Source organism: Phascolarctos cinereus, unplaced genomic scaffold, assembly GCF_003287225.1.
Source record: "Phascolarctos cinereus isolate Bilbo 61053 unplaced genomic scaffold, phaCin_HiC Scaffold_726;HRSCAF=1367, whole genome shotgun sequence".
NCBI lineage: Eukaryota > Metazoa > Chordata > Mammalia > Diprotodontia > Phascolarctidae > Phascolarctos > Phascolarctos cinereus.
Genome location: NW_027556098.1, coordinates 64,727,836 through 64,799,924, shown reverse-complemented (window position 1 = coordinate 64,799,924; position 72,089 = coordinate 64,727,836). Strand labels below are relative to the sequence as shown.

Below are 72,089 nucleotides of genomic sequence, written 5' to 3'. Positions count from 1 at the left end.
TTGGATATGGGAGCTCTGGATTTTGGTTATGACATTACTGGGACATTTACTTTTGGGGTTTCTTTTAGAAGGTGATCAGACAATTTTTTCCATCTTTGCTTTGTTTTCTGATTCTAATAGGTCTGGATAGTTTTCGTTTAAGATTTACCTAAATACAGTGTTTGAGTTTCAGGGAGTTTAATAATTCTTAAATTATCTTTTCTTGACCTATTTTCTAGGTCACTTGTTTTTTATATAACCTATCATATTTTTCAGTCTTTTGATTTTGTTCTAATATTTCTTGCTGTCTCATGAAGTTATTGATTTCTCTTTGGCTAATTTGAGTTTTCAGAAGTGCTCTTTGGTAATTCTTCTGGCCACACGCCATCCCCAGAGTTCACAGAGCTCTCTCTCTCCTTATACCAACCTAGGCTGAAAATGAAAAGACTTATTGTGACTTTTTCTTGGCTTTCCCCATGAGGAATCTGTTTGGTTCGTTCTCTAGATTTGCTTGGAGGAGTTTGTAGGGGAGCTGTGTTGTGCTGCTTCTTTCTACGCCATCATCTTGACTTTACCTTGAACTTTGTATCTTAAGCTACTTATTCTCCTTCCAATTCTTTTATTAAGAGCTTTTACCTCATTTTAAAAATTTCTTCCTTCATTTCTTCTCAGCATTCATGTAGTTGTTGTATAAAACACATTTTCCTCCTTTGAGCTTCTGCTTGCTTGCTTGTGATGTGCTTTGGTTTGAAATAATATTTGATACTGTTGAGTGTTCTCTTTGCTTTACTTGTCTCTCCCAACTTGATTCTGAATTGAAGCTTTGTGCCAGCATTAGTCCTCTGCCCTGTTGACTTTTTTTTAAAGAAAGTGAGAAAATTATACTTCAGTTCGCACTTAGTATTCACCAGTCCTTTTCTCTGGAGATGAATAGCGTTTTTCATCATGAATCCGTTGGAATTATCTTGAATCATTGTATCTATTAGAATAGCTAACATAGTTGACCATTGTTACAATATTGTTGTTACTATGTATGATGATTTCTTGGTTCTGTTCACTTGACTTTGTATCAATAGTTCATATAGGTCTTCCCATGTTTTTTCTGAAACCATTCCCCTCATCATTTCTTATAGCACAACAGTCCTCCATCACAATCATGTGCCACAGCTTGTTCAGCCATTCCTCAATTGATGGGCATCCCCTCAATTTCCAATTCTTTACCACCACAAAAAGAGTTGCTATAAAATTTTTGCACATATGGGTACTTCTTCTTTTTCTTTGATCTCTTTAGGGCACAGACATAGTGATGGTATTGCTAGATCAAAGGGTAGCCCCTAGGGCATAGTTCTAAATTGTTTTCCAGAAAGATTGGACTAGTTCACAACTCCACCAATTTGTTAGTTCACATATTTCCCCTCATCTTTTCCAGCATTTGTAATTTCTGATAGGTTTGAAGTGTGGTACCTCAGAGTTATTTTTATTTGCATTTCTCTAATCAAGTGATTCAGAGCATTTTTCATATGCCTGTAGATGGCTTTGATTTCTTCTTCTGAGACCTGCCTGTTCATATATCTTGACAATTTGCCAAATGGGAAATGGTTGTTAGTTTTATAAATTTGACTCAGTTCCCTATATATTTGAAAAAAGAAGCCTTCATCAGAGAAACTAGCTGTAAATTTCTTTTATATTCTTCATTGTTTATGGTATTTTTAATCAAAATGTAGTTTCCCTGATTATCTCTTTTAATTAGATCTATTTTTGCTTTTGTTTTGTTTGAGATCATGATCACTACCCCTGCCTTTTTTACTTCAGATGAAGCATAACAAATTCTGTTCCATCTCCTTATGTTAACTCCATATGTCTTTCTGTTTAAAATGTGTCTCTTGTAAACAACATACTGTTGGATTCTGGTTTCTAATTCATTCTGCTATCTGCTTTCCTTTTATGGGGGAACTCATTCCATTCACAGTTATGTTTGCTAACTGTGTATTTCCCTCTGTCTTATTTTCTTCTGTTTATCCTTCTCTCTCTTTTTATCCTATCCCTCTTCAAAAGTTTGTTTTGCTTCTGACCCCTGCCTCTCTTAATCCACCCTCCCTTTTGTCATCCCTGATCGTCTCCCCTTTCTCTTATCCCTTTTCCTCCTATTTCCCTCCTGGGTAAGATAGATTTCCATTCCCATTTGAGTGTATGTGTGTCCCTCTTTGAATCAACTCTAATGAGTGTTTCAAGTATTACCCACCACCTTCTACCCTCCTCAATTTTCCCCTCCATTGTAAAAACTCTTCTTTGCGTGCCTCTTTTATGTGTTAATTTCCCCCATCCTACTTTTCCTTTCCTTCTTCTCCCAAAGCATCCCTCTTTCACACCCCTTCATTTTTTTTTTTGGAGTTCATCACAATGTAATTGACTCACACCCATGCCATCTATGTAAACTGCTTCTAACTGCCCTAATATTGATAAAGTTCTTGGGAATTACGTGCATCATCTTCCCATATAGGAATGTAAACAATTTAACTTTATTGAGTCCTTATGATTATATTTTCATGTTTACTTTTTTTGCTTCCCTTAAGTCTTGTGTATGAATATCAAATTTCTATTCAGCTCTGGTCTTTTCATCACTAATGCTTGAAAGTGCTCTATTTCATTAAATATCTATTTCACCCCTTGAAGGATTATACTCAAGTTTTGCTGGGTAGATTATTCTTGATTGCTATCCTAGCTCCTTTGCCTTCCAGAATATTTGAATTGTTTCTTTCTGGCTGCTTGAAATATTTTCTCCTTGACCTGTAATATCTGAATTTGGCTCTAATATTCCTGGAAATTTTCATTTTAGGATCTCTTTCAGGAGGTGATCAGTGGACTTTTTCCATTTCTATTTTACCCTCTGGGATAGTTTTCCTTAATAATTTCTTAGAATATGATGTCTAGGCTCTTTTCTGATCATGGCTTTCAGGTAATATAACAATTCTGAAATTATTTCTCCTCAATCTATTTTCTAGGTCAGTTGTTTTTCTGATGAAATATTTCACATTATCATCTTTTTTTTTATTTTGACTTTGTTTTATTTTTTCTTGAAGTCTCATGGAGTCATTGGCTTCTAGTTGCCCAGTTCTAATTTAAAGAAATTATTTTCTTCAGTGAGCTTTTTTATCTCTTTTTCCATTTAGCCAATTCTGCTTGTTAAGGAGGTCTTTTTTTCAGTGATTTTTTTTCAGTGAATTATTCAGTGAATTTATCTTCAGTAAATCTTATACCATTAGGCCAATTCTGCTTTTTAAGGTGTTATTTTCTTCTGTATTTTTTGTGCTTCTTTTACCAAGATGTCAATTCTCTTTTCATAATTTTTTTTTGCATCACTCTCATTTCTTTTCCCAATTTTTTTCTCTACAATTCTCTCTTTCTATAACACTTCCAGGAATTCTTATTGGGTTTGTGTCAAATTAGCATTTTTCTTTGAGTGTTTGGTTATGTCTGTTTGTTCATTGTTATCTTCCAAGTTTGTGGTTTGATCTTCCCTGCCACTATAGTATATAGCTTTTTATGGCCAAGTTCTTTCTGTTGTTGTTGTTGTTGTTATTGTTTTCCAGCCTATTTCTTGACTCTGAACTGTAAGTTGAAGTTGGGCTCTGTTCACCTAGGTGTAAAAAAAACACTATCCTAAACACCAAGCTTCTATTTATTTATTTATTTGTGTATTCATTCATCCATCCATCCATCCATCCATCCATTCATTCATTCATTTATTCATTTATTCATTCATTTACTTATTTATTCATTTATTCATTTATTTATTTATTTGTTTATTTATTTTTGCTGTTCTTTTAGAGCTAGTTCTGGGGATCTGCAAGTTTTTTGGTGCTTCCAAGGCGATGTGATCTGGGGAGATGTGTGGTCATTGCTTTCCTGGTCTGTGCTCTAGTTTACCCAGGAAGGGCCCCTGCTACTCTGCAGTTGCAAGTGTTAGTGCTATTCTTGGCCTTGGAACTGTGCCCAGAGTCCCTGCTCCCTTTTGACTGACCACAAGTGCTCTGCTCCACCCTGGAATTGTGACTCAGAACTGCATATAGGCAATAGAGTTGCCAATCAATGCCAGCTGCAAAGGGTCCCCTATAATCTCTTTCTGACCAGTTGTCTGACCCCCATACTTCCTTGGATGTGAGCTCCTGAAGCTGCTGCTGCTGCTCCTACTATCACAGCCACCTTCAAGGCCCACCACTAGTTCTGCTGCCACCTACAATCCAGGCTAGCCCCCACCCCAGACCTTTCCTGCCAAACTTCTAAGATGTCTTAGGCTGAAAAAAATGCCTCACCTTGGCCTTTTCTTGTCTCTGATACTCCAAAATTCAAAGTCAGGTGTTATTTTAAAGTTGTTTTGGGGGGGGATGTTGGGAAAGTTTAACAGGGTTGCTGTCTCTAATCTGTCATCTTGGAACTATTCCCCCACCCCACCTTTCATTCACTTTTTTTGGGGAGAGGGGCTAAGCAATGGGGTTAAGTGATTTGCCCAGGGTCACACAGCTAGTGTCAAGTGTCTGAGGCCCTATTTGAACTCAGGTCCTCCTGACTCCAGGGCCAGTGCTCTGTCCACTGTGCCATCTAGCTGCCCCTCTCATTCACTTTTAAGTGGTATCACCCTAGGTTCCTTGAGTTCTTGTAATGATTTCTATTTCCCAGGGATAAGTCCCTTTGACATGAACACTGAGTCTGGCATCTCAGGATACAACGTTAGTGGCCTCAGAGCCCCTGAGCCTGGGCTATCTTGATGTGAGCACTGCAGCAGGGTAGAGCTGGTTGGCACCAAACTAGTCACTTCCTGCTGCCACTCCCTGGGGCTTTCAAGATTCCTGGAGGACTTTCTAACCACCCTGGAGCTTTCTCAGAAGAGTCTCCACTCTCGCTGCTTCTGAACACATAGCTTTCGCGTATCCTTTCTCTGATGCTCACTTTGTCGGAAACACCCTTGATCCTACTGTGTATGAGCTTTGAGCCAGACTGAATGTCCCCAATAGGTGCTTCAATCCTGCCTCATGTTCTATGTTTTCCTTTTCCCTCACCATCTTAGTCAGTCAACAAGCATTTATCAAGCACCTACTATGTGTCAGATACAAAAAGACAAAAAGTAGGTCCTGATCTCAAGGAACTCACAGTCTAAAGGGGGAGAGGACATGCAAACATCTATGCATAAAGAAGATAAAAGTAGGGGGAAAAAAAGAAAGAAAAAAAGAAGATAAAAATAGAGATTGAATTAGAGATAAACTGGGGCAAACACTATCATGAAGGAGGATAGGGCAAAGCTTCTTATAGAAGGTGGGATTGTAGTTGAGAACTTGAAGGAAACCAGGGAGGCCAAGAGATGACATGCCAGGAATATGGAATAGCCAGTACAATTCCCAGAGTTGCCAAATAGAGTGTCTTGTGTGAAGAAAAGCTCCTCTGGCTGGACTCCAATAATAATGTGAGGGAGAGAAGTACCAGTGGCCAGTGTCAATTCTGATGGGGTTGTATCTTCTCTTATAGTGATTTGCCAGTAACCTAGTTTCTTTTACACGTACTCTGATTTTGTTTGGGCTCTAGACTTTAGGGTCTCACAGCAGGGCTACTTTGGTGCATGAGTTAGTTTTATCCCAGGCTCCCTGATCCAATTGCCATTCAGTCCCTACCACTATGGTCATTTAAAACCCCACCTTTGCTCTGGTCTCTAAGCCCAATCTAATACTGGGAAATGAAAATATCAGAACCCTTTGAGCCATAGCTAGATGTCTCACCATGAAGTCAGCCTTGCTCCTGCTCTTGGCCCAATCTTATATCCCTAGATTCAGTAATACTGGTCTTGTCTCTCCTCCCTTATCTCAACTCCCCATCCCTGAGGCTCCTCTTGGTTCCCTTAGTTTAAATTCCAAATCTTCTCAGGATTAGGTCGCTCACTCTGAATTCCATCCCGGGCTCTGTAGCTGGGTCTCTACCATCATCTGCCTGACCACTCTGGAATCATCTGCTATCCTGCCTGGACCTCTATACAGTCCCCTCCTGACACTGGCTGCTAATTGAGACATCTGCCACTCACTTATTCACTAGACCTCCCTGAGGCTTACTGTCAGCCTGCCTAGACTTCTCTGTATTACTTGATGCTGGACCCATCACCAATTTCCTTGTCTGCCCCAATTATTTGATCTATTCTCTCTAAGATCCCTTCTAGTTCTAAAATATGTGATTCTATTGTATACAGTTACAGATATCCTGGGCCACAGGGTTCTTATGATGCCAAATGGAAGAACCATTGTGCTTACCTGTCTTACCTTTCCTTACCAGATTTATTTTTACTGGCTATGTCGAGACACACATGCCTTTGAATGGTTTGCAGACCTGCTGCAGTCACTAGAGACCCAAATGCAGACGAAGGACAACGCTGATTTTCTCAGCTACAACATCTACCTTACTGGCTGGGATGAATCTCAGGTAACAACAAAACCCAAGTGGGCCTCTTACTTCTCTACAAGAGTGCCTGAACTGCCCTTCTGTCCTGCAATGTCTATTTGGAAGTCATTTTGGAAGATGTGTCATCAAAAGTTCCTATCCTGGGGCAGCTAGGTGGTGCAGTAGATAGAGCACCGGCCCTGGAGTCAGGAGGACCTGAGTTCAAAGACAGCCTCAGACACTTGACACTTCCTTGCTATGTGACCCTGGGCAAGTCACTTAACCCCAGTTGCCTTGCAAAAAAGAAGAAGAAAGGAGTTCCTGTCCATCTAGTCTCTCTCACTGCTTACCCCTGATGGACCATAAGACACCATGAGCAGGCTGGAATTCTCCATGAAATCTATAGTCTCTGGGGCAGAACAACCCCTCGTTACTAATAACCTTAATAATGGTAACAATAATAATAGCTAGCGTTTATATAGCACTTTATTGTTTACAAAGCACTTCACATATTCTAGATGGACCAGAAGTCTTAGTGCAGTTTTAAGCTTTAATAATTATATTATTTGATGCTTACAACAACCCGGGGAGGTGTATTATTATCCCTCTTTTACAGGTGAGGAAACTGAGACACAGAGGTTACATGATTTTTTGAGAATCACATGGCTAAAGTGTCTGAGGCAGGATTCAAACTCACAACTTCCTGATTCCAGGTCCAGAGCTCTATCCACCGCACCACCTACCTGGTATTGACAACCTTCTCGGTCAGGCTTTACACCATTACATTTTATATTTTCACTCTGCATCAGGCTTTTTATTTTTCCTAATAAACTATAAGCTCTTTCCGGGCAGGGACTGCCCTGATACCAGATATCTGGTATCACTTCGTCAATGTTTGCTGGTATTAATTGGATAGGAGCTCTATAGTCTAGTGTTTTAACCAACTGAACCATTCACTCCTGGAGTCATTGAAGGATAGAAGATTAGCCCCAAAAGCGGGAGCTTAGAGATCCTTTCGTTCAAGGGTTCTTAACCACTTTTTGTACCATGGACCCCTTTGGCAGTCCAGTGAAGCCTATGGACCCCTTCTCGGAATAATAGTTGTTCCTTGCATTTGAAGGAAATTTGAATGTGAAGGAAATGATAAATTGAAGAAAATGAAAGTTCAGTTAGAGGGTACTGAAAATGAAGATGTAATTTATTTTCTTATCCAAATTCATGGACCCTTTGAGATCTATCCATGGACCCTTTGGGACTGTGGGATCCCCAGGTTAAGAAGCCATGATTTAGTTCAATTCTTTCATTTTACAAATAAGGAAACTGTGTCCAAGAAAGGTTAAATAAATAATTTATCAGTGTCACACAGGAGATTATTGAGAACTGGGCCTCAAACCCTGGGCCTCCTCTCTTCTACGCCAGTGTTCTTTACAGTTTGTTATACCACATATCCTCAGATTGGCTTATTCACCCTCCAGCATGCTAAGCAAATGTTTATTTCTTTGCCCTAAACTATTTCACTGTGGGCGGTTTAAACTGTCACCCTAAGGGTTGCTTCTGACCTCAAACCTTGAGCAACATCTGACCCTCCTGGATAGGAGCTCTGTGCAAGTCTATTTGGTCTCAGAGGGAGTGGTATTCAGACTACCACCCTCAAGCTCTATGTGGCTCTTTTACATGTAATCTATAGCTCTCTGGGACCACTAATTTATGAATTAGAATAGTCTATTTCTTGGGTTACTCCCCCCTCCCACTCTGGGAGTCTTGTGGCTTTTTTGGCTAATTGTGATCAGGAAAACCCAAGTTCCAATCTTGCCTCAGATGTTTACTAGCTGTGTGACCTGGGTTTGTTACTTAATTTCTCTCAGCCTCATTTTACTCCTCTGTAAATAGGAATAATAATAGGATCTACCTATGAGAGTTGTTATGAGGATCAAATGAGATAACACATGTAAAGAGCTTTGCAAAGTTATTGCAAAGATATTTCACATACACATACACAATACACACATAAATATTCACATACATATATGCACACGCATATATGCTGCCTATTATTATGTGACTCTAGATTCCTATAATTGTGAGTCTGCTACTAATCTTGGACAAGGCAGTTCAAAATTCCCACTTCTATAAGTAAAAAAAAAATTCATAGATAAAAATGAAGCCATAAAAAAAGATTTCTATAATGTGCAAGGGGTTGTTGTTCAGTTGTGTCTGACTCTTTCATAATCCCATTTGGGGTTTTCTTGGCCAAGATATTGGAGTAGCTTGCCATTTCCCTCTCCAGCTCATTTTTACAGATGAGGAGACTGAGGCAAACAGGGTTAAGTGACTTGCCCAGGATCACACAGCTAGTAACTATCTGAGTCTGAACTTGAACTCAGGTCTATCCTGACTCCAGACCCAACCCTGTATCCACTGTGCCATCTAGCTGCCCAAATATGGAAGGGTACTCTGCTTAAATAAAGCCAACTTTATGAAAATCTGAACTTTCCAAATAGACAAATGTGATTATTTGATTTGAAAATGATTTTTTTTGTTTTTTAAAAAAGAATTACCTCAAGTTTCCTTTTAAATAGAGTAATGCCCCAAGTTCTAAATCACCTAAAACATGATTTAATTTTTAAAAATAAATTCACTTACAACACTTTTAGGCACATATCTGCCATATTAATAGAGGTGCTCCCATAATTGGGGTCTGAGGAATAAAACAATAAGGGCAAAAAGAGAAACTGTCTTGTTTTTATTTTTAAGAATGAGTTATTCTCTAATTTTATGTAGTTCACAGAATTACAAAAAATTCTAGGTCTTTAATGGTTCTTATAAAGTAAGAGAAGGGAAGGGAAATAAAGACCTTAGAGTGAGAGAAATATAAACATGTCAGGATAAATTTTTGCAGACTCTTGTAGTATTTTCTTTTTTTTTCCCTGTAGGCCACTCACTTTACTGTGCACCATGATGAAGAGAAGGATGTGATAACAGGCTTGAAACAAAAGACCTTGTATGGAAGACCCAACTGGGAAAATGAGTTCAAAACCATTGCAAGTCAACACCCAAAGTAAGACAGCAACTCCACATTGGGAATCCCCAAGTCAACCTGAAACTGTATAATAGAGGGAAATTCTTCTGTTAGCCCTTTGGAACTCAGTATTACCTGTGTTATATAAACTTAGACACTGTCACTTTCATGGATCAGATAAGAGATAGTACTTAGGTAAGCTATTCTGTGGACTGGAAAACAAGGAAAGAACCAGATGCATTTGAGCAGGGCATAAGTGTAGGGAGGACATAAAACCCTTTTTACAAAGCCCAAAGATTCACTTTCTTTTAATTAAAGCTCCTTGGTAACAAATTGTTATTAAGGAAGATGTTAGAGTCAAGGGTTCAGTCTATATCTTCGTTCTTTATGACTATGAACGCCCTCCTTATTTGGACAGTCATTTACTAAATGTGTGTTTTTGGTGATGGTCGGTGGGAAACAGTGGGGATTAACCACCATCATTACCATAGGAGAAGTAACTGAAAGTACATGCCCTGCTTATGATAGAGCAGTAGGGCCCTCTTTTTATATTTTATTAGTGACTCAAGGCCTGGAAAACGTAAAGGGAAGCCCCATTTGCTAAAACACAGTTGATCCAAGAGATCCTGGAGTACCACTGATTGTTAGAGAGTGCCCACACTTCCAAAGGCTGGCTGTTCATTTATGCTGCAGCTCTTGAAGCTCCAGTTGCTAAATATGCAACTGCTCAAATGGGGATGGCTGGATGCTATAAAATGAGGCAGCCCTGCAGACTCACAAAGCAATAGCTATTTCCCTAATAGAGGACATTTCTACCTAGTTTCTAATTTTATATCATTCCATGGCAGTTATATACCTCTAAAGTTATGAATGTATAAATAGAGTTGAGCTAACAAAGGAAAAGTCCAGTTCATTCTCCCAAGTCGGTGGGAAAATGTGCCTTTGGCTGCTTGGGGATCTGGGGAAGGAGCCACTGTGTTTTGCCACTGGGGGAAAAAAACTGCTGAAGGACTTGGTATTATGGGAATTAACTCAGGAGCAATGTAACCCTTTTTGTACAAACCAATAATGTCTCCTTAATACTGGATGTTATTTTTTTTTCTTTCTCTCCCTAGTACCAGGATAGGTGTGTTCCTCTGTGGACCTGAAGCATTGGCTGACACTCTCAACCAGCAAAGTATTGCCAACTCTGATGCTGGCCCTAGAGGAGTGCATTTCATTTTCAACAAAGAAAACTTCTAACTCCTGCTCCATCAGGAAATGTGGGCATGAGCCTTATGTCCGGTCAGACAAATGCTGATCATTAATAGAAACAAACAAAAACTAGGGAAGCCTTTTACAGCTTTTATATTCTACCTATGTGGTAACCATTTCTGAAGTAGCATCCACCTTTAAACAACACAGAAGAAAACTAGTTGATTCATTTTCCTTTTGTTATTATGCATTATCTTGGTGGCTCCAACATATGCACAGGAAAACTGTCCAAGGATTTAGGAACCAGCTTGCCCAGATATTGACTCATCCCTTCGATGATTCAAGGAGGTTAGCAATGGAGCCTGCTCCAGACTGCTAATAGAGCATCCCAATTCCATAAACCTGAAACATTCGAGAAAAGGTTTAGTTCAGGCCTATCAGAATTAGGAAAAAATCATTTAAACAGAAAGCTCTTCAAAAATATTCCTATAATATTCTCTAAAAGGCAGCTAGCTGGCACTGTGGATAGAGCTCTGGGCCTTGAGTCAGGAAGACCTGAGTTCAAAACCAGCCTCAAGCATTTACCAGCAGTGTGACCCTAGGCGAGTCACTTTACCTCTTTCTGCCTCAGTTTCCTTAACTGTAAAACGAGAACAGTAATAGCACCTACCTTACAGGTTTGTAGTGAGGATCAAATGAGATATTATTTGAAAAGTGTTTAACACAGAACCTGGTAGGTGCTATGATAAAGGCATATTCCCCCCCCTTTCCCTGAATAGAGTACTGAGCTTAGAGTCATGAAGACCTGAGTTCAAATCTTGCCTCAGACAATGGCTATATGCACCTGAACAAGTCATATAACCTCTCTCAGTCCCAGTTTCCTAATCAACAAGGTGAGTATAATAATAAACCCACCTCCAGAAGGTTGTTGTGAGAATCAAATGAGAAAACATGTGAAGAGCTATGTAAATTCTACCTATTAGTATTATTATTTTTGTGTTCCTTGTACAGACCAGAGAAGGCTGATTCTCCTGCTTATAGGGACCTAGACTAAGTTAAGTAATTCCAGCTGTTCTTACGTGTTCAAATTTCAAGTGTGCAGTGACCATCAGGGGTAGTGGCCATTCGTTTTCTTGGATGGTGTGCACTAGGCAGTGTGGTGCAGTATTCTTGAGCAGACCTAGATTCATGCGTGATTTTGCCATGGTTTGGACTGAATTCTCCAGTCTGGTGCCTTACACATGCAACTGTGCAAAGGGTAAAACATCAGGACAATGAAGAATTAATTCAGTATGGTAAATTTCTTCATCAATGCTTATCTCAGCCCCTGTAAACCTTCTGTGACTTAGTTGATAATTTTAGGGTGGCACCTAAGGAATCTGGAAGTTGGCGACTTGCCCAGGAACACATACCTAGCAGGTATCCCATGGGGGATTTGAACTCACATCTTCTCAACTCCTAGCCCAGAGCTCTAGCTCTGCCTTCATCTCTAGACCCAGACAAGTATTCAGTAGATACTTGCTAATGATAAAATCAGGTGAAGGTGGACCACCTGTCCAAGCTTCCACAGTGTGACAGTGCAGACGGCAAGACTTCTCTCCTCTAGTCAAGGTTAACGAATTTGAAGGGAAGAATTTACAGTGGATGAGCTATGTAATAAGCCCGTACGATTTTAATGGCTCCCATGACCATGCTGTAAGCTTTTTTTCAAGTGTACATAATGTTTTAGTCATTTTTATCTGACTTTGTCACTGTCCTGAAATTTATAGTCTTCAAATTAATGAGGTAGCTAGATAACACTCAGGATAGAGCACTGAACCTGGAGTCTGGCCTCAAATCCTGCCTCATAGAGACAGCGTGACTCTGTACAAGTCACTTAACTGTTCTGCCTGCCTCAGTTTCCTCCTCTGTAAAAAGAGGATAATAATAACTCCTCCCAATGTTGTTGTGAGGATAAAATAAGTCACTATTTGTAAAGTGCTTTGCAAATCTTAAAATGCGGTATAAATGCTAGCTATCATTCAGTCAGTCAATGAACATTTATTAAGTGCCTATCATGTGCCAGGGACTATGCTAAATGCTTAGGATACAAAAAGGGCAAAAGACAGTTCCTACTCTCAAGGAAGTGACAGTCTATTCATAACAATTATTATTATTATTATTATTATTATAACGCCTCCCCCTAGTAGGTTTGAACAGGACATATTTTCCCCCGATATTTAAAGGAATGGTTACAAATTTAATCTCTGTCCCCCAGCCGTAGCTTGTTCCTAGAACTGTGCTCATTTCTGGGGAGGGAAAATGAACAGAGTTCCTTTGGCTGAGTTCACTCTTTGGACTACGAGGGTGTTTGGCACTCTAGAGGAGGAAGGAGAAGGGGGAAAGGAGAAGGAGGGAGTAAAGGTGGGAAAAACAGAGCAGGGAGGGGTAAATTCCAAAGGGAAGAGAGAAGGAAATTAGAAAGACAGTGTATTTCTAGGTTATGGAAAGAACGTTGGATTTCAAATCCCAGTTATGCTCCTCACTCACTATGTATGTCTCATTGGACAAGTCACTAAACCTCTTTGGCCTTCATTATTCCGTCCTGTGTAAAAGGACAGGGTTGGAATAGATCATCTCTAAGATCCCTTATGTCTCTAAACCCTGTGATCCTGTGACTTCTGGGAAGAATAGAAAAGTGTAAAAGAGAGAGAGGAAAGAGAAGTGGTCAGAGACCTGTTTTCAGAAGACTAACTAACTTTATGGTCAAGGTTTTCTACTGACTTTGGATAGCCAGGTATGCATTTCAGGTGCCCAGACCTTGAATAAACTTGAAGGTTTCACGTATGAACTGATTTTCTGTTCTTCTCATGTTTGAAGTTCAATTCTACAAAGAGATTTATGAAAGGTAGATTCAGATTAAGGTGTCATTGTCTCTTAATTTTCAATTAGGAAGAATTTCTTCTCCCCTCTCCACCAGACAAAACCCTTGTAACAAATATGCATAATCAAGCAGAAAAAAATTCCTAAGTTGGCCTTGTTCATAAATGTAGGTCTCTCTCTACCTATTTAGCCTGTCACCTCTCTGTCTTCATAATCAGACATCTGGAATCAGGATTGATCATTACATTGATTCGAATTCTTAAGTCTTTTCAAGTTGTTTGCTTTTATGTTGTTGCAATAATATAAATTATTCTGATTCTGCTCACTTCCCTCAGTATCAGTTCATATAAGTCTTCCCAGTTTTCTTCAAAATGGTTCCATTTCATCATTTCTTCTGGCACAATAGTATTCTACAGTATTTTATTGATTCGTATGCCATGCTTTGTTCAGTCATTCCATGACTGATGGGCATCCCCTTCATTTCCAGTATTTTGGCACTACCAAAAAAAGAATTGATTCAAATATTTTTTGCTAATCTCACTGAAGCTAGGATACTCATCTGATTTAAAATGGCTCATTACACTCTTTTATTTTTTTTTAAAAAAAGGGTATCTTAAGTACCTAATTGCATATTTTTCTTTAACTTGCTGCAAGCTATACTTAAAGCAACTAGATGGAACAGTGGATAGAATGCTGGGTCTGGAGTCAAGAAGACTCCTCTTTCTAAATTCAAATCTGGTCTCTGACACTTACTGTGACCCTGAGCAAGTCACTTCACTCTGCCTCAGTTTCCTCATCTGTAAAGTGAGCTGGAGAAGTAACTGGCAAACTACTCCAATATCTTTGCCAAATGGGGTCACAAAGAGTATGAAACAACTGAACAACAAAAGTTATGCAGAGAAAATTAACCCCTAACCTGTTTGGCAGGGATTCAATTGGACACATTTATCCTAACTTATAAGAACTGATTGGGTTATACCACATGTAAAACATCAAAGAGTTGTCCTAGTTTATTATTCTGCCATAGGGGTAGATTCCCATAGTAGATACTTGGATCCAGGCATTCCACTTTGCACATGATATCTAAGCTCTGGTAATGTATATGAGAGCATATTCCTTTTCAATCAAGTTAAAAAAAACCATGATGAATGCAATTTGCAAATCCTAGCTTCCTTTTTTTTCCTCTTTACCCTGGTGATATAACAGAAAACATCTTCATTTGTCTGTTGGAGAATTTTCCTTTGGAATGGCTAAGGGAAGTTCTAATGGTGATTAGCTACTTCTTATTGCTAAAAATATGGGAAGTAATCAGAAAATCTAGCATGTGATATAGGCTTTAAGATAAATAGTGGCTGTTAAATGCTTGTCATTGCAAACATTTAAGCATTTCTCTTCCCCTTTTACCCCTCATTTCCCTGCTAGTCACTAGCTTTTGATTTTGAGCATTTAATTAACAACGTTAACAGGCAGAAAATACATTCATGAAGGATCTAAGCTGTTGTCCTTTAAAACCATGAAAGTCTTAGTGTTCTGTGCTGTTTTTTTTTCCAAAATGAATTAAATTTCATTCAGAGTTTGGGATTCTTTTCCCTGTCAGTTTTTGTGTTGTTTTGTGAATGCCTATAAAGATTCATTAAACTTTCTATGAGACATTAAAGTCAAAGAGCCATTTTTCTTTGTCACTGATATTGTTGTGAAGGGTTATGGTTGTCCCTGTCTCAGTAGGCTTGTGACTCTGTCAGAGTTGATGAACTTTACAGCACCAAGACAAAAGACTGTCTTTTGGATGACAAGAGGAGCCTGAGTGAAGAGCACTCCATGAGCTTTCCCTTCTGTACACAAGCACAAAGGGTGCCTTCCCATGCCGTTAGTACTGTTGATGACTCAGAAATGAGACATCGTCACTACAGCTCCCTTTCTAGAGTTCTGACACTTACAAAGCTTCCATTGGCTGGTTTAGACATCGATTCAGTTTGTTGTTGTTGCCATTGAGTCATATTTGACTCTTCATGGCTCCATTTGGGGTTTTCTTGTCAAAGACACTGGAGTGGTTTGCCGTTTCCTTCCCCTGCTCATTTTACAGATGAGGATTCTGAGGCAAACAGGGTTAAGTGACTTGTCCAGGATCCCACAGCCAGTAAGTGTCTGAGACCAGATTTGAACTCAGGTCCACCTGACTCTAGGGCTGGCTAAATTTAAATTAGAGGTTGGTGAAAATGAAGATGTAATATTTTCCCCAACCAAGTTCATGGATCCTTCTGAACTCTATCACTCAGGTTAAAAACCCATGATCCAGAGCTAAAAGGAACTTCAGAGGCCATATAATCCATTTCCATCATTTTACAGATGAAGAAAGTGAGGTCCAGGGAGATTAAATGATTTATCCAAGGTCACATGAGCAGAAAACATCAAGGACCCCCGATTCTTAGACCCAAAGTTAGTTCTTAGTTCAGGCAGCCCTAAATTTTGCCTTCCTTTATTTCCCACTAGCCTTATTGAGGACTAAGTCAAAGAATGTGCTCTCCACTATTTAGGAATTAACTTTGTGCGTGCGTGTGTGTGTGTGTGTGTGTGTGTGTGTGTGTTTAAGAGAGAGAGAGAGTTATGTATGTAGTTTATACACACAATGAATCACTATAGGCAAAAAAAAAAGTGCATTACTTTATAAAGAAGTGAGTGAATAACCAACATACTTAAAGCTCATTTGCAGTTCAGAGAAAGTAATTAAATGTTCTTCAAGGACACCTACCACTGTGTCAGAAAGAATTTCCTCTGCCACTCAGTTTTATTACACACACTTATAAATTATAAGGAAGTATATTTAACAGGAGGAATTTGTAGATTTAGAAAGACAATTAGAAGTAATCCAACTCAACCCATTCATTTTACAAATGAGGAAATTAATGCTCAGAGGGATTACACAGTTTCCCCAGGGTTACCTAAGGAATAAGTGGTAGAGCCAGGGATTCAATCTTAGGTTCTCTGACTCCAAATAAAGCATTCTTTCCAATCAATCAGTAAGCACCTGTAGCAGAGCTAATCTGAGGATCCTCTGATTTGGGACACATTGAGTGCCTATTATATGGCAATTCTGCAGTCAAAAAGACAAAAATTATATAGTCCCTGACCTCAAGGAGTTTGTATTCTGATGCCAAAGCAGAGTGTGGTATTTCTGTTACCTCTCATTGAAAAGGTTATATTAGACCTCACGCTTACTCTTGAATTATCGACATTTTGTCCCAAGGCTGTCCAATCATGTAGGTTGGGTGATCAAATATATTTCCTTATAATTTATAAATGTTTATAATGAATGAGTGGCAGAGGAAACCTTTCTGACAAAGAAGTGAATATCCATGGAGAATGTTTAATGAGCCACATTCTCACAGGTACTAAATTTGAACTTCTAGTTTAACAATGGCCTCTTAGCTGATAAGGCATAATTCAGTATTTCAATCATCTGTGACCGAGCTTTGGTCAGTACTCACTCCTTTTGATGATACAAGCCCAGACTCTACTAGATTTAGAAGATGACCCGCCTGAGTTTCTGTTACCCCAGATTATTATCATCTTGCTGCCAAGATGCTGATAAAACTCAGGTTCACACTTCTTCAGTAAGGCTGTATCTCAAAAAACTTCTGGTCTGAGAAACTGTCAGAATTTGTAGTCTGCTTACACAGTGTTGGAGAACCCATGGTCATCTCTCCATCATGATTCAGCAAACAAGTTGAATTTAAGCAGACAGACTGGAGAGAATAAATGAATTCCCCCAAGATCACATAGCTATTCTGCGTCAGAGGATTTTCGCTCTGGACTCCAGGCAAACAGTCCAAGATCATTTTCATCTCAGGAGTCTTAGAGAATAAAGTAAGTTTGCTTGCATATCTGAGGCAGATTTATAAAACAGAACTCTACATTTATAGTAATTCATATTTTATTTTTACCTTTAATTTTAATTAATATAATAATATTGTTGTGGTGTAAGAGGCTGAGAGGTTGTGACCCCTCAAACACTGAAGTACATGGGTCATCTGGAATGAATTCACAGACTCAAGCATTCTTTAAGCCAAGGTGGCAAAGTTTATTGTTTACGCTTTTCAGCAGGCAAGGATTCTTAAAGGATCCTGCAACCTTAGAGAGGTACAGTTAAAGTTTATATAGGATAAAATACAATAAAACATGTGCCAAATATGCTAACTAGGAGATTCAGGGTGGGATTAGGGAGTGGTTAAGGAGTGGTCAGTTCTTAAAGAAACATGCACTTCTTGTACCTACTGCACAGGCGTTTTACCCAGAGTTCATTAGGAAAAGCCCACAAGCGGAACCACGTGGAGGTGTGGTTTTAGGCCTGCCACGTCACTAAGTCAACCAGAGTTCAGGGTAACTAAGAGTTGTCCAGTCTCCCACCAATCAATGCCTTGTTTGACAAGATAGATGTAAGGAGTATGCATATGTCTTAAGTCTAGAATACAGTTAATGAGGAGCCCAGGATGTAGATAATAAGGTAGGGCGGTAGGATGGTATAGTAGTGGGTAAGAATGTCTTTATGATCCAGTGCAAAGCCAGTTTAAACTAATAAATCCTTCAGGTGCTGTTTGGAACTGCACCAGGGAGAGAGATAAGGGTCTTGCTGGGGCCCACTCATGAGTAATTGCTAGGCACAGGGTCCTTGGGCTAGAGAGAAACTGTCAGGGACAGTGCTTCTGAGGCTAAGGAGAAATTGGGGTCCAAGTACAAGCACCCAAACATAAGCACCCAAGCATAAGTACCCAAGCACCACATCAATATAATATATAATTATTATATTAATTATAATATAATATAATAAATTAATTACCTTTAATTTAATTTATATCCTATAAGGGTAGTTGAGCCATAGTTTGTGCTTATACCCGTGGCTAGTGAGCAAAATTCTCTAACAATGGTCAAAGAGTGTTAGGAAAGATAGTGCTTCACCTTGGTGACTCCCACTGCATAAGTGTTTATGAGAAATAATATTAGACCCAGTAAGTGTGTTCTTTAACAGATAAATTTAAGAAAACACAAATGGATCTAAGGCTAGGGCAGGATGGGGTCTAACTCTTTGTTTCTCTTTCAGCTAGCTTGTTTTTCTCTCTGCTCCTGCGGTTGGGGTGAGAACCCAAGTTAAAACACAATCAGTCATACTTACTTGTCCATTTAGAAAAAGGGCTACTAGTGACACACTAGATGGAACACTGATCCTGGAGTCAGGAAGGCCTGAATTCAAATCCAGCCTTAGATACTACTGGGTGTCCTTGCACAAGTCACTTAACCTCTATTTGCCTCACTATCCTTAATTACGAAATGGGACTATACGTAGCACCTGCGTATAGAGTTGTTGTGAAGAACAAATGAGATAATATTTGCAAAAAGCGCTTAGAACAGTATTTGGAACATAGTAGGCGCTACCTAAGTATTTATTCCTTTCCTTTTTTTTTTTTTAAATGCAAGGACTGAATTTGTGCCTACTGACTTCCCTGGCTACCTTTAAGTCTCAACTAAAAATTCCATCACAGGATGCCTTTCCCAATTCCTCTTAAATAATGCCTTCCCTCTGTTAATTATTTCCTATTTATCCTGTACATAGCTTGCATGTTTGTATGCTATCTCCTCCGTTAGACTGTATGTTTCTTGAGGATGGTCTTTGGCTCCTTTTTGCATCCCCAGCACTTAGCACAGTGCCTGACACATAGTAGGTGCTTAGTAAATGTTTATGGATTGATCGAGAAGGCGACTGCAGAGATGGCAGGCACTGGCTGCTGCTGCCTCCTCTCACCCTTTAGCCTACCTCCCCAACACTGTTGCCATGGAACAATGGCTACTTCTCTTTTCTTCTCTCCCCATTCTCCCCAAGAGTCCTCAAACTCCACAAACAAACAGACAAACAAACAAACCCCCACTTCCTCTTGTCTGAGGGTTGAACCCATGTTAGTTTCCTCTTTTACCAAACTGGGAAGAACAGCCAACCCTTTGTCAGGGGTTGTCACATCTATCTATCTATCTATCTATCTATCTATCTATCTATCTATCTATATACACCATCTAAAACAACTATCACAGATGAGTTCAGAGAATGACTGTTGTACCTTGAGCAGCTGATAAAAAAAATAAAACAACAAACCACCACCACTAAAATTTGCTGATCCTGGGCAAGTTTTGAACAGAGAACCAGATGGAAGGTGGGGGTCATGCACGGTGCTTAGTTCTTTCCATCCCTTGCATTTAGAAAACATTGTCCCCTTGATGTTTTGGTACATTCAAGATGTTTGAAGTTGCAACAAAAGTCCTGGAAAAGAGAATTTCAAAGGATGAAAATACCTCATAGAAATGTGGTGAGAGCGCTGCACTGAGAATTGGGGTATGTGGGTTGGAGTCCATGCTCTGACATTTAGTAGTTGTGCAACCTGCCTTAGGCCAATTACCTAACTTCCCTGAGCCTCAAGTGTATAATCTCTAAAATGAGTATATGGATGACTATCTCATGGCAGGGGCATTTAGTGGAAAGAGGAAGGGAGAGGAAAGAGGAAAGGAAGGAAGTGAACATTTGTTACATGCCAAGCACTGTGCTATTATCTTTATTTTTTGCAGGGGTGAGAAACCTGCAGCCTAGAAGCCACAAGTAGCCCTCTAGGTCCTCAAGTGCAGCCCTTTGACTGAATCCAAACTTCACAGAACAAATCTCCTTAGTAAAAGGATTTGTTCTGCAACGCTTGGACTCAGTCAAAGGCTGCCCACAAGGTCCTGGAAGGCCACATGTGGCCTTGAGGTCACAAGTTCCCCACTCCGGGGTTAAGGTGTTCTGCTTGCCCTCAGAGGGCAAAATCAGGAACAGTGGGTGGAATTGACAGAGAAACAAATTTAATCTTGATGTAAGGAAAAACCTGTTAAAGATTCACGTTGTTCCAAAGTGGAAGGAGTCACCTCTGGAGGCTTTCAGTGGGTACAAGATGACTATGTGGTGGAAATAACATAGAGCAGATGCTTGGACACTGGACTAGACTCTGTGGACCCTTGAGATCTCTTCCAGTTCTGATGTTTGATGGATAGTACAAGAGATGATGTCTAAGTCCCATCTAGCATAACCCTGTAGAATACAATGAATATGTGTAAGTAGAAGTTCTTTCTTTACCTATATCTTAGTCTTGATTTGACAGCTTGTTGGAGATTACATCTGTCCGTATTCTCCAATAGACATATATGTCTATATGTCTACATATGTGTTATTCAACCTAATTTCTGGTAAAGCCATAGGAAAATGGCCAGGAGGCAGTAACTTTTGGGTTTTTTTACATGCAAACTAAGCCCAAAGGGGCTTAATAAAGCTTAAAACTCTACTGGAAAATTAGTGATCCCAAAGTTTACTATCAAGGAAGAAATCTTTATTGTCTCCTTTCCCCTTCTCAGTCCTGCCAGACTTAGCCCAACCAAGTAATAATAGCACCTCTTGCCTACCCACTGTCATAGCATTAAATTGTAAGAATCTGCAACGTTTCTCTTTTCGTTTCTAACACAGGACAATTCAGTATACTTTTTGTTGTTATTGTGGAGACTTGGTCTCTATATAAGTGTAGCAGCCACTCACAAGCATAATCTCAATACTGATAAGCACCGGAACTTTGCTCTGTTTCTAACCTGGGCTGGTTCTCTTAACTTTAGGTAGGCTAGTGGTCCCCCACTCGCTGGGGCTCACCATGTTGGTAGAGACAGTGCAGATACTCGCTTAGGACTTAGCCCATGGCATCTCAGAACTTCTGAGCTCAACCATTCAGCCTTAGCTTCCCCTGGAAGAAGAGGTTACAGACATTCATCACCAAATCCAGTCTATTCGTTCAGTAGGCACACTTCTCCCTAAAGTGGTGCTGGTAATTTTTAGAGTTGTAGTGCGCCTGTATTAAAGAAGTCATGTGCTGCTGAAATAGCTGCCAGGAAATATGCCTGTGCTGGCTTAAAATCTGCTACTATGCATAAAAAACATTTACTACCTCCATAATTAAAATATCCTTCACTCCAACTGTACTGTATAAAGGTCTTTCACATACATGTTGTGAGGCTATCATTTGATCTCATGAGCCACCTTTTGAGATAGGCAGGACAGGTTTTATTAACCAACCACTGGACAAAGAACATTGGACTTGGAGCTCTGAGTTTCATTTCTGGTTCTGATACTAGTTATACCATCTGGTGTAGTAAAAACAAAAACAAAAACAAAAACAATTAGATTTGGAGTATTTGGAACTTGGATTTGTATCTCAAGTCCTGACTCCACTGTTATTTAGCTCTATGATCTTGGACAAATTATCTACTCTCTGAGCCTCAGTTTACTCATCTGAAAAAGAAGGGAATTGGGATAGATCAATGATATTGAAATAAAATAGAAATGGAGGCCACTAATCCATACATTACGATCCCTTTGGGCCACATATTGACTTAGTTTTAAAATGTAATTCTATAATATTTTTATTTTGTTAAATATTTACCAATTACATTTTAATCTGATTTGGGAGTACTGTGGGCCACATGTAGCCTTCAGGCCACACATTTGGTATTTCTAGGCTATATCGAGGCTTCTTAATCTTTTTTGTGTGTCATGGACTACTGTGGCAAGCTGGTAAAGTCTACAAACCCCTTCTCAAGTCAAGTCAACTCAATAAGTAATTATAAAGCCCTTACTATGTACCTCTACACTTTTTAAAGCCCTATATAGCTCTCAAGGTATCAGAATGATAGAGTTAAAGATAGCATGACTATGTATAAGAGATGGCAGAAATTTCTTTCTGGGATTCTACAATCTTCATCTAAGCCCCCTAAAGACTGCCATCTTACCTAAAACCACTAAATATTAAAATTCTATTTCCTTATGTGTTCCAGAAGCTCCTTATCCTATTTCTTTTTTGCTCATTTTGTTCTATTTTTTTTATTAAAAGAAGTCTTTTCTATTTTATTCTAGACCTCAACTTTCCTTAATTATCTGGCTATAATTATGATTTTTTTTTTTTTTTGCTATGATCTTTTCCTTCTTCATTCTCCTCCCATCTCCAGTCTAACCAGTCCCAGATACTCTAGGAAGTCACTGAACCCTGTACCAACAATGCATCTATCATTGGATCTGACTGGGTTTCTGGTCAGCATAAGCTAGGTCTTTATGTTAAGGGTCTCTAAGAAACAGGTAGAGGTGGTCCAGCTTTCCAGCCAGGGTTCAAACAATGCAATAAAGTTTTCTCACAATTGCCACATTTGAATAAAGTCTTCTCACAAGACAGAAATTGGACTAGATGCATAACTGAATAGAAAGGAAACTGAGCTAGATCCACAATTGAATCACAAGATGGAGTCAGTGTGGGTCACTCAATTCCCTCACTACTCAAGTCTAAAAATGGGGATATGTCCTGGCCTGTTCTTTGCTGTGCAACCAATGGATTGAAATGTGTTGGGGCCCTCCCCTAGTTGTGTCTAGATCTCCATGCACAGGCTTTGTCCAAATCCAGACTACTTCCTCTGCATGTGAAGTTCTTGCTTGTTTGTTATTCATGTGTCCAACTTGTCTCAATGATTGTGGAATCAATGAAGCCACTTGGTGATCTCCATCACCCTCACTGTGAGAGTTAAACCCTTCCCCAGCTCAACGTAACAGAAACTCCAGACAAAATTTCTCAGACAATTAGCATAGACTTTTTTGCTATTATTGTTATTTATCTTGCTTCTCAAACAAGCTCCTCAGGGCCTAAATATCTAAACCTCCTCCACCCCAAGGGGTGGCTAATTTGTTTTTTGAGTCAATCACACTGTTCCTTTCTTGATTCACTGAACGAGGTCTTATTTCATAAAGAGATCAAGAGATAGGTTAATTTTTACAATAATTTTAACATCTCATTAACTAACATTCTGGCATATCACAGACTATATCCACTGAGGTAAGGGGAGGGGAGAACCCACATCTGCTTTCCTTTACATTGATTAAAAACTTCAATTTTTTTTTTGTGAGCTACATGCTTTCAAAGAGAGTTGGTATCTGCATATATGGTGGAGCCTGAGCTTGATTTTCCAATTTTCCCGGGTTTTCTGTTTGTGGTCTCCGAGTTTTAGAAATCTCCCAAATTGAATCTGGATCTAGAAGGTTGGGAGAGCCTCTGAAAGAGGGGTTATATTAATTTTAGGTACCTAGGTTAATGAGGGCTAAAGGCCAAGTTGTCAAGAAGAATTTATTAAGCTCCTACTATGTGACAGCCATTAAGCCCTGGAAATACAAATACAGGCAGAAAAATAATCCTTGCCCTCAAGGAGCTTACATTTCTAACGGGCAAAGATAACATATAAAAGGAGGCTAAAATGGGTATGTGGGAAGAGACAAGGTGCAGTAAAAATAACTTTTAGTACCTTAATCAGATAGTTTGTCAAATTAGTATAACTGATAATGTAGTGAGAATAAGTTATATTACCTTAATAGCATAATAACTTAGCATGATGATTCCATTTTGGTTTTAGCTTCCATTTTACAAGTACAATTTTTTGAGTAATTTGTTTTTCAATAATAACATAAGCACCTGTGTGGTATGATGGAGTAAGCAATACGTGTAGGTTCTCAGACAACTGATAAACATGTGTAGACGTTCCACTAAGACCGCCAATGGAAAAATATTGCAAACAACTGTATCAGTAATTTTGAAATAAACTACCCATCAAATGATGTGGTAACCCACTTAGGAAAGTCCATCACTAAAAGTATAAAAACCTAGCCCTTGGCCAGTTCCTAGGGCACCACTAAGACTGGCTCCTGCTTTCCCCATATTTGAAACCCACGCAGGCTGTGTTGGCTTGAGGGCAGTGTTGATTGACAGAGGTGTGCCAGATGACCTTGCCAGGGAGATACAGGCCTCTAGCTGGACAGAGAGGGAAACTTGTGAGTCTGGCATGAAGGCCGCTTATCTGAGTCTATGAGACACAGATTGGTAGTTTGTTCTTGGGGAGTACTGTTTGCATGCTTTGATTAATAAAGATTGATTGGCTGCATTGAGAAATATAAGTCTAATTAACATATCTGTCCATTAGTTAAGGGTAAATCAGATATCAGTGTACATCATAGGTTATATGAGCCCCAGTGCACTGTGACATACCAGAGAAAGTCTGGAAAGTCTGGAAAAGAATGAAGATGTGGTTGTCCAAGACACCTTCCAAGTGAGGTTCTGGGAGGAACTAGCCAATCAGAAGGAAAGGCCACTAGAGAAGTGGGTAATCTCCTTTTTTTTTTTTTTTATTTTATGGCTTTATTTTTCTCTATTTTTTTAAATTTAATTTTCAGTTCCAAAATTTCCCCCTCCATCTTCTCCCTGCCACTGAGAAAGCAAGAAAAATGAACTCGTTGCAAATATTTTTGATATGCAAAACAAATTTCTGCATCAGCCTTGTTCCAAGAAAAAAAAAGCGAAAACAAAGACCTCTGAGTTTATCCGTTCTTTTTCTAAAGATGGATAGTTAATGAGTCTTTCAGAGTTGTGGTTGGTCATTGTGTTGATCAGTTACCAGTTGAAGAGGGTGCTTTCTAGGATGTGAAGCCCAGGTGGGGTGAACTTCCCAGGGAAAGAAGTTTCTATCCTTTCTCAAGATGTTGATGTTGGAGGAACTCTTAAGCTCATTACACCAGTCCCTTTTGCATGGTACAAAAATCCCTATTTCTAGGGGAAGGTAGAAGGAATTTGAACAGAGGATCTCTACAGAATCAGAAAGCGAGCTCTAGATTCAGAAGGGAAACTTCAATTTCTTCTAAAAGGAAAAAGCAAAACAAAACCTAATGTAGAACAACCAGACAGTCCATGTTGAATACACTAAGTCAAAGAGTTTCGTTTCATTTTATTTTCACTCCTCCATCCAACCTTGTGGTGATGTAATTTCATAACCCAGTTACTTAACGGTAGAGGAAATAAGGAAATCTCCTTATCTGCTTGGTAGGCTTGATATCTGGGCTTATGGAGGCTGGTCTCTTGACAAAAGCAGAAAGCTTCTCAATTAGCTCCAAGGTCACACACAGGTTAAACTGACTAGAAACAAAATCCCAAAGCACAACTACTAGGCTCAATTATTAAATTGACTTTTTTATGCCCATATTAGCATTGGTACAGAAGAAAGTAGGCCAGATTTAGAATCAAAGGATGTGGGTTCAAATCCCAGTTCTGACACTAACTTCTTATATAAATGTGGACAGATCACTTAATCTCCTTTGAACACAGTTTCCTAATCTGTAGAATTAGCGTCAGAGTAGATGACTTCAAAGGTGCCTTCCAGTTCTAAGTCTATAATTTAATTGAGTTAAGTAGTCATGACATAGTGATGACTAGAGAGCATGGTATAGTCACACAGGGGTGGGAAGCCTTTGGCCTGGAGGCCACATGTGGCCCTCTAGGTCCTCAAATGAGGCCCTTTAACTGAATCCAAACTTCACAGAACAAATCCCCTTAATAAAAGGATTTGTTCTGTAAAACTTGGACTCAGTCAAAAGACCACACCCGAGGACCTAGAAGGCCACATGTGACCTTGAGGCCACAGGTTCCCCATCCCTGGTAGTAGATAGAAATCTAGTCTCGGTGTCATGAAAACCCGGATCCAAGGCCTACCTATGACATAACTGCCTGTGTGTCAATCATTTAACCTTTCAGCGCCCCAGTAAACCCCGTAAAACTTGTTCATCTGCATTGATGGAGAGAATGTTCTCACTGAGAGTTCTCTTATTAGAAAAATCACAGCTCTAGATGAAATTTAAAAAATTGATGATAACATTAATTGATATCAATTAATAAATGATATTTCAGTTTTGGATTCATATGCTACCTCTCTTTAGAGGATTTCAACATTAAATAACTACTTCCCTTTTAGAAGTGACATCTGTTTCCTAAGCCAACGATGTATAACTAACAGCTGTTGCACTAATATTTTAGGTACAATGTCGGGGGAGGGCCTGCTCCTTTCCTATTCTATACTTTTATTAATAATTTTATAAACTTCCCAAAGGGTAGAGAGAGAATTCCTTACGAACCCAGGCCATTGCCTCTGGCCACGAGTGGGCCAGCCTACTGAATGATGTAACTGGCATAGCTGATGGCATCTTCAAGGGAAAGAGGGCAAAAAAAAAAAAAAAAGAAGAAGAAGAAGAAGAGAAGGGAAGCCGTGGAATGAAAGAGATGGGGACTGGAGGAGAGGGTGATGGACCAAAGCAAAGGCACTGTCATGGTCTGAGTAGATTCTGTTCCTGATCCTTTTCCTGGTTAGAAGAGAGAGAGTGAAAAAAAAAAAAGAGTGAAAATTATGCTGCTAGCCAGCCAACATTACTCTCCATAAGGATTACACATGTATCCTTATTAAAGTTCATCATATTTAATTTGGTTCGATGCTAAGATTATATTATTGATCATGGATTTAGAACTGGAAAAGTCCACAGAAGTCATCTGGTTCAAGTCCCTCATTTTCCAGATGAGAAACTTGAAGCCCAGAGAGGATAACTAAACATTGTAAAGAGCTTTTAGGGTCCCCTCTCTGTCATCCAGTGTTATCTATGCTTCCCAGCTTTGTGTAACCTTCCAATTTGACAGGTACATCAGCTTTTTCTTTATCATTGATAAAAATGTTAAACTTCTTAAGTTAAGCACAGATCTCAGGGCATTCCATTATAGACTTCCTTACTAGTTGGCACTGAGCTATTAATGACTCTTCTTTGGGTCTTATCATTCCATCAGTACAATATCCTGTTGTACTGTACTATACTATCATATGGCCCACGTCTTTCCATCTTATCCAAAGAGTTAGTGTAAAAGTCTTTGTCAGGAAGATGTAACAGCATTTTATTCTTTGTAGGGTCCTTCTTTACTTTGCCTGCTTTAGAAACGTTGACCCCAAAAGTGCCAACTTAAAGAGGTGGTAACTGAAACATGTCTGTAGACATTTTAGCCTGAATCCACTCTAATTTAGAGTAAATTTATATTTTACCTAATACAGCAATCATTCAGACTATTGTTGTTCAATAATTTCAGTCATTCTTTGTGACCCCATTTGGGGTTTTCTTGGCAAAGATGCTGGAATAGTTTGCCATTTCCTTCCCCAGCTCATTTTACAGATGAGGAAACTGAGGCAAATTGGGGTAAGTGACTTGCCCAGGGTCACACAACTAGTAAGTATCAGAGGCCAGATTTGAACTCAGAGAAGTCTTTCTGACTGGCATTCTATCCGTTGTGCCACCTACCTGCCCAATCATTCATATAAGACACATCTACTGAGCACTAAATTCAATTACAAAACCAAGTGCTGGTCTCATTGCTTCAGTCTTTGTGTTGTAACAGTCTGTGAAATAGTTGATCTTGAGCTGATACGGACAACCCAGAAAATTACTCAAGATGGTTTGCAAAACAGCTTTATAAGTTGGAATCAAAGAAGAATAGTGGGGAAAAAACAGCAGGAGTTACAGACTCCTGGACCAAGCTGATTGAGGATATATGCATCTAACACTGCCTCTCTCCCCTCTTCTTATATTCTGAAATGAAAACAACCTATTTTCCATTTAATTTCTCTCCCATCAGGATGCTGTGACTTTCAGAAACCTTTCTTCTCCTATCAGAAAATAATTGGTGAAGGATTAGTGAGGGAACTCAGCAAAACAGGGTTGACAATTGAGCAAAGTATTGAATGAAGACCACAGTAAAACATTAAAGAAGAGAGGTCATGAGTGGCTTCTTCTGACAAAGAAGCAAATACAGCTAAAAATGAGAAGGTTACATCACTGCTGCTGAAAGACACACACACACACACACACACACACACACACACACACACACATACACACAGAGAATTGTGAGGTAATATATAGCTGTTCTCTGGTCTATTCCATGCAAAAAGGTTTTACATTTTTCTCAGATGGGAAGGGAGGGGCATGGGGAAGGAAGCACAGTGTCTTTAAATAAGCAGTTTGTACCAAATACTTTTTTTCTTTTTTGGCAAAGGAATTTTGGCAAAATGCACAATTTGCTCTTTTTTTTTTTTTTAGTCCACTTTAAGATGAATCAAGGTCAGGAGCAAGGAGTTGACTGCGGGGATGATACATGATTTACAAGATAGCTGTCACAGCACCTCCTGATCGGAAAAAGAAGCAATCCCTGGAATTGCAATGTTTAGGAGGACAACATCATAGAGGCTATTGGTAGTACCCTTCGTAGCACTTGTGAAGAAATGGATTAAAACAGTCAGGATCTGTCTGCCATAAGAGCAGCCTATGAGCCCTGCTTCTTTTCTTTGTCAATTCATTTCCTGCTCTGTCACCCAACTCTCATTCGCCATTACCTGAAAGTACTTAGTAGAAGGTTTAGCAGAGAAGCTCATAGTCTAAGGCTGCAGAAAGCCTCAGATTAATCCCTACTTGTTGTCCTTACCTGTTTCCCTATCCCTTCTCCTGGATCTTTTACCTCTATTGACCCCTTTTCTGACTGGAGTCATAACCCTTTGTTTACTAATTTCTTTTCCTGGAAATTTGATTTCTGTTATACGAACTGTCTCATAGACCTACTCCCTGCCTTGACTTTTAAAGTTAGCTTTGCCCTATAAGCTTTACCCTACCAATTGATTTTGGCCCACATCTTGGTCTTGACCTTGGGTTCTAGAACACTCCCCAATTCTGGATTGCTATTTTTTTTTCTAGATTCCATGATCCCCTTAAATATTGGTTTGCAAGTTCTTTCTGAGCCTGGGTAATTCTGGGATAGGCCCTGACTTTCCTCTAGCTTCCTCTCAACCTTTGTTTAGCTCCTAATTCCAGATTTTTGCCTAGTCATTGAGTCCCTGAGGTTTCCCATGTTTAGAATGAACAAAACCTACCAAAAGAACAATCCCATTATTATCTAGCTATTCAACTATAAGTTTGGTAGTGAAGACATTTTTCATTTAGAATCATGAACACTGAGGGACTTCCCACCTCTCACATCAGCCTAGCAAAATATCTGAAAAGAAGCCCAGAAAATAGACCTAAGGGAAACAGAAGAACACTCCTTCAACCAGTTCAAAACTGCACAAAAAAGGAGTGGCAAAGGCTGGTGGAAGGTGATGTGAAAGAACTCAGTACTCACTCAGATAAATGCAGATGGCAGTCAGGGCAGGGAGAAGAGGAAATCACTAGGGAAATCACCAAGGAAATCAGGCGAGATCCTCAAATGACCTGAACCTAGCTCATGCTGTGGAAACAGCGGTTGCAGTCCATTGCCAGCACCAGTAATATGGGACTGGAAGCCAAATCTTAGAACAGAACCAGATCCCATAGGTCACTGTGCTGGGAGACAAGACCCAGATGGACTCTTCTCAGAGCACTAGGAACCATGGCAGGAGACAGAGCCAACTCAGAACCTGGGTACTAGTAGAAAGCAAGGAAGTAGGGCTGTGAAGGAGGCCTGAGACTAACATGATCCCCACTATCACACTGGGGTCTGTCAGGGCCAGTGTAAGGGATAGAACCAATTCCTTGCTGGGGATTGTGCCAAGAAAAAGAAGATAGAAACTGGCTCAGGTAAAAATACTCACTGGACCACTAGGAGAGTGAGATGGAAGGTGTCCAGGATCAGTTATCTTATCTATATCAGCAGCTAAATCAGTATCTGGACTCCAGAGGGGACAGGATTTCTTGGGATGGGGACAAGAGGAGAGGAGACAGATCCAAGTACAAAATCCCAATCCAAGAACTAATGATAAAGCATGAGGAAAAAGAAAACCAAACCAAACCAAAAAAAACCCAAACAAACAAACCCAAAACACTGAACATAATGATGAAATACTGTGGGTTAGAAGAAGCCCAAGAGATAAACCCAGAAGATTAAAGTAACCTCAAAACAACTATTAGCAAAACCTCAAATTTTAAAAAAATAAAATAGTTTGGCCACACAGATTATTATAATTGTTTTTGTTCAGTCATTTCAGTTGTGTCCAACTCTTCATGACCCCATTTGGGGTGCTATTGGCAAAGATACTAGAGTGGTTTGCCATTTCGTTTTCCTGCTCATTTAATATATGAGGAACTGAGGTCAATAGGGTTAAGTGACATGGCCAGGATCACACAGCTAGTATGTGTCTGAGGCCAGATTTGAACTCAAGAAGAAAAGTCTTTCTGACTTTAGGCCTAGTGAGCTATCCATTGAGTCACTAATGGCCCTACACATTATGATGGTTGGAAGAAACAAAATAAGAGATGAGATGAAGTTATAAATCTAGAGTTGTGGAGGAAAATGGAAAGGAAAACAAACTTCTTGAAAGCAAAAAAGAAAAATGTTAGTTATGTAGTAGACTCTGCAAAACAGAATGCAGCAAATAATTCAATGACTCAATGAGGCAACAAGAAATAATCACAATAAAATCAAAAGACTAGAGGGGAAATTCTACTTGAAATACTACTTTGATCTTACTATCAAAAAAACCTGACCTAGACAGTAAGTCAAGGAGAGATCATTTAAGAATCATTGGGCTACCCAAAAACCATTGACCAAACAAAAAACAAACATGGATACCATGTTTCAAGAAATCTTTTTTTTTTAAATAAACTGTCTACGTTTGTGAATCAGAGGACAAAATAGAGATAGGAAGAAGAGAAAAAAAGAAAATAGAAAGTCTAAGGTCACTTACCTTTTTTCAAGGGCTATGTCACATTACTTTACATTGAAATTGAAATTCAATTAAAGCTCCAAGATCTTAAAAAAATTTTTAATACTATGAAATGTTGTGTAAAACACAAATGAAGGACTTTACTATCAAATCAAATTTTCTGACACTTGGATCTCCTTGGATGATAATCCTATTATCCAAAATATTAGCTACTTCTCCCAACTTCATGTCATCCACAAATTTGACAAGTATGCTGTCTGAGCCAACCCTGGATCTGGGAATATATGAGTTCAAATCTAGCCCCAGACCCTTCCTAACTCAGTGATTCTGGGTAAGTCACTTAACCTCTCTCTGCCTCAATTTCTTCTTCTTAAAGTGGGAAAAATAACAGCATCTACTTCTTAGAGCTGTTGTGAACTTCAAATGCTATAAAATCTGTAAAGCACTTTGTAAACCTTAAAGTACTATGTATAAATTAGTTTTTATTATATTAGCTATTGATGATGATGATGATGATGATATATAGCCCACAGATGCATGATTATCTTTCAAAACACTTGTTTCCAGAATCTGGTAAAAAAAAATCTGGTGGTCTGTCAAAGATTGCAATGGGCTAGTTGTTCTTTTATCTTTTTATCTTTAACCTTTTATTTCTTAGTTGTTTCATAGCATTGCTTTCTTGCTCTAGAATAACCATGTTCCCTTATTCAAACTTCATTGCATTTTCACTCTTGGTCTCTGTAATTTGATGCTCACACTAAAATTACAAACTCAGAAGACTTTTCTTTTTGTTATAAATCATATATTTGATGACTATTTCCCACAATAGCCAGGGTGTCTCCCAACACCAAGTTGCCCCTTAGTCCTTGCAATTAAGTTTGCCAGATGATTTCAGGGTCAGTAGCCTTCAGGCTCTGTACAAATCCAGGATCTGGTCCTCTAAGACTATTTCTTAATCTGTTGCATTTTTCTAAACCAGAGGCCTGACAATTCTGTAATGATTCTGACATCTCAGTGATCCAAGCTTCCTGTGTTTGTTGGCCAGAATATGTTCCCTTCCAAGGAAATTCCTAACTTAGGCTACCAACATCCCTCTGCCATGGAATATATAACCTGAATCTTGCAGGATATATAGGATGATAGCAGAGATGGAAAGGTCAAGTGAGGGTTTTTTGAGAATGGGAGGAGACATGAGCATATTTGTAGGTAGCAGGGAAGGAACCAGAAGACAGGGAAAGATAGAAGGTAAGTGAGAAAGTGGGGATGACAGAGGCAGTGATCTATTAGAGAAGATGAGAGGGATTGAGGTCACTTGTGAAGGTAGAGGGGTTTACCTCAGCAAAGAATAGGGGCACCACTTTGTGTGAGATATGAGGAAGAAGGAAGAAGAGGGAGTTCTTGGTAGCCTTAATTTTTTCAATAAAATATAGGGCAAGGTTCTCAGATGAAAGGATGAGGATAGGTTTGAGGAGGGATGAAAAGATTTAGAAGAACTGCTGTGGAGAGTGGGATAGTGAGTTGATAAGAGAGGTTTAGAAAGATTGTCTAGTAGCAGTAAGATCCCAGTTGAGAAAGTATAACACAAATTTGTAGTAAATCTAGTCAGATCAACTTTGTGATTTTCTCCATCTTTGTTCAGTATCACGCATGAAGGAGTGAAAGCACTGGATAGTGGGAGTGATGTAAGGCTGAGGCTTGGCAGGACACAATGGGCAATATTATAAGGGGTCTAGGGATGCAAGAAAAGAAGACAGTGTTGAGTCGAACTGAATTACCAAGGATTCAAGAAAGAGAAAAGAATAGAAAGTAGTTAGTGCAGGAGAGACAGCCTGATACAAACCCACCACCATCAGGACGCATTTCAATTACACATTGCCAAAATTTTACCAAACTTTCTCTCAAAAACTGATAATCATTTTTATTCATACCTCAGTCACTACTTGAATGATTTCTCTCTCTCTCTCTCTCTCTCTCTCTCTCTCTCTCTCTCTCTCTCTCTCTCACTCCCCTATCCATTAGTTTTGCCCTCTAAATTCTTAAACTAGCTACATGCAAATGAGTAGAGCACTAAATTCTCAATATAATCCTCCATTTCACTTAGGTCTGAAACTATTTATTCGTATTCACATTTTTCCATTTTTTAAAAAACTTCTTTCTCTTTCTTTAAAGCATCAAACTGTTCATATACAGAAGAAGTATCATCCTGCAACTTAGAAGGTATTTAAGTCTTTACATTTACATTTTTTTCTGTCCCAAACTGCTCAAATCTCATGTGAAAACCAGTTTTCTTTATATACATATTTTAGCAACCAAAAGTTCTTTTCACACTCCTTTTCAGGAATCAAAATGTTCATCTGTGACAGAAGCAATAATTTAAACCTTCTGCCAGTTGATTTAAATCTTTTGCTTTACATAAAAATGCTTTTTCTGTCCCTTTTAACATCAAACTGCTACATATGAATGGTCAATACCTGAAAAAGACAGTACTGTATGAAAAGGAAAGACGGTATATTTAACCCCCAAAAGACTTGCCCAGGACTAATTTTCCCTTATCTGTTACACTGTGTATTATGGAGGAGTACTGAGCCCATAGGCAAAACTTTTCCTGCCTAAAACTTTGGCTGTGGAGATTCTTAAATTACAGAGAAAACCCACAGAGCAGAAATGTCAAACATGCCCACAACACTCCCAAGTGTAGCCCAAACCAGATTAAAATGTAATTGGGAAATACTGAGCAAAAATAAAAATACAATCAAACACAAATATTACATTTTAAAATTAAGTCAATATACAACGGGCAGGAATTCTTATTACAGATCAGTGGCCTCTGTTTCTATTTTAGTTGGACCCCACTAACATAGAGCAAGGATCTTCAACGACTTCTGGTTTAGGACTATGACTCTATAGATTTGATGATGATTATCATCAATTCATAACAGGTATGGGCTTGGACACAATAGAAAGTCACAAAAGTTTAAGAATTTAGAGGCAAAACTAAGGGGGGAGTAGTGAGTGAGTGAGAGAGAGAGAGAGAGAGAGAGAGAGAGAGAGAGAGAGAAAGAGAGAGAGATCATTCAAGTAGTGACTGAGGTATGAATAAAAATGATTATCAGTTTTTGAGAGAAAGTTTGGTAAAATTTTGGCAATGTGTAATTGAAATGTGTAAGGTAACATATTGAGGGGATATTGGACAAAGGTAACATCCTGAGTGGAATTCTATCAAAGTCGTTGCCTTAGACTGCATTTTGGCAGGGAATCCACACACTGAGAGCAATCATGAGGGCTACATCTATTTAACTTGTGCTTAGATTTGTGTTTGATTTATGTTACAGGAGAAACTGGAGAAGTGGTTATATGTGTAGCCAGACGACAATACAAACATAATATGGATGAAATATGTGCCATACATCTAATTGCATGCTCATTGATTAGTTATTATATTGTTGGATGTTTCCATTTTATCACTTCGCTGATAATTGTGTATTTGCTTATGTCCTCATACCATGCATTATGGTAGCTACAACTATTAGGTAAGAGTAAATTGTCTTAGCATTAATACTTATGCTTATTTTATTTTTATGTAGGCATTCTGATATTGTTAAAGATTTCCTTTCTTTTTATGCTTATTTGCTGGTATACTATAGATATACATATACTATCATGGGATGTGCATGTAATATGTCTGGAATATAGTTTAGCTATCTAGCCACTGATGGGATGCTTTATGTTGCACTATATATACTATATATATTATTAATGTACATTTGAAATAAATGGGCCTGGGAGAGGAGTACCTATGCAGTTGCAATAATCATCCTTATCATTTTAAATGATGTTTCTTTTCACACTTATGACATATTTGTAGATGGCAAGTATACCTCAGGATATTGCAAGGTTCTGAATCCACCTGAGCCCCAGTTTCCTCATTTATAAAATGAAGGATTTGGACTAGATAACGACTGAGATCTCTTCCAGCCCTAAATCTGTACCGTAGGAGGATTGAAGATGTGGGAGCTGGAAGGTGATGGGACATTTTTCTTTAAGAAGTTTTCTACTTTTTGGTGGATTGGCAAGAATAATGAAATTCCCAAGAAGAAAATATCAGAGATTTGACCTTGAGGGTTTTTTTTTAAAAAAAGGAAAATGGCAGAGGCTGGAGCCAAGACAAAATCTTAGCTGAGATTTACTTGCTGAATTCACATTCACATGTTTTCCCACTGAGTTGAGCTGTGGGCTTAGAGGCTGTATGCCCATGATCATGTTAAGAAAAATAGAGTCCCCCAACCCCAACCTCAGTTGATGAGAAGACCAGATGCATACTTTAGATCTGTTTACTCTTACAGTGCTATTATTGTCTGGTGTTCCCATTATGCTTGTGACACTCCATTAAAAGTCATGTGGCTATTTGAATCAATGTCATTTCTGCTTCCTTTATTGGATGCAGATAATTGGGAATGGTATGAGACTCAATGGGAAAAGGGTTTAAATTACTGAGGATCTGTTAATCAGATTTGGACCTGCCAAAACAACCTGGCTGGGAATTTGGGTGTATGGATTATTCCAGCCCTTTTCAGGGCTGCTCACCCACCTTTGGTGTCCACCTCTCACTCAATTCTCACCTGAGGCTCCAAGAAGCTATGGCATGAATAGCGACCACACCCCAGCAGATGGGCTAAACTAGATTGAGATCTCAACAGGTCTTAAACCCATTGGTGAGGTACATACCCCAAGCATGTGAAGACTTCCCCTGCCAGAATGGGTGGATAAGAACATTCCAACAGCCATGAAGGCAGCTGAAGCAGACACTGTGAAGTGCTTAGAGCTTGGTCAGACATCGAAGATGCCAAGGGCATCCACTACATCCTGGGTCACTACCAGTCATCCTGACTTTTGTCTTGCCACTGGATTTCGATGACCCTGGGAGAGTGAGGCTTATGACTTTGTGCAACTCTGCCTCACTTAAATCAAATTTACAAGCAAATCAAGATATCACCTTGTGATGTCATTCATGCCATTGGTCTCTTTCAAAAATGAAAGATAATACATATAGTAGATATAAGAATAACAACAAATAATATGAAAGGACCACAGAGGGACAGAGAGAATACTTGTTAGGGCCATATTCCTCTGAGGACAACCAATAAAAACTACTGAGGTGGTCAGGCAAGGGAAGGGAGAAATTGTCTATTTTTCCCTTTTCCTAAGAAAAGTTCATACTGGACCTCAAAAGAGAAACACAGCTCCCAGAATGAGTGCAGGGTGAATCTGAAGCCTTGCCCCTGAATGAAACTGAAGGCCGTTGCTCTCCAGCACCACCTAGTGAGTTATATACTCAAACAAAGATGGCAGTACCCTTTTTTTTTTTTGCATCATATTGTTGTGTTGAAGTTGTGCTCAGCTAAAATCCTTAATTCTCTTTCACAAACACTGATTTTTAACCAGATGATTCCCATCCTTTATGGCACAGGTGAGTATTTGGAGGGAGCAAAAGGAATAAGCATTTCTATAGCACCTATTATATGCCAGGAATTGTGCTAAGCACTTTTTACAAATATTATCTCATTTGATCCTCACAATGACCCTGTGTAGTAGGTGTTGTTATTATCCCCATCATATAGTTGAATAAATTGAGGCAAACAGAGGCTAAGTGATTTCACCAGGGTCATACAGTGAGTAAGTGTCTGAAGCTGGATTTGAAATAAAATTCAGGTCTTCCTGACTCCAAGTCTAGTGGAAACTAAGCATAGGAGTGTATAGTTATTATTCCTACTAACATTCATCTTATTAGATTTGGTTCATCACACTAGTTTGCTGGAATCTTCTTGGGTCTCAGTAGTAGCTATCTTGGATGTCATCAGTTAAAAAAAAAAGTCTAAATTTGGAGTTCTAACGCTGTTCCTTATTACTATGACCTTGGACGAATAATTTGTTTATCTAGGCCTTAATTTTCTCATTTGTAAAATGAGGATATTGGACTGCATGATCTCTATGGTCCTTCCACCTTTTTATCATCTAGAAACTGGATGAAAATACTACCTATGCTGTCACCCAAGTCACTGATTAAAAATATGTAAACATAATTAAGGACAGAATCTTAAGGCATTCCACAATTAATGTCCAGGTTGACATTAGACCATTAATCAATTCTCTAAGGGTATATTTACTCAGGAATAAATCCACATCTCTCAATCTTGTACATAAGATTTTTATAAGGTACTATGTCAGTTGCCTTTCTGAAATCTAGAGAGGCTGTATCTACAGTATTCTGATGATCTACCAGTCTTATATTCCCATAAAAAAAAGGAAATGAACTTGGTCTTACCTGAATGTTTTTAGTGAACTCATGCCAGCTCTGGTAATCTAATATAAACCTTTCTATATATGCTCATAATCAGTAGATTAATCAGTATGTACTATGCACAAAAGCACCATTCTAAACACTAGGGATTCAAAAGACAAAAAAAAAAAAAAAGAAAATTCCCACTCTCAAGGAGCTTGCATTCTATTGGGAGAGATTTGTTATATGTCAACATATACAGAAGGAACACAAAATAGGTGGCAACTAGGTGGTGCAGTGGATAGAGCACTGGCCCTAGAGTCAGGAGGACCTGAGTTCAAAGCCGGCCTCAGACCAAACACTTAACACTTAGTAGCTGTGTGACCCTGGGCAAGTCACTTAACCCCAATTGCCTAAAAAAAGAAAAAGAAAAAAAAAGAACACAGAATAAATAGTAGTTAAATACAATGCGATTATGGAGGAAAGGCACTAACAGTTGGGGGAATAGGAAAGGTTCATGTAAAAATATGGTGCTTGTCCTAAATCTTAAAGGAAGTGAGAGATTGTATGAGGTAGAGATATAGAGGGAGTGAAATTCAAGTATGGGGAGATGGTCAAGGCAAAGGCATGGAGACAGGAGATGGCATGCTGTGTCTGAAGAACATAAAGGTCATTTTGGCTGGACCAGAGGAAGAGAAAGGGAATAGTGTAGAACGAGTCTGGAAAGACAGGGTGGAGATAGGTCATATAGGGCTTTAAAAGCGAAACAGAAGAGTCAATAGCTTACCCTAGAAGCAATAGAAAGCCATTGCAGTTGACTGAGTGGTGGGGAGTGGGGAGGGAGGGAGAGGGATGACATAGCCAGATCTATGCTCAAGGAAAATCACTTAGGCAACTATGTGGAGGGTAGAGGGAGGAACAGAGACACTTCAGTAGGCATTTGCCTGCCCAAGTTAAAATCGATGAGGACCCAAACTAAGGTGGTCGTGTGTGAGTAGTGAAAAGGGGTCAGATACCAGAGATATGAAGGTAGAAACAAAGATTTTTACAAGTGTTTGAATGTGAGGGTAAAGGAGTGTGAGCAGGCACCAAAATTAAAAATGTGAAAGACAGGGAGAATGGTGATGCCCTTGACAGTTACGGAGTTTCAGGAGAAGGGAGTAGGGACTTCTTTAGTAGAAGACTGGGTTTGAGAGGAAAGTGATGTTTAGGACATGTTGAATTTGAGATTTACATTTAATCAATGAGCATGTATTATGCATTTTATATGTGCCAGGCACTGTCCCCCACACTAGGGATAAAAAAGGGATAAAAAAAAATAGACAAAAAATGATCCTTGACCTTATATTCTAATGACAGAACATGCAAATAAACAGATACATACAAGATAGATACAAAGTAGATGGAAGGCAACTTTAGAGGTTCAGGTTCTAGTATCTGGGAAGGATAGGGGCACTTAAAGGAATCTAGAGATTCTAAGAGGCAAAAGGAGAACACTTCAGGCACGGAAGGGAGTAGAGCATAAAGTATACTGGAAAGATAGAAAGAAGCCTAGTAGTGAAGAGCTTTAAATGACAAACAAAAGAATTTACATTGGGTTCTGGAGATAATAGTGGGGCAACTACACTTTATTAAGTAGGGAAATGACAGGAAAATTACTTTGGCAATTGTGTGGAGGTTATATTAGACAAGAGAAAGACTTGGGGAAGAGAAACTAATTTGAAGGCTATTGCAATGTCCAGATGAGACACTGAGAAGGCCTGAACTAAGGTGGTGACTGCATGAGTGGAGAAAAGGGACATATATGAGAGATGCCATGAAAATAGAAATTACAAGATTTGGAACCTAATTGAATTTGTGGGATCAGTGAATAAGGAGTCCAGGATAACACTGAGGTTGTGAACCTGGATGTTTGGAAGGATGGTGTGCCTTCAACAGTAAAAGGGTAAAAGTTTGGGAGGAATGATAGTAAGTTCCATTTTGTAAATGTTTAATTTGAAATTCAAAACACTCAGTATGAAATGCCTATGGTCAGCTGGTGATATAAGACTAAAGCTTAGGAGAGAGACAAGGTTGATATTTAGAGTATTCCAAAAGTATTAAAATTCCATTTAAACTTTTAAAGCTTAATTACAAATGCCAAATACTATTATGAAGCTATTAAAATTTACAGCTGCACCAAAGTTTTTGGGATGCCCTATATAAATTTGAGAATCTGCACAGAGATGATAATTGAACTCAAGGAAACTACTAATATCACTAATGAGATAGTACAGAGAGAAAATATACGAGACAGCAGTTTAGCCACCCTAGACAAGAGAAACAAGGAGAGGTTACACAGGCAGGTGAATGAGTGTCTTAAAAACTCAAGAGGAGATAGTATCTAGAAGGAGGTATTCAACACTGTCACATGCTGCAGAGAAAAAACCATTAGAATTGCCAACTAATTTCGTTTCAAAAACCAAAAGTTTAGTAAAATGTTCCAGAATTTTTTAGAGGGGCAGTGTCAAGTTCACTAGTCTTTAATTGTTGATAGTCACTTTCCCTCCCTTAGAAACCTAGACCATTTATTTGCCTATCTCCACTCATCCTCACCTTCTTCCTTGCTCCAAGCTAAAAGCTTGCTGACAATTCAACCACCATATCCATACAGTCTGAGTACTTTGTAGTTCATGTTGTCTAGAGCAGGGCTTCTTAAACTTTTTCCACTCGTGACCCCCTCAATGCTTCTTAAATAGCGAGTCAGCCCCTGGAGAGCAAGGTGCTCAAAATCATTTTGGGCAGCGAGGCCTTTTCTTACTATTCTCTCCTAGTCTGGGCTTCAATTCCCTACTAATCTTTTTAGTTTTACCCTTTCTAAACTGAAGATGATGCTCCTTAACAGAGATCAAGTTAGATACCGTAGAGAGTCCACAGCTTTGAGTCACAGGAATTCAGTTCAAACTCTTGGTTTGCTATTTACTGTGTGACCTTGTGCCACCTCTCTGAGGCTCACTTTTCTCATTTATAAAATGAATTAGACAAACCAACCTCTAGTCCCTTTCCAGCTCTCTGTTCCTAAAATGAAATGCTAAACAGTTGTATTGTCTCTTTGGACAATACACCACTTATCCTTTTGGTCCCAACTCTATGATTTTTTTCAAGCTTTAACTCATCTGGGGCTTTAACCTTCCTGACACTGTACTTTTAAGTCTGTATTATTCTTATGTAGCCTCTAAAACACATTAGTTTCTATAGGTGCCTCTTTTTTCTTCAAGATCATCCACAATTACTGGCTGCCCTGACTTTTGCAGACCTGCCCCCCTGCCCTAAACTTCCTGTGCTTTCCCTGAGATTACCATTTACATCTTATATATCTAGTCCCCCCCCCCCCCACCTTAGGTGAACTCCTTGAGGGCTGGGATGGTGTTTTTGCCTTTGTATCCCCAGTGTTAGCACAGTGCCTCGCATACAGTGATTAAGAAATTCTTGGTGCATCAAAATTTCATTTCTGAGTACCTCTAAATCCCTCTTGAACCATCTTTTATTGGCCCAGCACCGTGGGTAACTCTATGTCCATAAATCTTCTTGCCCATGCCAACTCAAAGATGATAGTCACTTTTTCATAAGATTCCCATTACTTCCACTTCACTACATAGTTCCTTCTTTTTGGTTAGAATTAGGTCCAGAGTAAACTCTTATACCTTCAGAGACAGGATATGGAAGCAAAGAAAATCCCTGCTTTTTTTTTTTTAAGCTCAATGAATCTTCTAGCAGATGTCTAGGTGGTTGAACTCTATCACAGATTTAGATTAGGAAGGGTCCTTGGAAGTGATTTAATCCAATTCCTTCATTTAACAAGTGAGAAAACAGAGGTTCAGATATGGGAAGAGACTTTGCTGAGATCATACCAAGTACAAATGAGATTCAAACCTGGTATTACAAAAACCAGATTTTTTTTTTTTTGCTACAAGTACAGTGTTCTTTCACTGCAATAGCTTTGTGAACCCAATTTATCACATGATGTTAGAGCTGAAGGGACCTTGGGAAGCATCAGTGTCTTATTCAAGGTCACATGATGAATTTTTAAAAGCTGAGACTCAAAATCACATTATCTGATTTTAACAGCACTGTTCTTGCAGTTATATCAAGGGTCCTTCCAACCGGGTAGGTGATCTGTAAAGCTGTATACCTAGAGTTCACCTACTCTTTCACAGGTCCTTAGACTTGGGAAAAGGCAAAGGTCCTTTAGTACAAACTCTACTGTATATACGAATCCCCTTTATAATCACTGTAACAAATAATTATCTAGAATGTAATAATACCTCCAGTCACGGGCCATCTCCAGTAGTTCTAATCCATATCCTGCCATTGGACTCAGATGGCTCTGGAGGAGGAACTATGCACAGCCCTGCCTCACTTACATCCAATCCCCTTGCAAGTCATGACATCACCCTCCCAATACCATGGTCCTCTTCAAGAACAAAGGACAAACAAGAATAGGGAGCCTACTACATGGTGAAGCAGCCCATTTTGTTTCTAGAGAGTTCTTATTGTCAGAATTCTTCTTTACAGTGAAAGAAAATCTGTTTCCTTCTAATATTCAGCTACTGTAGGCAGATAACACACTAGTAGGAAAGAATGACAGTAGAGTACTTTTACTAGAGAAAATGTAGGGATGTTAACTACTCTTTACGACAGGATGATGGTAGTTTACAGACATTATTATAACCTTGTATAATTAAAGCTCAGTTACTATCCTAATTTCACAAATTTAAGCCTCTTAATTAAAAACAAACACAAATCTCAATTACATGTTGGAAAACAATGCCTTTCCTATAAACATGGATTAGGAGAAAATAGCTTCAGAGCTAATCTTCACTGAGCTGTTTTGTGTAAAATTTTAAAGACCAAAAAGAAAAAAAAGACCTATAATTTTGTTCTAGTTGAAAGCATAACTTCAGCTTAAATCACATGGGCATTTAAAATTAGGATATATATACACACATGCATATGTGCATACATATACGTGTACACATACTTAAGTGTGTGTATCCATACACACATGATCATTTCTATTTCCACTCTTGAGTACCTTGTAGAATAGTACGATAGCTTATTTTTTAATCATACTATGATCATCCAGAAAGCCCAAGTACAGGTAAGGCAGACAATCTTTATTATCTTTTAGCTACAGAAACAGTATCAAGCAAATTCTTTAAAACATGATTTCACAAGGCATATGTTTCTGTGATTACTTTTTAAGAAACTGAGATTCAATAACATCACTCAATTACACTAGTACTTTGATCACTCTAGTACAATCTTCAAGTATAAGAAAAACAGCATCAAAGTAATAGTTATGAGATAAATTTTGATGTACCAACAGTGGTACACTACTGCATTTAAACTGAACTTATCTTTTTCTAATATTCATCTTAAGTTCTTAAACTGTCCTTGTTATATAGCTAAAATACAAACATGCAAATATCACCTTATGCCCCATTAATATTTACTATTATCACTCAGCCTTTTTTCAAAAACTCAATGTACTAGTTTCACTCTATAGGTTTAATCAGTCTTAAAAGACAATTTGCATTTGCAACCTTATTTTCTTGCTTAGACAGCAGACTGACTTTGCATTTGGTAGCCCAGCTGTGTGTATACTAATTTAAAGTCTTTACTTCTCAATATATTTTTCTACATTTCACAAGCCCTGAGTTATTACATAACCTGCTAATGAATGTACACTTTACATTTATAACTTACTCTATATATTTTAAACATCATATAGGTGGATTTACAAATGTCAGTTAATAATCAGAACAATAAATACAACTTAACTAGGTATGACACTAAGAACAAAATTAAATGTGCATATTTATCCCTTCTTTAAATATTTCTCTAAGTCAAGTCTACAATGGTAAATAAAATCTACTTACAGTAAGAACTTGATTTAGCAAACTTCTACATGGCTTCTGCTCATTTTGTTTTTCTCTTAAAATTAAGTACCACTGTGTTATATGCTCTAAATTGTAGACCAACTGCTTTTACTCCCATGTCCACAACCCAAATTATAAATGCTACAGTTTCCAAACCAGGAGGAAGGCACCAGCAACGTGGCAACTAAACAGAATGCAGTACATAGAGGGTGAACAACAAATATTTGTTGAACACAGAATGCATGATTTCAAAGACAATTATTATTGAATCAGTATATCTGTTATTATTCTATGGTGAACTTTATTGGGCTGGAGAAATCAATCCACCAATATTGTTCAATTGTTAACTTGGAATTTTGAAATAAAAGGCAATAAATCATTAAATAATGACTTTTTAAAAGTTAATTCTAGTTACTATATAACAGTACTCCATAAAAAAGAAAAACATATAATACTTATAGTATCTTACATGTATAACCAAATGAGGCACTGGTAATTATTGAACTAAGAACTTGGGTTAATTTATACAGACTTATGCAGGTAGAATTCTATTTTTCCAACTCAAGAGACTTTATTGTCCCGAACTTAATTCCTCCATCTCCCTGGATATATACTGTTAATGGAAGGCTGGTGCAAATATAAATACAGTATTCAGACATCTTAATGTCTTAGTTTTCTGGGTCTGATATTTTTCTAACTATGCAAATATTTAATTAAAAGTATGCTTTGAGAGCTAATATTAGTTAGTTACAATGGTCAATTTTTACTGTTCTGAAGCCAATTGCACACTTTCACTTCTAGTGCAAAAATAAGATAATTAAGTAATACTATGAATAGTTTTATTCAAGAACATTTTGATAATTTCTTATGTTAAAGGCGCTGGTATAATATTTCCATTTAGTTACAGGATAATAGCAATGGCAAAAACATTGACGATACAGTTCATAGTTTGATTCTCCCATCTTACGGTACAGGTTCCTGAAAAGACAAAATAAAATAAAATAAAATACCAGAAAACACCAAAATAATCAGGAAATAGATTTTTTATGTCTGAATTATTTCAATAATTAAAAAAACACCCTTTAGGCATTTGAAACTCCACAGCTACAAGAGATTAACAGAGACTGGATATCAGTGGTATCCACACATAAGAACAGCCCTTTATACCAAGCTACACAAACTCTGTTGACCGCAGCAGGCTCACTAAGCTGGTTCACTAATTTATAGCTATTGAGAAGTAGGTAGCTGTGGTATTAGATGCCCAGATTTAGAGCCATAGAACTTGAGTTCAACTCCTAGTGACTCAATTTCTTAACCACTTAGTCTATCTGGTTATGTTTATTTATTAAACAAGGAGGGTTGGGCTATGATCTCTAAGGTCTCCTCAACTCTAAAATCCTATGACCTATTAAGAAATACAGGCATATAACTGAACTCTCCTTACATTTTGGATGTTTTCAGAAAACTTTTCTGCCAGCCCTTTTTCTAATCCCAGCCATTTACTCCTGTACTTGGTATAATTTGGTCTTTAACAAGACTTGGCCCAGGCAAAACTCTGTGTCAGCAAAACCTTGGTCTACCCACATTAGTTTGTAGAATTATGTATTTTCCAATAGACTGTAATATCAAAGCCACTAGACATTGCTAAGTAGAGAGAATGAGACCTCCAGTCCCAATTGCAACCATTGTTGAAACTGTTGTACAGGCTCGGATGGTCATTGCTAAGGGAGAAGGGCACTAGATTACAGCTGTTTTAAATTCCAAAAGATTTTGTGATTAAATGAAAAAGTCTTTAATTTTCTGATTTAGATCATATTATGTCTCCATATGTACTAGCCATATGAATTTCTGGATGAGAAGGTAAGTTTTTTCTGGGGCCCATCCCACTATGATGCTAGAAAAAGTAACTCTACTAAATGACTAGATTTCATCTTTTAAAAAAAATACATTTAAAAATTTTTTTTGTTAAATATTTCCAAATTACATGTAAAAATAGTACTTGGTAGACCCCACGAACTCATGTGATGATGCCTTTGTGGTTCACAATCATGCCTGAAGAGCTGTCTCCTCCAACTCTGTTTACAAGTCATACTTTCAGACTTGCATCAACTTGGCTCGTGCCCACTAATGAAGTGAATGTGATTCATTTAACAGATTAGAATGTCATTGATTTGTAGCATAACTCTTTGCTTTAGAAAATCTTGAAAGATGACATTCATGAAACACTGAGAGGAAGCAGTGTGTTGTGAAGTCTGAACAGCATCAAAATATACTCATGCTGTCTGAACCATGTCTAAAATGTTTAAAAAGTAAATAAATAAAATATCCCCTTAAGAAATGCATATTAGGCACTACCTCATATCTAGTATTTTGAAAACTGAAGCTTATCTCTGCTGATCTGTAATTTCCAAAATCTACCTCTCCTCCTTACTGTGTGACCTTGGGCCAATCACTTAACTTCTTTGGGCCTCAATTTCTTCATGTAGGTTGGAGTAGATAAGAGGTATCAAACACACTTACCTTTCTGAGTGCAGCCAAAGCAGATTAAAATGTAATCGGGAAATACTTAACAAAATAAAAGTACAATGGAACATAGATAATGTTAATATGTGGTTTTCTAAGTCTGTGCTGCTGGCAGGGATTCCCATTTCTATTTGAGTTTGACAATGCTGGAGCAGTTGGCCACTAAGTTCCCCTCCATCTTGAAATTTGTGATCCTATGACTCAGCAGAAGGCTACTGGTTCTAGACTGTAAATGTGTTAAGGATCTTGTTATCATGATACAGTCTTAGCTGGCCACTGTACTTTTCACAAGTAATACCAGTCTGCCTGTGAGTGAATTTGTGGCTGTGAATTCCTTAAGGCTCCAAGTCTGTATATGAATCAGTTAATTTACCTGTGCTATATCCAGCTGTTACACAATCATAGGTTCATTTTGGATGCTCTCTCAGAATAAACCACAATCCACCAAGAGTTTCCCCCCCAAGGCTATGGACCAAGATGTAAAATCTGCATGTACTCCAACACTTGCAAAAACTCCATTCCCATAGTCCAGGAAGGCACTTTCAGAACAGGGATACTATCTGAGGCAGTGATCCTGGTACAGCTGTAAGTAGTCAACAGGGGCATGGATGGGATGAGGCAGAGTCTCAGCTCTGTCCCCATCAATCCTCAGCAGCATCTGCTTGAAGTTAGATAAGGAGAGTCTCACCACGTAAAAATAATTCTGCACTATGACCCCTTTTAGAATCTTACTACTTTTATATAATATGATAGAAATAGAAAGGAAATGCACTGTCATAAAAATTTTATTTGGTTTGTATGGATTGTACTTTGATAGAATATCTTTAAAAGCTCTTACCATCAGATGTAGTGTCCCAAAAACATGAGCTGGCTGTGTGTAAACCAGATCCACTCTTCTGCATTACTGCACAAGTAACTAAAAGATAAAGACACAAGATGAGTGAGCTCAAAAACAAAGAGAAGATGTATATATGAAATCAAAAGTAAAGAAGATTAAAAAAAAAGAGACATGAAGTTTTCATACCTTTAACAAAGTAATGTTTGATTTCATAGGTATGAAATCTATAAAAATAATGAATAACAGAACAAATAGTGAGTGGATAGAGAAAATAACAAAACATTAGTTTATTTCAATATTTTAATATTTCAAAAATATTTTATTTCTTTGGTACAGCTACTCCATCGACCACTGTGTATTATGATGCTTCTCTAACTCAGAAGACAGTCTTCAAGAACTGCTGTGGCCAATGAATATCATCACTCCTTGGCCAACCTAGTAATAAACCTCTCCACATTAGCAAGTCTGGATCTTGAATAACATAAAGCTCATTACTAGGCCCAAACTCAAAGCCTTTCTATCCCAATATAAGCTGCTGGAATTATTCTTGACTGACATAGCCTTTGAGAATGCAGGGTCATTTCCATGTAATGTGAGAGTAACAGTGCTGAGGACAGCAGTGCTGTTAGAGGCAACATTAATACAGGGAAAGTATATGGCTACTCATAAGGCTAAATTAGTTTCATGTGTAGTGAGAGACTGACTTTTTTTGCAGAGCCTACAAGAGCAACTGTTAAAACTCCCATGCAATTTGTTGAATGATTAACTCATTCATTCATTTATTCAACAAATATTTGCTGTATGGCTATTAAGTTCACAGCACTGTGGGGGACAGAAATGTAAATGAAGGGTAAGTTCCCACCTCAAAGAGTTTACAATGTAGCAGAGACAATAAGACAGTACCATAAAGTGATTCAGAATGTGTTAAGAGTTAAAAAAGAGTTATAACTAAATTGCTCTAATGGTTCAGGTGAAGGAGCTATCATATCTGATTAAGACAGATTAGGAAAGGATACATGGGAAAGTATAGTTCATGAAAAAGGGACCAGACTTGTAGCTTACACCGAAGGCTAGTACTTTGAAAATTAGTAGTAGAAACAAGCAGGCTTCACAAGTGAAATTCAACTACAGACCATATCTTTCCCACCTAATAGTTAAGTGAAAGACTGGAGAATATAAGGCCTCCCCACAAAAGGCATCTGATATGGTGGAACAAAATGTTGTGTTTCACAACAAGGAATCTCCCATCAGAATCATTCAAGATTCCTCGAAGAAAAGCAGCAGAAAGAACTCTGTTCAATAATGAACATCAGAAAACACATGAGACAGGAAGACTGTATGCTCATCAAAGGTATTCACCACTGTAATGGAAGATATCCAGTCCAGTGTGCAGTTTGAAAAAGGGTTCCCTGCGGGTGCTGAGGTCCTTCAGATGCTTCCGTTTGTGGCTGATGTTGTGATGATGACATCAAGATGCAGAACCACTGCACAACCTTTTCACTCCCAGGAGTTTCCACAGAGGGGAGACCAAGTGGATGCAGAATGTCTAGTACCCAAAATTCAATATGCTTTTGGGTAGTTGATCCACAGAGCTTGTCCACCAGTATGTTTATCTGGGACAAAGAGTAAAGATGGACAAGTTGGGCTCAGAGTTAAACAGGAAAAAGAAAGTGATATGGCTTGCTTTTGGGAAACTGAAAAACTCCTAAGCTCCCCACGAAAGCAAAAGTTATCTTTTCAAAAGTAATATTTTACCAGTGTTGTTATATGGCAGTGAAACATGGTGCACCACAGCCTCCAAAGAACTAAAGATGAGTATCACAGAGAGGGCAAAAAAGAGGGCAGGGCTACAGGGGGTATGAAGTTGCAGCACATAACCAATGAGGAACTCTAAGAACAACAGCAAAGGACTTCATCAAAGAACTGTATGACAGGAAGAAAACATGGACAGATCACACATCAAGTATGAAAGATGACAGCTCAGCAGATTACTTCACTGGCACCCTCATGATATCAAGAGAAAGTGAGGAAAGCCTCCAATATGCTGGATGCAGTTAAATTTTGGAAGAACACAGACTACAGTAGAACAGGAGAGGCAGGCATCACTCAGTTATAATTTGAATTATTGGAGGAAACTCCTCAATCAGAAAGATCACAGACCCATTCAAATATTTGAGAGGGAAGGCTATAAATTTTGCAAAAAGTCATGAGTATCAGAAAGAGTAAATTAGTAAATACAGACCCCACTACTTACCTATATATTTTATACGTCTTCCCTAATTTTACCAAATGTGTTAAGGATTGTTCCACTATAGCTGCAGTCCATTGGTTGACATTATTCTGATTATAATCCACACCGCCCAATATAGCATCTATACACTAAAAGTACAGGAGAACAAAGATTAAATATTGACTACTTAGGCAAATTATGGTAGAAATAGCAAAAGCCTACCTGAAACAAATACTTTTCTAAACAAACTAAACATGTTTAACATATATACAGAGGTAGGCATAAGAGTAGATAGTGTTGGACTTGGAGTCAAATCCTGCCTCAGACACTTACTAGCGTGTGGTCTTGGGCAAGTCTCTTAACCTTTCTAAGCCTTAGTTTCTCTGTTTGTAAAATGTAGGTAATAATAGTACCTACCTCACAGGTTGTTATGATCAAATGAGATGATAGATGCAAGCATTTTGCAAACACTAAAGCAATATATTTATATAAATGCTAGCTGTAATTGTTATTATTACACATACATGCAGGTTATTACATACATATAACCCAGGTCAAAAAACACTGAAGTGGCAGATATGAACCCTGGGCTTCTGACTCCAAGTTCTTCGACTGTTTTTCTATACAACAGGAATTCTTAACCTTTTTTGTGTGTCATGATAGTGTAGTGCAGGGGTCAGCAAAATTTAGCTCACAGGCTAAAGGCTAAGTGCCTGCTTTTGTATGGCCCAGGGATGGGGAACCTGGGGCCTTGAGGCTACATTTGGCCTTCTGAGGTCCTTGGGTGCGACCTTCTGACTGAGTCCAAGTTTTACAGAACAAATCCTTTTATTAAGAATTCTGTTCTGTGAAGTTTGGATTCAGTCAAAGGGCTGCACTTGAGGACTTAAGAGGGCCACATGTGGCCTTAAGGCCACAGGTTCCCCATCTCTGGTATGGCCCAAGAGCGAAGAATGGTTTTTAAAATGTAAAAACCATTCGTAGCTTGTGGACTGAACAAAAAATGGTGGTGTGGTGGTCTTGGTCTAATGAAGCCTATGGACCCTTTTCAGAATGGTTCTAAAATAAAACACATAGAATTACAAAGAAAGTCAATCATATCAAAGTACAGTTGCCAAAATATAAAAAACAAACAAAAGCAATTTTGTGACCCCAGGTCAAGAACTCCTGTTTCTATGAGCATGACTAATTTTGTGAAGTACCTAAAAGATCACAAGTTTCTCTAATAACTTCTGAAAAATTTGTTACAAATGCAGTGTTTCCTACTGAGCCTTTATAAAAAGTCTTTAAGATCCATTTTACCTAGAAGAGAGAACATCTGTTTAAGAAAATAAGAATGCCTCCCCTAGACTGAGGAAATTCTTAAAACACGCAAGGAAAGTGACAATATTCAACCAATATGCAAATTATGCATGTGCAAACTAAAGCTTACCATGGTGCTTTAGGGAATTTATATAAAAAATGATGATGTCTTAATACTGATGTTCTCCCCTCTACTAAACATTAAATCACGACCCTTGAAAATTCCAGTTGGTACAATGCAATGAACAAAGTACATACAACTTACCTCTTTCACAATATTGTGTGCTTCATCAGCATTGAAGCCAATCTAAAACAAATAATAAAATGATAGTGTTTTTGATATAGAATTGTTTTTATTTACAGAATCATAGCTATATAGGCTGAGACCTAGATCTCAGAAATCATCTATTCCACTCCTCTCGTTTTCCAGATAAGGAAACCAGGACAAAATGATTTGCTCAAAGTCATTCATCTGTTTAATAAGTTCAAATTCTTATGTATTGTATTTTCTCAAAGCATGCCAAATCTCAAAAAATAACTGAAAGAACTTCACAGTTTAGGTGTATCACATTTTATACCACAGATGTATTTTAGACAAATATTAGGATGAATTGTTTTGAACAATGAATAACCCTGAGGTTCTACTGTAGAGATAGTCAACTGATAGCAACAGTCAACATCATGCATGCCAGAATTATGTATTCTATTGTGTGGGACAACTGAAAGTTTCTCATATGAAAGGGAAGCTAGGCCCCAAAATTTAGTCAAAGCTTTTAAGCATTAGCCGGGCCTAAGTTTCATTTTCCTGTAAATCATGTGATAGGGTCATACACCTGTTGCCCATCCCCTCCCTTGTTTTGTAACCACCACACCAGCCTTATCTTTGCCAAATAAGGCAATCTTCTAGCTTCCAAGCTTGTTTTGGGTAAAATGTATCTGTTACTTTCTGGGTAGAACGTAAGGTCTCTTACCTCAACCAATGGGGATAAAGAGATTCAGGTTAAAAGGCGGGAGGGTGGGGTTTTCTTAGAATTGTTTTTCTAGGGGTTTATAACTGCTTGCTTGGGGCTTGTATCCTGCCTCCCTACTCCAATCTGCCCTGGGTTGGTGATGCCCAATTCTCGTGCAAGACTTGCTAGAATAAAACTTCTGTTTCTGAGAAACCTCTGAATTTTTATTTGGGTATGTGGTCTCAATCCTACTCACTATGATGTGGGAATCTGGAGGTCAAGTACTTGCCCAAGGTACATAGTAGAGTCAATGCCCATTATAGGGGAAACACTGGTCCTTCTCACACATACAAAATAAGTTTATGACCCCAGGTCAAGATCCCCTGCTCTATGGCATGACTAATTTGGGGGAATCTCAACTCCCCTAGACAATCATAAGTTTCTCATGTTCATGCAGAAGTAGACAAAATGGAATAATAATAATACTGTTTCCAAATACTGATGTCAAAAACATCCAGATCTTTCTTTAATCAGAGACACAGACACACACACACACTCTCAGGTCTCTAAGCTTTTAGAGAATTCAAACATGAATTGATTATAATTTAGAACTGGTCAAAAGTTCACTTGAGACCTCTAATATTTGAAAGGTAGAGCAGCATCTTAAAGGAGTCCCCGAAAGATAAACTTTTAAAGATAAATTTTAAAGGTAACTTCTAAAAATAAATTTTTGAAAATTTTAAATTAAACTAAATACAATTATTTTTCTTACCTTCTCATTGGTGGAAAAACAAGAAGAACAAAACCCTCTTAACAAATATTCACAGTCAAGCAAAATTAATTCCTAAATTGGTCTTGTCCAAAAAATATATGTCTCAATCTGCATTGTGAGCCCATCATTTCTCTGTTGGCAAGTGGGTAACATGTGATTATTGCACTTACTGGAGTTTTTAAGCCTTTCAAAGTTTTTTTTCTTTACAATGCCATTGCTACAACATAAATTCTCATCCTGGTTCCACTCAATTCACTCTTCGTTAGCTAATCCAAGTCTTTCCAGGTTTCCCTGAAACCATGCCCTTCAACATTCCTTAGAGTACAATAAGATTCCATTAGATTCATATACTATAATTTGTTCAGCCATTCCTCAATTGGTAGGCATCTGCTTAGTTTCCAGCAGCAGTAGATAGTGACTATCTCATGTGACAGAACAAAGAACACAAGATATTTAACATAATTTGCCAATATCTGGAAATAAACCACTAAAAATGCAAAATATATGTGGAGGGCATTTTTTTCTCCTTTAGAAATTAATAAACTGCCTATACTAGACAAATGGTTGAAGAATATACACAAAGAGGTCTCAAATGAAAAAGCTATCAACAGCTCCAAATGGCTAATAATTAGAGAAATACAAAGTAAAACAACTTTGAAGTTCCACATTATACCGATCATATTGGCAAATATGGTAGAAAAGAAAAGTGACAATTTTTGGAGAGGCCACTGGAAAACAAGCACACAAATGCAGTATTGGTGGAGCTGTGAATTGGTCTAGCAATTCTACAAAGCAATTTGGAACTATGTCCCCAAATTCACCAAACTGCAAAAACTAACAATACTATTACTACCTCTGTAACCCAAAGATCAAGGAAAGAGGAAAAGGATTCTTATGTGCAAATATTTATAGCAGCTCTTTTTGTAGTGGCAAAGAACTGGAAACTAAGGGGGTACCCATCGATTGGGGAAATAACTAAACAAATTTCAGGGTATGAATGTACTGATAATGCACTCTTAATATGATACATTTGTGTTATAAAAACTCATTTAGGTCATGGTCTCAGAGAAACCTGGGTAGATTTGGATAAACTGATGGAGAGTAAAGTGAACAGTATCAGAACAAACCATTTATACAATAACAATAACATAAAGAAAAAGAATTTTAGATGACTTGACTGACAGTGACCAACCTAGTTACAGAGAAATAATGATGAAGCATGCTACTCACTGCCTGACAGAGACTCAAGGTGCAGATGGACTTAAGAAAAAGATTTACCTTTTTTTTTTTGACACAGCCAATGGGGTAATTTGTTTTGCCTAACTATGCATTGTTAAGGGCTTTGTTTTTCTTTTACTATTTCAAGTGGGTGGGATGGGAGAGTGAGGGATGGATAGGGTACCCCTCAAAAGAAGGAAAAGAAAGAAAAGTGAGTAATTGAAGCATCTTTTAAAAAGAAAAATGAAGAGTGAACAGAAAGCCAGAAAGCAGCACAGACAAGCAAGATAGCTATAAAAGCTACAGTTTGAATTATTATATAATTAAAAAGAAAAGCAAGCTGTATATTACAATATATATCAGCAGTTTCATGGACAATCTTCTTTTTTTCTTCTACTATTTAGAAATGCTTATTTGGTTTTGTTTAAACTCAAAATCAAAATAAATATATATTTTTAAAATTAACTGATGCAAAATGAGCAGGACCAGATAAATGCTCTACAGTAACAACAATATAAAGAAAAAACAACTTGGAAAGACTCTTAGAACTCTCACAGCTCCTGATCAATGGGTGATGGTGCCCAAGATTAAGAATAAAGCATACAGTTTTAGATATGACAAATGTGTAGATTTAAGCCTGTTTGTTACTAACATTGTATTTGCCCTTTTTTTTATTAGAGATGTAGAAGCTAGTTTAGGTGATGCAGTGGACAGAGACCTGAATTTAAATTCGACCTCAGACACTTACTAGGTGTGTTACCCTGGACAAGTCACTTAACCCTGTTTGCCTCTGTTTCCTTTTCTGTAAAATAAGCTGGAAAAGGGAAATGGCAAACTACTTCAGTATCTTTGCCAAGAAAACTCCAAAAAGGGTCACCAAGAGTCAGATGCGACTGAAAAATGACTGAATAACAAGAAGGAACTAGTGAAAATGTTGCCAAAAAGAAAAAAAATAAAGACACTGCAGCATCTTTTAAAATGCACAGAAGAGAAATGAAGAAAGTTCAGAGAGAAAAACAGATAAGCAGTCAGTCAGTCAACAAGCATTTAATAAGCAGTTCCTATGAGCCAAGCAAACTGGCCACAGAGAAACTTCAGGCAGGGAAACCTTTAAGAAGGTATAATACTAGCTTTAAAATGAACATACTGAATTTATTATATGCTTTTTAAAAAAGCAATCTATAATTAATCGATTTGTGGCTTCACATATAATCCTCTCTGTATGAAAATGTTCTTTCTCAGTCTCTGTTTCCATCTCTCATGTTTGTTAAATTAGCACTAAGTTTATGGGAATGCTTCCTTCATTGATTCACTGCATACTCTTAATGTGATACAGGGAATACATTCAGAAAAACCTGACTGGAAATTAACTTCAACGACAAAATTCCACAGTTGAATAAATGAAGAATATAGTATTCCACAAAACAAAGGATGCTCTTCTCAAACTAAGATTTTGATTTAGTTTGAAGTAATCAATTTGATCAACTTTGATCAATTCTCTTTCAAAGCAGCAGTCAAATAAAAAGATATTTATCAAGTATCTTATGTGCCCATCAGTAAACAAGCTCAGGGAGAACTAAAAAAAAAAATCAAACCTATCTGTAATCAATCAATCAACAAGCATTTATTAAGCATTTACTGTGTGCCTGGTACTGCACCAGGCACTGGGGTTGCCCTCAAGAAGCTTACATTCTCTCAGTAAGGAGCTTATTATTATGATCATGTTGAAAGACAAGTCTTACATAAATAACTTATTAAACTATTAGGAGAATACTAATCTGCCCCTATCTGGCTAACCTTGAAAAAATCAATTATTCAATTTAGTTCTCTTCTCTGGGTTTTACTTGCCTTAACTATAAAATAAGAGTGCTGAGCTACATGATCTTTAATGTCCCTTCCAACTCCAATAGTTTATGAAATATTCAATGCACTACCAGGGGTGGCACAGACTAAAGAAGCTCATTGCTGAGTAATCAAGGTGAGCTTAAGGAGAGCTCTATGGAGGAAGGCCTTTAAGGAAAGGCAGTATAGAGGTCATCATAACTGGCATTCATTTACATTGCACTTCAAAGTTTGCCTAGTACCCTGTGGGACGAGGACTACTATTATTCCTACTTTACAGATGGGAAACTGAGATTCAGGTAAGTTATTTGATCTGCCAATAGTTAGAATCCAGATCTTTCTGACTCCCAGTACAGCACTCTATCCACCAAAGTGTTATGTGGGAGGGGAGGAACCTTTGAGCACTGGTATAGAGAAGAATAATAAGGATAAAAAGAGGAGTTCAAAAAGAATATAATGGTCTGTGGGTCAGTCAGGACACCACAAATGACTTGAGCAAAGGGCTCTTGTTTAGGGATAATGTGAAATAAAACTAGACAGGTAAGGTGAGAAGAACTACATTACAGGAGTCTAGAATACCAGGCTAAGAAATGTATACTTGATACAATAAGGAGCTATTATACTATTTTTAAGATGACACCTCTTTGAATTGCTTACAATCCAATAAACACACTAGGAAAAGTTCCAGTACATGTGAAAGAAATGGGTGTGTTAGTAACAGTAAAGGGATAACAAGAGGAGATGGAAAAGATGTTAAAAAACATTCAGGCTGCAGCTACAGTAATAAAATATCCCTGATTTGGGAGACTGAGCTGAGGAATAAGGGAAAGGGCACAGCTTGGCCTGGCTAATATTCTATAAAGAACTTTACTTCAAACTCCTAGTCAAAATAATTATCCTGTAGGGTTCCGCTAGTTCCCATACTAAAACAAAATGTGAAAGAGTATGAGAGCTTACGTTCTCTAAGTACAGACAGACCTCTTTGGGACAGTTTTCTTCAAGTATCTTAAACTTTGATGTGAAAAGGGACTACATGTGTTCTGCTTGGCTCTAGGGGTCAGAACAAGTATCTACTGGTAAAAAGTTGCAAAAAGTCCAAATCTGACTTAGATTTGACCTAAGGGAAAACCCCCTAATGACCAGGGCTGTGCCAGATTGGAACAGGTTACCTTAAAGGTCATGGATGTCCACTCCCTTAAGTTGTCAGTGATACTGTAAAAAGATTCTTAGGTATAAGTTGTACTATTACATAATAACAGTGATATAGAAATTGAAGGCTTGCTAACTACCCCAATGAGAATGGTATTGTAAGTATTATTTTAGGATCAGCAAGGTTAACTAGCTTTCCCAAGGCCATGTAACTGGTATTCAAATTCAGATTTTCTTTCTTGTCTCTAAGCCCAGTACTCTTTCCCCCACAACACCGTGTCTCACCAGGTGGCTTCAATGGTCTCTTGTGGTTACGGGCTCTACACCACTGTCATGGTATGAAGGTATGCCCAGGGTACGAAGAATGGAAACTGAAAAGAGAATACTTATAGGTAATAATATCCTGCAGATGCCCCTGCCTGTGCTGACTGCGCCTAAGCCCTGAAAAACCACAGAGACGAGACTGAAAAACACTCAAACAAGCATGATCTAAGTATCCACACGAAAAACTAAGTAAATAAAGAATGATGTTGTAGGAGTCTGCCTAATCAAGACACACTCAGGATTTAGATCAATATACCTGCAAACCCTTTTTTCTTAAAAACAGAAAGTCTTTAATAAATTGAGAGATATTAATTACTCATGATAGGCCTATAATAATAGGCCAAAGTTATTATACACAAACTAAATTAATTTAAAGATGAAAATATTTGATCTTAGTTTTAAAAAGACAAGTTGATCAACAGAATAGATTAGGTAAACCAGACCCAAAAGAAATTAGACACAGTAGCATTGTGTTGATAAATCCAAATATACCAACTTATGCCTTTCCTATATGCCAAAAACTGCTGGAAAAATTGGAAAGGATTGGCAGAAATTAAGTTGACATCTTGGCCATGTACCATAATAAACTCCAAATAGATGCATGACTTAAATATAAAAGATCATATCTAAGAAGAACTTCAAGGACAAAGGAAGGAGATACCTTTCACAACAATGTAGGGAAGGAATTTTCTATCAAACAGGAGATAAGAATAATCATAAGAGAAAATGGACAATCCTGATTTTGTATAATTTAAAAGCTTCTGCACAAATCATCAGATAAGCAAAGAGGACAAAAGAAGAAAATAGCAGTTATGGGTGGGGATTATTTGTAGATTGCTAGAGATGTGAATCTCTACAGCCACTCTTGAAAATTATTTAGGATTATACCACCTCCCCTAAAATCATAAAGCTCTACCCACCCTTTGATCCAGTATTACTTCTGTTTGGCATGTTTTCCAAGAAGCTCAAGAACAGAGGGAAAGAACCCATATGTAAAAGAAGATTAATACTCTACTTTCTGTTGTAGTAACTGGAAACAAAATAGATCCCCATCAGCTGGAAACAACTTGTATATGAAAATAATGTAATTTTACTGCATCATTGAAGGATAAATATGATGGCTTCAGAGAAATATGGGAAGAGCTGTATTTACTGAAGCAAAGTGAAATGCAGACACAGGAAAACAATTCACAATCATGAAACAATTTAATACATACTGAAGAAAAAAACTACCTTGAAAGACCTCAGAATTCTAAACAAAATACCAACCAATCATAATTTCAAAAGACTGATGATGAAGCATAGCTCTCACCTCTTGGCAGTAAGGCAATGGACTAGAGGTACAGAATGAGACATCAATTCTCAGGAATGGTCATTGTGCTGATTTATTTTGCTGGACTATTCACATGTTACAAGGCAGAGCTATTACTGGAGCCTGCCGGCAAAGATGGGTCAATGGGCAGTGACAGACATTGGTGAAGTGCTTTTAATGACCCCCCAAGCTTCTTCCTGAAACAAAGACCCATTTTTTAAACATCAAAATTCTGCTGGTTATGGAAAACTAGTCTCTGAAAAATTAAATGTGGGAGTCACCAGAAATATAATAGAGAGTGTGGGTAGAACAAACTACATTGATTACCACTCAAGAGCTGTGCAAGAGAAGTGGCATAAAGGATTATCATCAATATGCATGAAAAGGAGATAGGCCAAACAATGTAGTCATAGTGAGGGATAATTAATGGAATGCCCACATACTCCCACTGGCATCCTTTGATTGTCCAGAGATGAAAAGGAAGGCCCTCAGCACACTGGGTGGGAGAAAAAAAAGGACAGATTCACACAGTATAAGACATGGGGCAGCTAGGTGGATAGAGCACTGGCCTTGGTTCTGAGTTCAAATCCAGCCTCAGACACCTAACACTAGTTGTGTGACTTTGGGCAAGTCACTTAACCCCAATTGCCTCACCCCCCCCAAAGAAAAATAAGACAATGACAAATACTTGACAACTCTAGGTTATCACTGAATCACGTGATTTTTGCAAATGTTAATGATTTGGTAGATTACTCAGTCCAAAATACGTTAAATTTGCTTCTATGTCAATAGATCAATAAGTATTTAAATTGCTTCTAGTTCTGCTAGTTAAATAATTGTTCAGAAGTGCACAACTAATACTTTGTTAGGTCAGAAAAAACAAGTGAACAAATACAGAAGCTGTATGTCTTGAACACTTTTCTGAAGAGTTATGTGTGGATTAAAGGGTTGAGCTCACCAACAAAAGTAGGTGGCATGAAACAACTCTAAACTCTCGTCAAGTGAGTTTAGAAGAGCTTGACATTTCTATTTAGAGTCTTTTCTTTCAGTTCTTTAAATTGTTATTACACTTGCTTCATTCTAAAAGCAGCTTGTTGTGGGTCAATCATGTCCCACTCCTGGGGTTTTCTTAGCAAAGACACTGGAGTGATTTGCCATTTCCTTCTCCAGCTCATTTTATATTTAAGGGAACAGGCAGAAAGGATGAAGTGACTTGCCCAGCATAACTCGACTGTTAAGTATCTGAAGCCACATTTGAACTCAATCTTCCACTATCCACTTCGCTACCAAGCTGGCTCAAAAAGTGGCCTACAAAGTTCAAACAAATGGCATTTTAAATCTCATTGATAAAAGCCTCTAAGACTCACGTTTTGTGGCACAAGCATGCCAACAAATCCAGGAAACAACACTCATTTTTTTTCGATTTCTAAAAGTGAAATCTGTAAATGAATAGGCATAATTACCCAGAAAAAGATTTTTTTCAAAGAGATTTACTTTTTGAGATTTACCACCTGGCGTTACACGGTTGCTATTTACTACCTGGGAAGCCCCGGGCTGCCCTAGGACGCCGCGGGGCAGCCGGGCGAGGGCAGGTGGCAGCCCAGCTGCCTCCACGCCCACCGTCCTGAGGTCACACCGCGACCCGCAGGGCCGGTCCCCGGCGCTTCTTACGCGCCTGCGTCAACGCTGCTCTTTGGAGGCTGCTGGGGGGGTGGCCGGTCTGGGTGCCGGGGTGCTCGGGGAGACCGGGCAACGACCACGCCCTGCCGCAGGGGAAAAGGGCGCCCGGCGACCGGAAGGAGGGCCGTTCCCCCCTCCCCCGCCAGAGGTCGAGCGGTCCTCGCGCCCTTCCCCCGTAGGGTACGCGGCCCCCCGCGGGGCGCGCGCCCTCAGCCCCGCCCGGCCCTGCCCGGCTCAGTCCAGTCCAGCTCCCGGACCCCCTGGGAACACGCAATGGGGCCAGTCCAGAGAGAGGACTGGAATCAGGTGGTGAAGGGGAAGAAGATCACGCGGCGCCCCCCGGGGACAGCTGTGGAGGGGAGTAAAGACCCCAGAGTGGGGAGGGGCGGTACCTCTTCGTGGTGGGGCTGATATTCCTCCATGGCGGCGGCTGCTCTTCCTGAGGGCGGGACCCTGGGGGCGGGGCCTCCTTCCGGAGTGCTCATTGGCCTCGGGATAGACCTCGCCTCCTTCTTCCCGCACTTACTTCACCTCCTCCCGCCCCTCCACCAGCCGCAGCCCCGCCCCCAGTCTCTACCTCTCCCTGGTTTCGGGCGACTCCGGTTTGGTGGCATGGCAACTTGGGAGTCCTAAAGGGTTAAAATTGGGAGGAATAGCCATACTGACTTATTGACACAGTCAAGTCAAGAATCATTTATTAAGCACCTACTGTGTGCCAGACACAGTTCCAAGTGAGGGGGATACAAAAAAAGACAAATGCAATCCTGCTCTCCAGAAACTTACAAGCTAATGGAGGAGAGACCATCAAGCAGTCAACAAACACTCATTAAAGACCTACTATGTGCTGTTCCAAGTACTGGGGATAGAAAAGAAAAGAAAAAAAAAGCAGAAAGCAGTCCCTGCCCTGGGAAAGCTTATAATCTAACGGAGGTGACAACCTGTAAACAACTATGTACAAAGAAAATATTTACAGGACAAATGGGAGATTATCTTAGAGGAAAGGCACTATTTCCTTTATGGGACTGGGAAAAGCTTAGAGAAAGTGGGATTTTAGATGACACTTGAAGGAAGCCAGAGAAGCTAGGAGGCTGAGAGGAGAAAAAGAATTTCAGACACTGAGGACAACTAGTGAAAATGCACATCCAACTCCATCATTTTACTTTCTGAAGGTCATAAAGACTGTTTCTCCCTTAGAGAATGTCCTTTTAAGAGGGGCTTTTGCATTTCCGTAGTTCACACTCAGTGGCAATACAGAGAGATGATCCTAGAAATCACTGTGGAAGGAGCTCTGTAAACACCAACTGCTAAGGTACTACCACCATTGGGCAGGTAAGTCTATAAACTCTGAGAGTAGCAGCTCCTTCCTTTTTCCCTATCCTCGGCAAAGGGTCCTACTGCTAGTCCAGAATTCCAAGCCTGGGATTTAGACCTCAAAACTGATCATATGGCTGTTAAAATCCTATCTCCTGAAGACCTAGAAAAGAAACCTCTAGCCACCAAAGTCCTTTGTCCTTTGTCAAATGGCTCAACTTCTGATATAATATTATCAGTGGAAATGACATGAAAGAAAATGCATTACTATCTATTTTGCACTGCCATAAGGCCCATATTTGCTTTCTGTCTAACTTGAAACCCACCTGTAAGAAAATGAGGTTCTTGAAAACAGGGATTGTTTTACTTTTTTCTCCAGCTCTTATCATAGTGCTTTCCATATATGTTATGTAATTATATAATTAAATGCTTTTTATTTCATTTATTTGTTCATTCATTCATTTATCATCCTCTTTGGTACCAGGAGCCCATGTGGAAGAAATATTGACTTTGGAATAAGGGGAAGGAGAGATGCTGTAAAGACCATATTTCATAATGCAAACTAAAACATTCATGGAGAATTTTAATAAGCTAATCAATCAATGAAATGTAAATGGATAATACCAGAACTATTCTTGTTTCTGTTAAGACAGAGTTAAAGAGCAGGGAAGCCATGCATCTTAAGGGGAAAAAAAAGGGAAGCTGAAAACAAATGTTGATGATTTCTAAATGTTATCGATAATGGATCATTTTTCTTTTTCTTTCAATGTCATATGATCATAAAACATAATATAAGAAAAGGTACTTTTCTATTATGCAGTATATGGGGGAGAAGAAGGAGGAGGACAGCCAGATTTCAATAGTACCTCTTTGATGCAGTAGAAAGCTTATCGGTTCTAAAGTTGGAAGATGGTGGATTCAAATCTTTCCTGATAAAAAATTTGCTTGGCTTTCTGGGTTTCAGTTTTATTATCTGCAAAATGAAGTGTTAGACTATATTCCATGCTTTCTTTGTCCTAAATCCAGATGTAAATTTTTAAGGGCTTTGAATTGCCCATTTACTGGTTTTTAAAGTGATAGTTAAATTGGTGAAATCTCCTATCATGGGTAAGCAATATTTCGGTGATTAGAGTCTATACAGGGGGATTTCTTTAACCTATTGAGTTAACCTATTATCAGCAAAGTCACTACCATGATATTGTAGGAATTTTAAGTAGCATAACAAAATGAAGTGAATATTTTCAGTCATTGTTGGAGAAGATACTTTGGGACAGAGCACTAACCTCCGAGCCTGTTTGCTATGTGTATCCATGGGTCAGCTCCCTTATGCACTTCCTGCTTTTCAGAGCTTCTTCGTTTTTCCAGTATGGAGCTCAGGAGTTCTCTAAAATCTATAAGCTTGTTTACAACTCCTCTGTCTTCTCCTCCCCAGTAATCACCAGCCCACCTGGGTAGTAAGGGGAACATATTTAAGTTATTCAGCCCTAATTATTTAGTAGGGGTCTTAGGGTTGGCAGAATTGCTGCCTTGGAGGAAAGGAAGAAAGTATAGAAGAGGTAAGAGTGAAGAAAACAGTGGAAAAACTAGTGGATCTGGAGTTGGAGAACCTGGTTTCAAATCTTGGCTCTGCTTTTAAAGAATTGTATAATTGAAGGTAAATCACCTTTCTTGCCCTCGATTTCCTCACCTATAAAATGAGGGGAGTGAAAAAAAAAATGAGGGGAGTGGATCAGATATCCCTTCCAATTCTTAATCCTGTGAGGAAAAGTAGGGATGTGGAATCTTCTGTCAGATTAACAGCCTATAGGAATTATGGTGTTGAGGGCTTTAGTAGTGGCACCGGGAAACAGTGGGGGTTAGAGCTTCAATTGGTGGTGGTAGTGGTGGTGGTGATGGTGATAAAGGAGATAATGGCAACTCCCACATTCATTCCTAAATATGGATTGTTTGTAAATCATGTATTCTTAAGTCAGGCACTGTTTGTACTTGACCATAATAATAAAAAGGGGAAGGAGAAGTAAGAAAAAGTCACAGAGAGGCAAAGCTGCATAATGTTGGTGGCTCTACTGCCCCAGAAAGGCTTAGGTTAATATCTGTAGACCACCAGTACAATATTGGAAAACCTTCCCATAACAAGTTTCAGAAAGATTGAGAAACATGCTATTCTACAAAAGAGCTTCAGAAAATGGTTGGGGACTAGCAAAGTCTATATCAAAATCAACTATTTGAACTAACTGTGGTGAGCAAAGGGAAGAGATGCTGAGCAGTCATTAGAGTAGACTGATAAGAACCCACATTCAAAGATGAGACCAAAGCCAAGTTCAAATCTGGAAGTTTGAGAGAAATACATAAATTCCTAGGGAGGGAGGACAGGGCTCAGCAGGGACAACCCTGATGGCAGGCTGTTCCTACTAGGAGCTAGAAGTGTCAAAAAGCCCAAATTCTTTTGTTTGTTTTAGGCAATTGGGGTTAAGTGACATGCCCAGGGTCACACAGCTAGGAGGTGTCAAGTGTTTGGTCTGAGGCCAAATTTGAACTCAGGTCCTCCTGACTTCATTGCTGGTGCTGTATCTGCTGTGCCACCTAGCTGCCCCAACCAAATTGTTTGTTACGGCAAAAATGTGTTCTTTACTTGTGTATTGGGACAGCTAGGTAGCACAGTGGTACATAGCTGGAGTCAGGAAGACCTGTGTTCAAATCTAGCCTTAGACACTTGCTAACAGTGTCTCCCTAGACCAGTAACTTAACCCTTTTTGCCTCAGTTTCCTCATGTGTAAAAATGAGCTAGAAAAGGAAATGACAATCTACTCCAGTATCTCTGTCAGGGAAACCCCGAATGGAGTCATGAAGAATCAGACATCAAACAAATCAGACAAAAATGAAACAAATCAACAACAACAACCTCATATATTAAGCGCTGGATAAGAAGTGCTAATATGCAGAGAGACAACTAGCAACTACCATCATTTTCTTGTAAAGAGTTTTAAGTGATCAAAATGACCCCTTGTATGTCAGCTAGAGAATTACCTTTTGGGAGATTATTCAGTATTACTTTTTATGAATTATGCATAATAAATCATTGTGACTATGAATACTATATTGCAACTGTTTATTTTGTAGATAGTCGTCCTGCGCTCTCGACCCACTAGGAAGAAATTCCTCCCAGAAGGTTTTTCTATGTTTGAATATCAGTTCTTTGGATTAATACTTCTCTCTCACCCCGGGAAGCCATACTTACTTAGAGTTTAAAAAGCACCACTTTGGGAATGAAAAACTTAAGATATATTTCAAAGAGACATTTGAAGTCTCACTTATTGGTCGTGTCTCTGTTTGGCCTTCAGGTGTCATCTAGAAATTGATGCAACTTCTCCATTTAGGTGTAGTCCTGGCTGCCCTAAAATTGGACAACTCTTCTGGGGACGTGTTTATTTAATCCTACAGATGCTGTTTTGAGAGCTTTGTCCTATCCAGCCCCACTGTTGACAGAATGAATTTTCATAAATAGCACGTCATTATTAAAGGAAAAATGCAAGGTAACAAAAAATTTTAATTACTACATCTCATCATCCAAGAGTTGAATACTAATTTTAAAATTGCCCTACTTATAAAAAACATATATCAAGGATGTTACAGGAAGTTACCATTTGGTTTTATTCTGTTTTTGAAGCTTTCTATTACTAAGATGGAAAAATATCATAAAATATTAGGAGTAAAAGGGACCTGTTTCAACTCTATTTAATCTAACCATCTCATTTTACAAATGAGGAAACAGAAGCCTAAAGTGGTAAAATAATTTACTCAGAGTAGCACAGTGAGTGGTAGAACCAAGATGAATGCCCCGTAGAACATGAACATTTTCAGGGGAGTGACTCTTTTCAATTTAGAATCTTACCATGCTGCCTGGCACATAGCACTTAGTAAGTTTTCGTTGAATTGACTAACTCCACACCCAGTGCTCTTTCAGTTATACCCACAACTTCAATTAGGTCACTGAGGATTTGAGGGTAGATATGTAAAGGAAAATGTAAAGTAAAAAGATTGGAAGTAATTTTTAAATGGACTTTTGTAAAAAGGTTTTTAGAATCAGTCAACAAGCTTTATATTAAGGCTTGATCATATGCTAGACACTGTGCTACGACAAAAAGTAGTTCCTGCTCTAAAGGAGCTCACATTTTAGTGGGATAATAGACACCATGTAAAGAACTAGATACAAGCTATATACAAAGCAGATTGATGATAACTTTAGAGGGGAAGCCATAGCAGCTGTGGGGTAGGAAAAGGAAGCCTCCTGTGGAAAATGAGACTTGAGCTGAATCTTGTAGGAAGCAAAGGAAAAAAGAGGTGAAGGTGGAGAGTTATAAAAATGGGGTATGGCCAGTATAAAGGTACTGAGAAGGGAGATGTTATATGGGTCAATGGATAGAGTGCAGACCCTGGAGTCAAGAGGACCTCAGTTCAAAATAGGCCTTGGACAGTTACTAGCTGGTTGCTTAAACCTGTTTGCCTCAGTTTCCTCATTTGTAAAATGAGCTGGAGAAAGAATGGCAGACCTCTCCAGTATCTTGCCAAGAAAACCTCAAACTGGGTCATGAAGAGTCAGACACTACTAAAATCGACTGGACAACAGCAGTCCAGTATAGCTGGATCCTAGAATGCTCTGGAGGGGAATTAGATATAAGAAGGCTGGAAACGCAGAAAGGAGCCAGGTTTTGAAGAACTTTATATGCCAAACACAGGAGTTTATATGTGATTCTGAAACTAAAAGTCACTGAAGTTGATTGAGCATATTGTGGGGGAGGGGGCAGGGCTGGGGAGGGAAACCTATGCTTAAAAAAATCACCTATCTTTAAAATAAGGATCAGTTTCCATATACTTGGTAAGATTTAATTATAGTTGTATAATGTGGCTTGAAGGTAGGAGGATAAATTTTAGTATGTCTCAAGGTTTCTTTTAATCTGGCATAATGAAAAGATAACTGACTCAGGAGTCAGTTTGAACCTGGATTCAAATCCTTCCTCGGATATTTACTACCAATATGATCTTAGGCAAGTCACTTAACCTACCTGGGCCTCAATTTCCTCATCTGCAAAATGTGGGGACTAGATGACCTTTGAGGACCTTTCTAACTCTATACCTGCCATCAAATTTTTTTATGATTTTATGGTTCAGCTATTTCTTCCTTCATTGTTGTTGTCATAGTCCTTGAACAGTTAATAAAAGGAGGTTTACTTTACCCTATACAGCTAGGATGGATAACAAAGACAGAGACACTTAGCTTTTCTGGATGAGGCCACATTCCTGATCTCCATATAGAAATGTGTCTGGTCATCAGGAAGGTGTAGGATCGATCTTCAGAAAGCCCTCAAATCCCAGGGGCCCAGTTCCACATAGATGAGTCTTTTTTCATGTCCTTAGTTGACCAGGAAGCTTGAGGGAAGAAAGAGCCAGTCAGGCACCGCACCATTTCGTCTCCTTTTAGAGAAAATTGAACCCTATTGCAGAAGGAAAGAAGGAGGTATGGACCTAATCCATGTTACAGGAGAACATTGGTAGGTATTAATCTTATCATAACAATTACTAAATACTTGTTGACTGACAGCAAAATGCATGGCATATAGTAAGTGCTTAATAAATATTGATTTTCCTTATCTTCCAGTTCCCAATGTCAATTAAATTACTACTCCAGCCCTTATTCTCTAATTGCAAGCAAAGGCAAGATTATATTTCTGTGTCTGGCACACAGGATTGGTTTATATTAAATGGTTTTATACCATGGATCAGAGAACTCAGAAAATTGTTTTTGACTTGAGGTTTGGAATTCATTTTTCTGAATCTGCTTTTGGTTGCAGCTAAAGTAGCAATTACTGAATTTTCTACCTCACTGAACACTCTATTAATACCACCCTCATTCAGGTCCTTATCACCTCTCACCTGGACTATTGCAATAACTTCCTAATTGATCTCTTTGCCTCCAGTCTTTTCCCTCATTAATCTATACTCCACACTGTGTCAAAGTGATATTCCAAATGCACAGTCTGACTGTGCCCTTTCCCTGTTCACAGGAGCTCCAGTGGCTTCCTATTACTTTTAGGATTAAATTCAAACTCATCTGTTCAGCATTTAGAGCCCTTCTGGATCTGACTCCACTTTATCTTTACGGACTTATTACACTGTAACCTCAGTCCCAAAGTCCTTCGGTATGGGACTCTGTCATTGGTGGAGCTGTGTAAGGAGTGGAGTGCAGTTGATGATAGAGGATCCACCTAGTCTCTATCACATTGGCTTCTTCCCAGAGTTTTAATTTTCCTTCAGCTGTCTAATGTGGAGTTGGCATCTTCCATTTTTTTCTCTTAAAGCTGGAAGCTAAAAGCACCTGAAGTGACTGGAAGAAGACTTAAAGAAAGCCCCTCTCTAAGCTGGAAGAGAACTCCAGGATTGTCTCAAGAAGGACTGAAGGACTGTTCTTTCTCTCCCTCTAGCCAACACTGCCCCATCTCTTACACATGCACTGGACATTGCTCTCCACCACTGAGGACAGAGTTCCATAGCAATGGGCTTTGGGACTGGGGTTACATACACATTTCTCCCATTAACACTCTGTAGTTATTACCCATACCTATAATCAGTCATTCAGCAACTATTTATTAAGTGCCTAAGGGTTCAGGGGGAAAGATAATGGAGGTCAGATTTGAACATGTTGAGTTTGAAATATCTCTAGGTCATCCATTTTGAAATATTCAATTGGCAATTGATCTATGTAGGAAGAGAAGAAACTGGGGACTAGATATATAAATCTGGGTGTCATCTTTGTAGAGGTGATCATTAAACCCATGAAAAATGATGAGGGGTGTGTGTGTGTGTGTGTGTGTGTGTGTGTGTGTGTGTGTGTGTGAGAGAGAGAGAGAGAGAGAGAGAGAGAGAGAGAGAGAGAGAGAGAGAGAATGTGTAGAAAGTAAAGTGAAAAGGGCCTAGTACAGAACCATAGGGAGTACCTACAGTTAGAGGGAGTGACGTTGATCATGAGCAGCGAAGGAAACTGAGAAGGAGCAGTCAGGCAAGTGAGAGGAGAATGAAGACGAGTACTATCACAAAAATTCAGATAAGAGAATATCTGGGACGAAGGTGGGGAACCTGCGGCCTCGAGGCCCACGTGGTCCTCTAGGTCTTCAAGTGTGGCCCTTTGACTAAGTCCAAATTTCACAGAACAAATCCCCTTAATAAAATGACTTGTTCTATAAAACTTGGATTCAGTCAAAAGACCCCATCCAAGGACCTAGAAGGCCACATGTGGCCTCAAGGCCCCAGGTTCCCCACCCCTGATTTAGGAGAAGAGGGCAGTCAATAGTGTGAAATGCAGCAGAGAGGCAGAGAAGGATGAGTACTAAAAAAACAAAACACACACACACACAAAACCATCAGATTTGACAATTCAGAGATAATTGATAGCTTTGGAGAGTGAGGTTTCAGTTGGGATTCATTTGACCCATCACCTCTACCTCTTAGCTTTCTTCAAAAGTCAGCTCAAGAATCACTTCCTGTGGGAGACCTTTCCTGATGCCCTGAAGTTATTAATACCTCCAACCCTTCCCCCATACCCTACCCTGAGAGACTCTGGAATTACTTCGTGTTTGTGTAGCCTCTGTAAGCTCGGAGGATCTTTATCTCAACTGCTACTTTCAGACGTAGCTTGGCTACATTTCCCCCTCTGTCCCTCAGGAGTCAGAGGTGATTCTTTCGTGCCATCAACATCAGCCTCAATTGGTCTGCTTCTGTTGGTCAGCCCAGGTAACTCTTTACTAAGGTGGTACCTTAAGAACAGTTGCTACAAAACATTCTCTCAGAGGTCTATGGCACAATCTCCCACAAAGACATTCAGAGTCCAGGGGAAAGTGGGCTCAAGCTTAGAAATTCCATGTGGCAAAAAGGGGGAACTCACGGATCTTGGCTGCTGGAAGTCCTTTCTCCCATTCATGGAGTTGGTCAATAAGTTCCCCATGGGCACAGTGATCCTGCTGAATCAATCCATCCTTGATCTTCCAGTGATATAGGTTGCCACCAACTGACTTGGGAATGCTGCTGGAGCATTGATGCAGCTCCAAAGATCCTCCTCTGGCCAAAAGGGAAGGGACAGAGAGAGAGAGAGAGAGAGAGAGAGAGAGAGAGAGAGAGAGAGAGAGAGAGAGAGAGCTGACCAATGATGAAGCTGAGGCCTCTCCTTCCTCCTTAGGGGTGTGCTGGAGATTTCTGTTCCAAATTCGGTAATGAATTCCTTCTCAAACTGAATGATAACTAAGAGATAAACTCTAGGGCCTGGCTAAGTTTCTTAGGCCTGTCCAATTGGTGATTCTTTTGCAGTGTCATTCTGTTAAGACTTCCCCCCCTCTTTTTTTTTGCACTTAGTCTAACTTCTTTTCATTGACTGTAATAGGTTATCAGTTAAGGTATCAGACCTTAAATGGGATGGTAAGTTTTCAACCCCACCTTTACATTTATATAGGTAAGTAATTATGTGTGTGTGTGTGTGTGTGTGTGTGTGTGTGTGTGTGTGTGTGTGTGTACACAGGACAGGTAGGTCTTGCAGTGGATAGAACACCAGGCCTGATGTCAGGAAGATTTGAGTTCAAATGTGGCCTCAGACACTTGTTAATTGTCAAGTCACTTCACGCCTATTTGCTTCAGTTCCTCATCTGTAAAATGGGGACATACTAGAGAAGGAAATGGAAAACCAGTCCAGTATCTTTGCCAAGCAAACTCTACACACAGAAGTCTTGGGGTCACGTGGAGTCACACCTAACTAAACAACAATATACACACATTTACATGTATATACACATATAAATACATACAGAACCTCTATCAGGAATGGGCACCTGTGGCCTTGAGCCCACATGTGGCCTTCTAGGTCCTTGGGACAGCCTTTTGACTAAGTCCAGGTTTGCAGAACAAATCCTTATATTAAGGAGATTTGTTCAGTGAAATTTTGATTCAGTCAAAGGGCTGCACTTGAGGACCTAGAGGGCCACACGTGACCTCGAGGCTGCAGGCTTCCCACCCCTTGTCTAGGTGATGTGAGATGAGGTGGAAGAGGAGAGAGGAAGCACTAAGAAAATAGTTTCAATTTTTTAAGTAAAATATGAGGCAAAGTTCTCAACTGAGAAGGGTAAGAGGTACCTTGGGAGGTTTGTCACAGAAGGTGAATTAGATAGTTTAAGACAAGGAATGCATATATACATACACATGGGTATATTTTTATATACGTATGTATGTTTGTATGTGTGTCCTCAAAGCCTAGCATAAGGTCTGGCAATTAGGAGGTTTTTAAAAAGCTTGATGATGTGATTAATTAATGTGCCTCTATAATTTCAGATTGTCACATTTTGATGCATTTCAAAACTTGAAATTTTCCTTCCCCAAGAGAGGAAAAATACTTCAGGTTTTGACATTTTGGCTGAAAGAAATGCCAGCCCTTTAGTTTAAATTATATCATTTGACCCTGATGTCCATTAGAGTACTTTATTATGCCAGAGGGAACTATAAACTAGAAATATAATGTAAGAAATAAGCATGTGAAGATTTAGACAGAACTAGATATAAAATGAATTGTTTTGTTTTATCCATCTCTAAGTCCTATGGTTCTTTTAAAATATAGCCCTGAAGAGCATTTCTAGGTACTTCCTAAGGATCAGGATAGAGTTTATTTATAGATATACATACACACATAAATACATATACACATATACACATATATGTACATATAGATATGTTCATTATCATATACACTGCCATTGAATGACTTCATGTGATAAAATTGTAGAAAATTTTTGGCAAGCAGAATGGCTAGCATAATGAAGCAGTTTTCTTCTTTTAATATATATATATATATATACACACATATATAGACATATAAGTATATATTACTATACTAGCATACATACTACACATAGTATATATGTCCTATATGCAATATATACTACATATAGTGTATATATACTATATACAATATATACTATGCAAACATATATACTATATACATATAAATATATAGACTATGTATGCTGCATGTAGTATATGGACTGTTTAGTCTATGAATACTATACAGTCTATGAATGATGCATAGCAATATATCCATATCCATATTATATGTAATATGTATTTACATGTGCATATATATGCATATAGATATGTATATACGTGTACATATATATAATTACAAGAAGAAAATTGCTTTATTGTGCTTGTCACTCTGCTGTCAAGAATTTTCTATAATTTCATCACATGAACTCATTCATTGGCCATCTATATGATAATGAGCCTCCTTAAATTCAAAACACATTAAAAATATTCATTCGAATGAAGAACCCCAGCTCTTAAAGTGACATACTTGAAAAGAAAGCAGCATGATTGTATGGGGATAGGAGCAAAGGAAAGTGAGATTAATATGTGTTGTAACAGACTTCATCCAACTATTTTTTTAAAAACAATTCTATTTTTTCTTTTTATATGAACTTCATTTCACATGCCTCAGCCCTCCCTTACCCAGGAATCCATTTCTTGCAACAAAAGAGGAGAAAGAAAAATTAGAAAAAAATGAAAGATTGAGCAAAGTTAGCTATCACATCAACAGTCTGACCGTATATGCAGCATTCCACAACCCTGATTTCCTGTCCCTCCACAGAAGAGAGGAAGATGCATTTTATCATTGTTTCTTTGAGACCAAGCTTGGTCATTGGAATTATAATGCATTCATTTTCTAGGGATTGTTTTCCTCTTTACTTTTATTTTAGTCCTTGTGTATATTGTTTTTTTGGTTCTGCTTACTTCACTCTCCTTCAATTCATAATCTACCCATGCTTCTCTGACTTCTTCATGTTTGTCATTTCTTTTTTTAAATTTATTTTATTTTTAATTTATGTAATAAAACAAGCATTTCCATAATATAATAAAAAAGATGATTGCATAGAAAACTGCAATCTACTATGTACAACTTGCTATTCCTTTTAAATATACAACAGTTAACATGTAAATTTCTTCTTTTTTCATGTTTGTCATTTCTCATAGCCCAGTAATATTCTATTACATTTATATGTCATACATTGTTTAGCCATTCCCCAAGTGATGACATCTACTTTGTTTGTAGTTCTTGGTTACTATAAAATGTGCTACTGTAAAACTTTGGTATTTAATAACTTTCTTGCTCTCTTTGCCCTCCTTGGTGTATATGCTTGGCATTGAGGTCACTGGATCAAACGGTATAGGCATTTTAGTTAGTTTCTCAGCAAAATTACAAATTGCTTTCCAGAATAGTTGGACCAATTCACCACTGCATCAAGTAAGTATA

General features: G+C 38.6%; 2 protein-coding genes and 1 long non-coding RNA gene across 6 annotated transcripts in view; 2 read left to right on the top strand and 1 right to left on the bottom strand.

Moving 5' to 3' along the window:
• CYBB (cytochrome b-245 beta chain) overlaps positions 1–15,128 on the top strand; it is a 47,881-nt gene extending 32,753 nt beyond the window's left edge. The window contains exons 11-13 of the mRNA XM_078146585.1: positions 6,292–6,438; positions 9,330–9,454; positions 10,531–15,128. Of these exons, the coding sequence (XP_078002711.1) occupies positions 6,292–6,438; positions 9,330–9,454; positions 10,531–10,657 (399 nt within the window). The 3' untranslated portion in view covers positions 10,658–15,128. The remainder of the gene's footprint in view (positions 1–6,291; positions 6,439–9,329; positions 9,455–10,530) is intronic.
• A 10,797-nt stretch (positions 15,129–25,925) lies between these two features.
• LOC110203148 (uncharacterized) lies at positions 25,926–51,356 on the top strand. Of its 4 annotated transcripts, none has more exons than XR_013482893.1 (3): positions 25,926–28,664; positions 33,272–34,632; positions 46,998–51,356. It is a non-coding gene; the product is annotated as an uncharacterized LOC110203148 (long non-coding RNA). The 4 variants fall into 4 exon arrangements; XR_013482894.1 differs by having other exon boundaries at positions 25,926–31,433; XR_013482892.1 differs by having other exon boundaries at positions 25,926–33,319; positions 33,945–34,632.
• On the bottom strand, positions 42,515–59,904 carry DYNLT3 (dynein light chain Tctex-type 3). Its single transcript, XM_078146586.1, has 5 exons — positions 59,833–59,904; positions 50,459–50,500; positions 48,924–49,040; positions 46,662–46,746; positions 42,515–44,278 (listed from the first exon to the last, which is right to left on the bottom strand). The coding sequence occupies exons 1-5, from the start codon at positions 59,860–59,862 to the stop codon at positions 44,202–44,204; spliced, it is 351 nt and encodes a 116-aa protein (XP_078002712.1). The 5' UTR covers positions 59,863–59,904; the 3' UTR covers positions 42,515–44,201.
• Between the last annotated feature and the right edge of the window lie 12,185 nt (positions 59,905–72,089).

Coding starts and splice junctions, on each gene's coding strand:
- DYNLT3 (XM_078146586.1), bottom strand. CDS start 59,862: ATGGAGGAATATCAGCCCCACCACGAAGAG. Junction 50,501..59,832: donor ATCAGCCCCACCACGAAGAG/GTACCGCCCCTC, acceptor TATTTGTTTTAG/ATTGGCTTCAATGCTGATGA. Junction 49,041..50,458: donor CACACAATATTGTGAAAGAG/GTAAGTTGTATG, acceptor CTGTACTTTTAG/TGTATAGATGCTATATTGGG.